The sequence below is a fragment of the Cucumis sativus genome, chromosome 6, assembly GCF_000004075.3.
Source record: "Cucumis sativus cultivar 9930 chromosome 6, Cucumber_9930_V3, whole genome shotgun sequence".
NCBI lineage: Eukaryota > Viridiplantae > Streptophyta > Magnoliopsida > Cucurbitales > Cucurbitaceae > Cucumis > Cucumis sativus.
This window is the reverse complement of record NC_026660.2, coordinates 16,296,365-16,357,312: the sequence shown is the minus strand read 5'-3', so window position 1 is coordinate 16,357,312 and position 60,948 is coordinate 16,296,365. Positions and strand designations below refer to the sequence as shown.

Below are 60,948 nucleotides of genomic sequence, written 5' to 3'. Positions count from 1 at the left end.
TACCTTTTTCCTTTTACCCCTTAATTTCATGAATCTTTGTTGCAAAGTGGATGGGTGGCAAGGTTTTCTTTTTCTTGATATTTGTGAGTGTCTAGGCCAGCTCACACACCCTCGACTAATCTCACGGGATAATCCGCTTGACCCTACAACATTTGGGTGTTAAGGAAACTCATAGGAAATTAATTTACAGCTGCCACACACACACACTCACAAAGAGGAAGTTCCAAAATCCTTTTGTTCATCTCTCTTTTTCTTTCTCTCTCTCTAGCTTATTTTGACTTTTTGAGGCAGAAGCATGATTCTGAGCATATCTAAAATAATGTCAGTATAGAATATATTCTGTTCTGAGTATGATTTTGCCGGCCTGTGTTATGTTTAACGCCTTTCTTTTTGCTTCTAGGCTGTACTGGAGCTTGTCATAATCTTCCCACGTTGCCTCATGAGGAGGGAGACCTTGCCATTTAATCAAAACCTCACAGCTTCCTCTTTTATTCTTCGAGTACCCAGATATTTCCTCCGGTATAGATTTCCACTCATGAGTTTCAGTAACGTAAGGCAGCATGTCTGTCTGTACAAGTTGATGATCACCAACCATTTTTTTGAGTTGGGACACATGAAACACTGGATGGATGGAAGCGGATGCTGGCAACTCTAGCTTATACGCAACCAGTATGATGCGTTCCACAATCGTATAAGGCCCAAAGAACTTGGGGGATAGTTTCTCATTTTTCTTTTGTCGTAATGAGATCTGTCTATAGGGCCTAATCTTCAGGAAGACCATATCGCCAACTGCATACTCCACATCATGACGCTTCAAGTCTACGTTATTTTTCATCTTGTCCTGTGCGACGAATTAGTGTTCTTTTAGGACTCCCAGAATTTCAACTCATGCCTTGAGCTATTCGTTTAAGGTAGTGTTTGGAGTGTCCCGGTCACCATAAAACATCAATGGTGGTGGCATACGTCCATAGATAGCCTGAAATGGAGTGACCCCTACGGATCTCTAAAAAGTAGTGTTGTACCAATATTCAGCCCAATGTATCCATTTTGACCATTCCTTAGGCCGTTCTCCACAAAAACATCGCAGATACGTCTCCACTCCCCTATTAACCACCTCAGTTTTCCCATCCGACTGAGGGTGATAAGCGGTGCTTCGATTTAATCGGGTGCCTGCCATTTTGAACATTTCTTGCCAAAAGTTGCTCAAGAATACCTTATCTCGGTCGGACACTATCGATTTGGGAAAGCCATGAAGTCGGACAATCTCCTTAACAAATATATTTGCTGAATCTGTCCACCACTACAAAGATGACTTCGAAACCATTCGATCTTGGTAAGCCCTCGATAAAGTCCATAGATATATCGCTCCAAATATTGTTTGGACTGTCCAGGGACAGCAGCAGTCCGGTGGGGGATAGTGCTAGGGAGTTGTTCTTCTGACATATTACACATTCCTCACAATACTTCTCAACATCCGCCTTCATTCCTTCCCAATATAGCTCACCAGTTTGTCGTTTGTATGTGCGTAAAAATCCAGAATGGTCTCCAAGTACCGAATCATGGTAAGTATGTAGGATTGTGGGTATCAATGTAGATGTTTTGGACAGCACAAACTTATCCTTATATCTTAACATACCTTTTCGGATGGAGAATTTACCCTCTGTTCCTTCTTCCATTGCTTGTAGCTCTTCCATTATTTTGCTCAACTTTTCATCCGCTTCGACTTCCTTTTTAATCACCAGAATGTCAACCAATGTAGGAGCTGTTATGCTACCGAGGTTAACTGTAGGAGGCATCCAAGACAAGGCGTCTGCTGCTTTATTCTCCAAGCCGGGTTTGTAGACCACCTCAAATGAGTATCCCGTTAGCTTCGCTACCCATTTCTGATACTGAAGCTGTATCACTCTTTGTTGTAATAAGAACTTCAAGGATTTCTGATCGGTCTTCACAATAAATTTTCTTTCCAACAGATATGGTCGCCATCGTTGCACAGGCAAGATTACTGCCATTAATTCCCTTTCATATACAGGCTTGGCCCTATCTCTTAAGGCTAACGTATGGCTAAAGTATGCTATGGGGCGCTTGGCTTGGACGAGTACGACTCCTACCCTATATCTCGATGCATCTGTTTCCATTTCAAAGGTGGCATTGAAATCAGGCAACACCAAAACGGGCAGGGTCATCATGGCATTCTGTAGTTGTTGGAATGCCTCCTTAGACTCCTCAGTCCACTGGATCCCCCTTTCCCAAGTAGTTGAGTCAATGGTGCGACAATGAAGCCATAGTGCTGAACGAACTTTCTTTAGTAACAGGTGAGGCCTAGTAATCCTCGTACCTCTCTTATATTACTGGGTATAGGCCATTCCCTGATTGCTCTGATTTTCTCGGGGTTCACTTCAACTTCTTGTCCTGAAATGATATGACCCAAATAATCAATACGTTCTTGCGCGAAGCTGCACTTCTTCTGGTTTGCATATAACTCATTCTTTCTCAGGATTTCCAATGCTAACCCAATGTGCTTCAGATGATTTTCCAAGTTCTCACTGTAGATTAGTATGTCGTCGAAAAATACTAATATGAACTTCTGCAAAAATGGTTTAAATATTGAGTTCATTAGAGCTTGGAAAGTGGATGTGGCATTAGTTAAGCCGAATGCCATAACCATAAATTCATAGTGTCCATCATGTGTTCGAAATGCTGTTTTTTCGATGTCTTCTCCACACATTTTGATCTGATGGAACCCCGCCTTTAAATCAATCTTTGAAAACCAGTTTGCTCCATTTAATTCATCGAAAAGCTCCTCAACCACCAGAATAGGGAATTTTTATCTTCAAAAAGTTCACCCAAATCAATTAATGAATAACCATGTTAATTGACGGGTTCTTTTTTTTATTTTATTTTGACATAATTACAACTAAGATGCACTTTTTTATTGAAAAGATACAAGTAAGAGGGTAAATTTTGAATTTTCTCACTATATATGTTGCCAAAAAACCTGGTGTGAAGTGTAAGTATTTTCTTAATAATTTCATTTAAACCATGCTCAATTCTACGCAATATGAGTTTTGGTCCTTTATTATGAAAGTGCATATTTAGATTTGGTTACAAATGTTTTGTTTTATGAAAAAATCATTTGTGACTATTGTTTCAATCTTTTCAATTGAAACACGTGCACATATTCACGTGAAATATCTTAATTCTATTTAATTTTTAAATATGCTTTAGCATATAATAAACAAATATTATACAATATTAATGGTAAAATTATTATTTAAAAAAGAAAAAGAAATTCATTGTTGTAGTAATTAAATAATTGAATTAATGTATTAATATTTGATCCAATATTGTAATATATAGAATACGATAATTTTTTATTCTAATATGTCAATGTGAAATCACAAGAAATGATGCAATTTTTCACCATTAATTCGTTACTACTTTGAATCAATTAAATCCCCTTTTGTGTGTGTTTGTTTTCTTTTGAACTTTGGGATTTCGTGACGTTTTTTTTTTCTAATGTGTAACTGCAAGAGTTTATTTTGTTTTTCTTTTACACGTACATTTTACATGTAAGTTTGGAGGAATCAATGCACCAATTTGATGTGTGTGCAACCATCTCCACTCTAAACAGAATGCATCGTATCTCGAAGATCAACTAGTCACATCCTATCAATATTAGTTACACATATTCGACATAAGGTTTTATTTTTTAAAATATAGAACTTTATTTTGTAAACTAAAAAATTGGAAAAATCTTCTTTCCAAACATTAAAATGGACACTTACAATAGAAAAGTCACAACTACGTTAGATCACAAAAAGTAATATAAATTTTTTTCGACAATTTAAGAATAAAATAGATGTATATAATTTTTTTCTCCACGAGCGCATTTAATATAGTAGAGATTTCAACGCTGAAAATTTAGTTTACATCATGTCAAGGTAATATTACTCTGTATTTTTTCCCTAAAAGAAGGTGTCCATAAATTTGTAACTTTTTGCTACTAAACCCAACTTTAATTAGTGTTTATGTAATGTTTTAAAATATTTATAAAATATAGTACAACTTTAGTAATTTTTCATCGGCAGGAAATTATCTATTAATATAAGTCTATTAGTGTCTATTAGGATATTATATTTTCAAATCTCGTCTTTTATTTAGTTATTTTGATTAGTTGGAATTATCTATTAATTGATTTTTTTTATCTAATTTTAAATTTTAACCAAAGTAATCAATTCCGATCACCATCCCACTGTAATGTTATTATTTTAAAAATTAAACTTCATTTTATTTATTGATTAAAATCTTCAAGTACATAGCCTTCAAAGAAGATTGGATATAACCAAAATAATGCTGCATATATCATTTAGAGTCTTGCCATTCTTCAAAAGCAACGATGTATCCTTAGGCGGCTGTGCGAACTTATCCTGACAGTCACCAATATTAGTCATGGCACCAGAAGTTACAATATTGACACCAGTAAAGTCCCCAAGTGCCAAGTCCTTTTGGGCATTTTCTATGTCACCAATAGCTTCATCATAGCTCTCAGCACAAGACGAATATCGTTGCTTAAGTTGAGGATTGGTGGCGGTTTTTGCTAGTGAGTTGGCTAGAGTCAAAGATTTTTCAGCATTTGTACGAGCAAGGTTTAAGGTGTATACAGCCAAGCCTTTTAGATTTGTAGTGCCTGCAGATTTCAACACACTTGAACAAAATTGTGGATTTGAGGTTTTTGGACAGATGGTGGAAACGACGTCATTAGATGATGCCACATTTGAAATGATAGTGAACGAAAGAACTCCAACGAGAGAGATAATAATGAGACAAGAGTTATTGGCCATTTTAATTTTTCTTTGTTGTTTCCCGTCCTTATTGATATGATTCATTTGATAAGTACATATATATATAGATGAAATTTAGAGAAATTGTTTGTTTTTCTTATGGAGGAGAAATGGCAGTTATGATTACATAACTAAATAACCCATTCTAGTCTTTTGTTTGATACTTTTATCTTGAAATAGCCCACCCAAATCAATTCATGAATAATCACATTAATTGTCTTTTTTTTTTTTTTTACATAATTACAACTAAGATGGGCTTTATTTTTATTTTTATTCAAAAGATACGACTAAGATGTTAAATTTTGAATTTTCTCATCAATCCATTAGAGGTGACCTATGCTCCAATCTTTTCTTACCAACAATTTAGGCCTTATAAGTGTATAGAAAATTGAACAGTGAATAGGATAGTTAGGCTTTGTAAAACTTAAAAGTTACATAGTCCAAACTCTGATGTCTCTTCCGTTCCTGTCCTGCTTTGATTTTACCCCATTCTTTTCTCAAATACATTTTTCTACATTGTCGTTTCTTCTTCTCTAACTCATTTTTTCCAATTATATAACATGTCCGTATGTACCAGAAATACAGTGAGCGGAATTCATGGAAGTTTTTCCCTGTTTCAAGTTCTAAGGTATGTGCCTCCAGACATCCCAGAAGTCAATATCCTAGTGCTTTCTGTATATATATTGAAGAATTTTCGTTGTTTACTTTTCTGGCTGAAAAGGGGGGACACGAAACTTATGTGACAGAAATCAAAGGATAACGTGTCTACAGTAAATCGAAATAAGAGTCTGGTTTTCATTGAGTTCAACGTGTTCCTCAAACAGAAACACAGGGCCGTATGCATACTTTCTACGACTACAATAGTCATCATGCTAGAGGTAAACTATTCCATAAGTTCACTATAAATTGTGAAATAAGAACTGTCTGATACTATATATTGTGGGAATTTTTGCAGACATTGATATGGGTGAAACAAAATAAAGTAACCGAACAAACTAATATTGGACAGTTGGAGTTCAGCCCTGCACGACCCTTTGACAAAGCCCTTCCCTCACTTCTAGCCACCATTGTCCATTGTTCACACCTAACACAACCTAGTGGTAGCATGTCACTTCCTCCTTGCCAGCCAGTTCACCCCAGCCTGTAGGTCAGTCAGCCTGTTATAAAAGAAAAAAGTCAATTTTTATGTTCTCCCCCAACCGACAGTGAGCTTCACGGTGACATCTATCCTAATCTACACTGACTTTCACCCTACTTCGACCACAACCAGACTTTCATAGTTAATAGGGTGGTAATTTTGCTGGTTTCGACATTATGTACATGCATGAGTTTAATCACCCCTCCCTCCTCTTTTCCTTTTCAGTTATGAGATTAAAGTGAGGGAATGACAAGAGAAGATCATGAACCAACGAAAATTACAGGTAATTATTGTTTTTCTTTTTTTCCTTAACTCTTTTTAGCCTTTGGAAATATTTAGCAAAGAACTCATGTATGATCTGCATTGAGACTGTTCTTGAGTTGCTTTCATCAGACAAGTTTATGAAGTTCTTGTTGTTGGTTTGTCATGATTTTGTTTCAATTTTTCTGGGAAACTAAGAGTTGTTACTCTTGATTTTTTTCGAGTATTTCTCAGTCTAAGAGTAATTTATCACTAAGCACATGATTTTGTTGGTAACATGCAAGATACAACCTGAATGGAATATCAAATACCATAATGTATTTGTCAGATCATGCAAGACAATTATACAAGCAGATAATTATGCTTATAGTAGCAATCGGCACTAAAATTATTTTTAAAATTTATTTCAGTGTTCTAATTACCTTGTTATCCTAATTCCTATCTTCTTTCGCCTTGCAGATGTGTTGAAATTTGTTGTCAGAATCTGTTTGAATGATGAACTTCATGCATACAATTGTTGTGGTTGTCACAACTGGAATCTATTAAACAAAATCAAATACTTGATAATAACTACCTCTCCACACTGTTATGTTTCTTGTTTTTTCGTTTTCAATAATTTGATCGGTTTTAGACTTTTGGTTTATTTTCAATTAGAAGTAAATGAATGAAGGAAAAAGATAACAGAAAAAGTTGATTTTACTTTTACTATCATTTTCCTATGCTTTTTAGTTTATGGGGATAGATATTTGTTGGTGTTCCTTTTCTTAAGTTAGAAGAAAAAAAGTTGGGGCATAACTTTACATGGACAATCAAGTCATTTTTTTTTCTTAATTTGTGTCTTTTATAGCTAAAAGAAGAAAACTTAAGAATTACATATAAGTAGTATAAAGTCCTAATATAAGCTTGATAAAAAAATTTCCTTTAATTTTGACTCTGTTTATAAACTTATGAGGTTACAAATTGCAATATATTTTCTAATACCATATTATGAATAATTTGGATAGCTGGTTGTGTTTGAAAACTGTATCTTCTTCCATCGTCATTGGTTTATCGTTGCTTTCTTTTCATTTTTGTTAAATTTCAACAAATATCAAGTTGATGTGACTTTTATTGTAGGATATGGGTAATGTTTACAATTTCAAGGATTAGAACTTTTCGTTTATGTTGTTTATCAGACCTTCTATACATCTCTACAATTATATGATCTTTATGGTGAATACATTGTGCAAGGCCGTATATTATAAGATCAATACTGTTTTTTAAAGGAAAGAAAAATATATAATGTGCTACACACCAAATTTTCTTCAAAGAAAAAAAAAACAAATTAAATATATTCCATACTTTCTTTTTGTAGTTTGTGATCCTAGCTAAACTCAGGTTAAAGAGTTCTGTTTATATTTGTATATTTTAATGGAGTTAATTGCAAATACAACGATTAGATACAAAATATTTGCATATGTAACACATATTGTATTGCTAATATAAATATATCACTCATAGAATTTGCTATAATTATACTTGTTTAAACATACTAATACACACTTAATCTTCTTAGTTCAATAATGGTATGGAGTGGAACAAACTTCCTACATTAGGATAAAAGGGTCACACAAATTACCTTCGTAGTAAACTTACTTTTGACATTATTCATTTAACTTAGGGTAAGTATAATGGATTAGCAGTTTTATAAATAATAATTAAGTATATAACAATATCTTTTAAAAATTGTAAATGTAGCAAAATATATTTGTGATAGATTTATATCGTTAATAGACTCTTATGCTTTATAAGCGAATGACATATGTGATTTAAAATAACTGCAGCAATTAGTTTAAAATGTTGTTATATATCTACGAATTTCTTAATTGTTATATTCATTTGTCATTAGTTGTATTTAAAAGGGATGACCAGAAAAACATTAAAACAAGAGGTTTACTTTTGATAAAAGAAAAATTTAAATTTAAATTGCTAAAATAGCAAAATGTCCATGTCTAAGTGAAAAACTTGCATCCCAAATAAAATTATTCAACAATAATCACGGTCGAACTCAAACTCCCAAAAACAATGATTACATTTATTCCCTAATTTGCTAATTCATTTTGGATTAGGTTTATTTTTGACAACAATAAAAAAATTGAGGTGCGGAACAATGATATTATAAATGCCAAAGAGTAGTTAAGATGCAAAATATAAATTTATATTTGCAATATTAGGTCAAAATGAATGATAATTTAGTTAGATTTTTGTCAAATAAATAAAAATGTGAACCATACTAAAAGCAAATATAGATGCTTTTTTATTATTGAATTTTCATAGAATAAATAATAAAAAAAAGTAGAAAATATTTGCCTTTTAACTTTTTCTTTTTTAATTTTCATAGAAAATATTTAATCCAAAAATTAAATAACCTCAACGGTCAATTTTCTTTCCCCTCTTCTTCAACCTCAACGTTCTCTTTTATTTCAAATTTCTTTCCCCTTTTTCTTCTCGATCGGTTTACTCTGCCTCTCATCTCCCCTTCTCTTCTTCGTCTTCCTCAAACCCTGCGATTTCCTATCTCTCAAATTCCGTTTCGCTCTTCCTATACCTCCAAAATTTCGCTCTTCCTCTCTAACGTGAAGCAGCCAAGAAACTCTGTCTTGCGAGATACCCATCTCGTCGATCCACCACTTTCTTCTTCTTCTAGCCTTAACGGTGCCGAAATCAAGGGCCGCAGACCCCCTCGGAAACCCAAGTCTTCCAAAGAAAATTCTCCACCGTCAGATCGGTTTTCGATTCCAAATCCTGAAGAGCCCGCTTCCACCTAGGCCTCCCTCTTCTAACCCGACCGTTCCTGAGAGTTCGCTATCACATACTGCTTTTTTTACCTGTGTTGTTGAATCCCGATCCAAGGTAATGCTAAAATAATGTTGCTAATATCTGGAATATGGTATTATTGAATTTAGTATAAATAAATAAAAGAAGTATACCTGTAACAACTAACAGTTGTGGGCACTGTCGGAAAAAGCCAATGAATTTGTAAATCGAAGTGCAGATAGTTCTGTTGTTTAGGATGGAAAAGCATGAGTATCACGTTTCTATATTCAACGGACTGGTACTTGTAATGTTTGTACTTTTTAGTTGTGATTTGTGAATACGCTAGGATTGATTTGATTTGCTCTTCTGACTGTTAAGATCGGAATGATGTTGCTCATCTGAAAGAAGGCAGCATCATGTGCTTTGAAGACTTGTAGAGTATGGAGAGTGAATGGTCAAATTTGAGGAATCGTATCTGCTAGCTTTGTAGTCCAAACAGGTTGTCTGGCTAACTTTCTTTTTCTCATTTTCAACCAATTAGGATAGCTGTCATGTTTTTTGAATTCCTTGCCATTCTTGAGTAGTAACTTGGCATTTGTTTATTAAAAGGTTTTAATTAAGATTATGGTGTTCATAACTTTGTAGTCACACTAAATAACTTAAAAGAGTTAGTTTGACAGTTGACAAACATGATAGTAATGTGATAGTGAGTGCAAGGGTAAAAAGAGTTGCTTCTGTTGGGTTAAAGTGATGTTTGTGTTTTTTAGTGTGATGTGTTTTGTTTTCAAGTTCGTTAGTAGACGTATTACTTAATTGAAAATTTTGATACCATAGCCAGTGTAGGGGAAGATGAATGGAGGGTGCTATTAGACTAGTTAAGACTTATATGTATCCTAATTTTAGTAATATATAAAATTGAGAGAATTTCCTTTGATTTTCAGGAACAATGATGAATAATCAATGAAAAAGGAATGAAAAGGTTTATCCATGCAAGCTTCAAACCAAAGTCAAGGATGTCGATCCTTCCAGGGGAGTCCAAAGTTCCCCCCTTATTTTTCTCCATTTACTTTGATTTTCAAAAGCTTTTAGGACAGAAAAAGCAATTTTTTGAGTGGGTGTGGGTAATGGCTTGCTTAGCTTGCATGTTTAGTGTAAACTTGGGGGTTCAAATTTTGCCCAAATTTCAAAAAATTTCAGAATTCTTTCCATACAATAATGAGCATTATACCCTCTTAGCTTAATTAGATCTTGCATAAAAAGCATGATTGGCAACCCTTGAGCACTGAGCTCGGGTTTATGATGTGAAATTCTGAATTTTGATGAGTATATGTGCTGAAATTTGAGCATAAGCTGCTGTCTTTTTTGTTTTAAGCTCCTTTTAGCTATTTCTTATTGAGATGTGAATGCATGATTGAGAAAATGGTATGTGTGTTGTGAATGCTTGATTGCATGTATAATAAATAAGTGCATGGATACTTTTCTAGCTTTGTCTTCCTTTGTTGCTTTGTCGTGACTTACCTATGATGCACTTAGTCCAAACCTAGCCTAGATAGAGTAAAAAAGGATAGGAGGCACTCTTTAGAAACTGGGATGGTTTTAACAAATTTGTCTTGTCAAACATGAGTTAGAAGCCTCTTGTCTAGCCACAATGAACTAAATCCCTTTAGAAAAGGGTCGACATTAACAAAACTTATTGTCACTTCGAAGGGAGCAATCAAACTTAATTAGTAACTAAATGTAGAACCATAGAAAGGTTAGCCCACCGGTTCTAGCAAGGCCTAGTTACCACATTGCATACCAAAGAAAAAAAAGAGAGACTTGACAATGCAAAACATAAAACAGTAAGACAATCAAGAGCTATAAAAAAAATCAAACAACATATCCAATATACATTAGAAAAAGCCCATAAAAAATGGGGGAAAACTTCACTTTTGGCCTAACCAAAACCAGACCACCTACTCTTAGCGTTCTAAACATAGCATCGAGTTTGATGAGGGCTTTGAAAAGAGGAGGAATCCTCCCCGATCCACATTAGGGGGAAAACAAGGCTTGTTGTCACTCCGAAGGGAGCAGTCAAACTTAGCATTGAGTTTGACGAGGGCTTTGAAAAGAGGAGGAATCCTCCCCGTTCCATAGTAGGGGGAAAACGAGGCTTGTTGTCACTCCGAAGGGAGCAGTCAAACTTAGAAACTAAGTTTAGAACCATAGAAAGGTTAGCCCACCGGTTCTAGCAAGACCTTGTTACCACATTGCATACCAAAGAAACAAAAGAGAGACTTGCAAATGCAAAACGTAAAAAGGTTAGACAATCAAGAGCTATAAAAAAACAAACAACACATGCAATATACATTAGAAAAATCCCATAAAAAAGCAAAGAGCCAACTTGGTTTGGTCAGTAAGACAATCGAGTTGCTGTCTTTGACTGGTCTATTTCATTTCAGCTTTCAATATCAGGTTCACTGGACAGCTTGGATGTTGATGAGCTACGGACACATACTACTTATTCAAGTGGTTATCATAGGGTAAGTTCTATTAAACCCTTTTTTCTATATATGTATTTTTGTTTCTTTTCTTTTCTGCGTAATTGTTTTGCGTAATTGTTTTGCATATTGTGTTCGACAAAATTTTGAAAATTTGAAATCTTGCAAGAAGATTAGTTACAATTAATCTTCCTTTGGAGGTTGAACAATTCTTGGTTTAGGATATCGAATACTAGATTTATTGTAGTGCAATCGGAATTTCATAATTGTAGATGATGTTGGAAGATCTCACCCGGGTAATTGGGAGATGGTTTTGAAGTCTTTGGAGTTTAGGGAGTTGGTCATCGTTTAGATTCTTTTTAATATTTTTCAATTAATTTCGAATTCATACAATGTATATGCCTGTATTAGTGTTTGAAACTGGGTGATAAATTGATTACCATTATTCAGACTTCTAGTCCTCTCTTATGTTTCTATGACTATGAAAACAAACTTTGGACTTGTATTGTTTGTAATGCTCTGTTTGGTCAGGCACAACCATGATCAAGAAATTTGTGATAGGAAACGGAGAAATATCTTCACTTTTTTAATGATGTTCTTTTATGCTTCTGCTGGATTGAAAAACCAAATGTGGGAACTTCAGAATTTGAATTTTTAGATGTTTTGGGAAGTTATCAAAAGTTTCTCAGTGGAAAACCAAAAGAAATTTCTGAAGTGAGTATTTTCATTACACATCAGTTGGTTACTTCTTGTCTCAAGTTGGCTTAAAGAAAAACTGAACTTCAGAAATATAACAATTGTATCTTGCTTTTTTCATTAGGTTTGTAACTGGTTACTCTCGAGGACCACTTCGTATCCTCATTATTCTTAATTATTTGTTTTGGTTTCCCTTAAGGGGATAAGTTGGTTCCTTCTAGAGCTTAAACTAATTTATCCTGCTAGCAAAAATCATGTGAAAAAGTAACTCCCTTCTAGAGCTTAAACTAATTTATCCTGCTAGCAAAAATCATGTGAAAAAGTAACTCAGTATGAGACAAGGTACATTTCTGACTAGTACTTTATTGTGCAGAGACTGGCAGATGGTTTAAGTAGCTTTAAAACAAGTAGAATAAATCTTATTGATTTACCTGGTTCCGGAGGCAGAAGCTAACAGGTGCAGCTGGGGAGCGCTTGAAGGAAGCACGCAATATCAACCGATCACTCTCACAACTCGGGCAACCGATCAAAACTATTGGGAGATATTTCAAATTTCATTTAAGCAGTGATCTTTCCAATGATTTTTTTCTTTATTTATTTTGTAATGTCAATTAATTGGCTAATTATTTATCAGAATGCTTGTTGATATCGCTGCATGTTTTATTTTGTAATGTTTGTACTTTTTAGTTGTGATTTGTGAATATGCTAGGATTGATTTGATTTGCTCTTCTGACTGTTAAGATCGGAATGATGTTGCTCATCTGAAAGTAGGCAGCATCATGTGCTTGAAGACTTGTAGAGTATGGAGAGTGAATGGTCAAATTTGAGGAATCATATCTGCTGGCTTTGTAGTCCAAACAGGTTGTCTTCTTTTTCTCATTTTCAACCAATTAGGATAGCTGTCATGTTTTTTGAATTCCTTGCCATTCTTGAGTAGTAACTTGGCATTTATTTATTAAAAGGTTTTAATTAAGATTATGGTGTTCATAACTTTGTAGTCACACTAAATAACTTAAAAGAGTTAGTTTGACAGTTGACAAATATGATAGTAATGTGATAGTGAGTGCAAGGGTAAAAAGAGTTGCTTCTGTTGGGTTAAAGTGATGTTTGTGTTTTTTAGTGTGATGTGTTTTGTTTTCAAGTTCGTTAGTAGACGTATTACTTAATTGAAAATTTTGATACCATAGCCAGTGTAGGGGAAGATGAATGGAGGGTGCTATTAGACTAGTTAAGACTTATATGTATCTATTTGTGCAATGTCTTTCTTTTAAGTCGTTGGCTACTTTGTAAAGAGAAGAACAAAGTGAACTATGTTATCGTTCTACTCTTTCTACCCCATTTATGTAAAGAAGCAAGAAAACACCTAACAGGCATATCAATTTGCTTAAACATTCAATTGGCCATTTAGTCTTTTGGGATTTAACATTGTGCCATTCTTGTCGTTGCCCTTAAATGTCCTCACAAACTCTTTGTTCTTCCAACAATCATTGAGAAAGATCCCTAGAATTGGAGCCCCATGTCTTTCCTTTTCTCCACGCCGGCCAGAATTTTGCCCACTCTCGAAACAAATTCTTTACAACCCATTTCCAAAAAATTCATTTCACTTTTTGGAAAATCATCGTCTATGCCGAAACCTGCATCTTGGAACTGATTGTTCTCGATCAAGTCCAGTGCTGAACCCCCGAATGGACTGCAAGGATCACGGGTGAAGGTTTATTTCTTTCTTATCGTTGGTTAGAGTTTTTGTTTCGTATTGTACTGCCTTGACTTAATTCCATTATTTTTGAAGAATTTAAAGTTATGGGTTTTGATGATCCTTTCTTAGGAACGTTTTGGCAAGACTGTACACTGCCTATCTGAGTCGGAATCCCACTGCAATATCCATTTTGGAGCTTATTCGATCAGTTCATGTTGATACAAATTTTTTATGATCATAATGCATTTGGAAATTTTGGGGTATTGTTCTTCGTTCCATTTTTTTTTCTACTTCCAATTTCATTTTCAATATCTGCATATTCATATTATTTATTCTTTCTTATGTATATTGTTTTCTAATGCTCATATGTGGTGCAATGTCTTTCTTTTAAGTCATTGGTTTTTTGGTGAATAGAAAAACAAAGGGAACTATGTCATCGTTCTACTGTTTCTACGACATTTCCATAAAGAAGCAAGCCAGATCAAACATTCTGCCATTCTTTTGGTTGCCCTTAAATCTCCTCACAACCTCTTTGTTCTTCCAACAATCATTAAGAAAAACCCCTGTAAACCGAACCCCATGTCTTCCCTTTTCTCCCCCCGGCCGGAATTTTTCCCACTCTCCACACAAAATCCTCTCAACCTTAATTTTCTTGACTACCCATTTCCAAAATTTTCATTTCCTTGGAAATTCTTTGTCGATACCGAAACCTGCAGCTGGGAATCGATTGTTGTCGATCATGTCCGGTGCTGAACCTCCCAATGGACTGCAAGGATCAAGGGTTAAGGTTTATTCTTTTGTTATCGTTGGTTTGAGTTCTTGTTCTGTTTTTTTCTGCTTTGATTTAATTGCATTGGTTTTGAAGAATTTAACGTCATGGGTTGTGATGCATGTTGATAGCAAGCTGAATCCTTTATTAGGAATGTTTTGTTGAGCATGGAGTCAGTTTATCCGAGTCGGAATCCCACTGCAAAATCTGTTTTGGGGCTTGTTCGATCTGTTCATCATGATACAATTTATTGAGATCATATCGCTTTTAGAACTTCTGGGGTATTTTTCTTCCTCCCATTTCTTCTACTTCCAACTTAATTTTTATTTTATGGATTGATCATTCAATTTCAGCAAACCCACTGGTTATAGTAAAAAACATATTTAAGTTGACAATGGTTAGAAGATATAATATTACATTTACCTCGTCACATCTCTTTGTTCTTCCAACAATCATTAAGAAAAATCCCTGTAAACCGAACCCCATGTATTCCCTTTTCTCCTCACTCGCCAGAATTTTGCCCACTCTCCAAACAAAATCATTCAGCCTTATTTTTGTTCACTACCCATTTCCAAAAATTTCATTTCCCTCTGAAAATCTTTGTCGATGGCCAAACCTGTGGCTGGGAACCGAACGTTCTCGATCATGTCCAGTGCCGAACCTCCCGATGGACTGCAAGGATCAAGGGTTAAGGTTGGTTTTTCTATTTTTGTTGGTTAGAGTTCGTGTTCTGTTTTTTTTTTTACTTTGAGTTAAATCCTTTGTATTTGAAGAAATTAAAGTTATGGGATGTGATGCATGTTGGCAGGGAGCTGATTCCTTAAAAGTTGGTTAGTGTTCTTGTTCTGTTTTTTTTTTTTTACCTTGAGTTAGTTACATTGTTTTTTGTAGGGAGCTTAATCCTTTCTTGGGAACGTTTTGGGGAGCATGGAGGCTGTTTATCTGAGTCGGAAGCCCGCTGCAAAATCTGTTTTGGAGTTTGTTCGATCTGTCCATGATGATACAAATTTGTTATGATCATACTGCATTTTGAAGTTTTGGGGTATTTTTCTTCCATTTCTTTTCTTCTTCCAATTTCTGCTTATCTTTTTATTCTTTCTTCTGTTTATTATTTTCTAATGGTCACTTGTTGTGCAATATCTTTCTTTTAAGTCATTGGCTACTTGTTGTGAAATGGTGTCACTTCTTAGGAACGTTTTGGCGAGCATGGATGCTGTTTATTTTAGTTGGACGCCCAATGCAAAATCTGTTTTGGAGTTTGTTCGATCTGTTCGTGATGATACCAATCTGTTATGATCATATTGCATTTTGAAGTTTTGGGTATTTTTCTTTGGTTCTTTTCTACTTCCAATTTCTGCTTATTTTTTATTCTTTCGTATGTATATTATTTTTTAATGGTCACTTGTTGTGCAATGTCTTTCTTTTAAGTCTTTGGCTACTTTATAAAGAGAAGAACAAAGTGAACTATGTTATCGTTCTACTCTTTCTACCCCATTTCCGTAAAGAAGCAAGAAAACAACTAATAGGCAGATCAATCTGCTTAAACATTCAATTGGCCATTTAGTCTTTTGGGTTTTAACATTCTGCCATTCTTGTCGTTGCCCTTAAATCTCCTCACAATGTCTTTGTTAAATCCCTGTAAACCGAACCCCATGTCTTCCCTTTTCTCCCCATCGGCCATAATTTTTCCCACTCCCCAAACAAAATCGTTTCAACCTTATTTTTCTTCACTACTCATTTCCAAAATTTTCATTTCCCTCGGAAATTCTTTGTCGATGTCGAAACCTGCTGCTAGGAATCGATTGTTCTCGATCTTGTCGAGTGCCGAACCTTCCAATGGACTGCAAGGATCAAGGGTTAAGGTTTATTTTTTAGTTATTGTTGTTCTGTTTTTTTCTGATTTGATTTCATTGCATTGTTTTTGAAGAATTTAAAGTTATGGGTTGTGATGATCCTTTCTTAGAAATGGTTTTGCAGTCCTGGAGACTGCTTATGTGAGTCAGAATCACACTGTAAAATCCACTTTGGAGCTTGTTCGATCTTTTGATGGTGATACTAATTGGTTATGATCATATTGCACTTGCAACTTTTAGGGTATTTTTCTTTCATTTCTTTTCTACTTTAAATTTCATTTTCAATTTCTGCAAATTTTTTTAGCTTTTCATATGTATATTGTTTTCCAATGGTCATTTGTTGTGTGGTGTCTTTCTTGTAAGTCATTGGTTACTTTGTAAAGAGAAACACATTATGCACTATGTCATCGTTCTACTCTTTCTGCAACATTTCCATAAAGAAGCAAGAAAACAGCTAGCAGGCAGATCAAACTTCCTTAAATATTCAATTGGCCATTTCGCCTTTTTGGATTTAACATTCTGCATTTGTGTCGTTACCCTTAAATCTCCTCACAATCTCTTTGTTCTTCCAACAATCATTAAGAAAAATCCCTGTAAACCGAACCCCATGTATTCCCTTTTCTCCTCACTCGCCAGAATTTTGCCCACTCTCCAAACAAAATCATTTCAGCCTTACTTTTGTTCACTACCCATTTCCAAAAATTTCATTTCCCTCTGAAAATCTTCGTCGATGGCCAAACCTGTGGCTGGGAACCGAATGTTCTCGATCATGTCCAGTGCTGAACCTCTCGATGGACTGCAAGGATCAAGGGTTAAGGTTGGTTTTTCTATTTTTGTTGGTTAGAGTTCGTGTTCTGTTTTTTTTTTTTTACTTTGAGTTAAATCCTTTGTATTTGAAGAAATTAAAGTTATGGGATGTGGTGCATGTTGGCAGGGAGCTGATTCCTTAGAAGTTGGTTAGTGTTCTTGTTCTGTTTTTTTTTTTTTTTTTACCTTGAGTTAGTTACATTTTTTATGAAGAAATGAAAGTTATGGGATGTGATGCATGTTGGTTGGTAGGGAGATGAATCCTTTCTTAGGAACGTTTTGGGGAGCATGGAGGCTGTTTATTTGAGTCGGAAGCCCACTGCAAAATCTGTTTAAGGTTTAGGAGGGTCCTATGTTCAAAAGTTTGCTGGTGTGTATCTTTGTTGGCTCGACATGTTTTTAATTTATGATTGTTGTTGGTGGAGAGAGCGGAAGATGCCGGGGACAGTTTGGAGAAGATCAAGCGGCAGCTGGCCTCTGGGTCTGGTCGGAATTTGTTGCAGGGTCCCCTTCTAAAGCGATCTGAAACAGTAAACTAACGCATTGCAACTCTTTCTGTCTTTCCTTTTGTTTTGAATTGATGGTTACTGCTTAATTGCGCTGCCTTTAGGTCTTCCATTTAAATCGTTCCGACTGTTTTAGTGATATTTGAAGACTTAATTAAATCACCTAGAAGTACTTATTAAGATTAGGACGTCGGGATTTGTGATTTCAAGGAGATTAGAAATGTGAGAAATGCCCATGTTCGTGATCTAACTGTCGGCATATTTGTGTTTATGAATATGGCCGTCGATGTGATAGTATTCTCAGACTGTTTTGTAGTGCGCATATGCAGAATTGTGGTCACGTTTGATCAGCCTTCTATTTTCTGCGTTTCTGTTCTTAGACAGCATTTTTTATGGCAATGAGCCTTCATTGTAGCAAATCTGATTTTCTCTATTACAATGTTTGCAGTTGAGGAAATGGAATGAGCGATGGGTAGTTTTGGACCCAACAACAGGGAAAATGGAGTAACCATACGTCCCATTTACACTGTTTTTGGTCCTTCCTTGCTTGGTTCAATGTAGTAATATGTTGGTGGAAACAGCTCATTTCTAATGCTGCTGCCGATGGTGATGGGGTCAATGGACCTCTGCCAAGAGTGTTCATATCACAAATTGTTGTGGATTAGTTGAGTAAATAAACTCAGGTGCGTTTCACCGAATTCTCGATATGCAGAAATCTGAATATATTTTTTCCTTCTGAAATTTGGCTACAAGCTGTATCTTGGTGCTGCAGTAAGTGTATTGTTAGCGATGTAGTAGGCATAAGGTGGGAATAGGATGCATTTTGTGTTTTATCCATTTAAGTTTTTGGTTTATGCAACAAAACCTTAGCTTGAATTACAACTTCATATCATTTTTCCTACTGCATTCAGTACATAATCAGAAGATACACTGAATGTTCTTGCATTGGGAAGAAGCATGCTGCTTTGGCTGGTTCTCTGGGTTCCTTCACATGGGAAAAGCCTTTGCATTCAGAGTTTGAGCAATTAGCAAGGCTTTTAATCTCCCATGACTCTGAAACTTATGTTATTTAGGTCACCATATTATCGTGGAGAATGAACCAAATTTCATTTCTGAATTGTGATTTCACCAAGAATTTGAAAACAAAAATGCATATTGTTTTCTTTCTGATTCTTTTTTATTGCGTATTATTTTTTATTGGTCATTTACCTCCCACAGATGACATGAATAGCGCCAAACAACTACAAAGAGAACTGCCATACTCCTATAATTGCTGCTAACCTACCTAACTAAGAATATACGACAATCTCGAAAATGTGCCAATGAGAGACATCATCAGATCCAGAGATCAAGTTTGCCAAGAACTACTCATAGTAGAATTTGCAAATATGTGGTGCAAACTGAGCCAAGAATAGACAACTCCAACCTTTTTGGAATAGACGTGGTTATCAACCTTTTGACTCTCTTCTTCTTTTCTTTCCTGACTTGGATTCACTGCCCTGATCATTGGATGAATTTAGTGACTTTCCCTTTGAGTTCTCCATTGTTTTCCCAGAAGTTGATGAATGCTTCACATCTCCACTTTCTTTTTCTTTTGCTTTTGAAGATGTGAACTTAACCTTGGTGGAGAGATTGGTATTATTAGACTTATCGCCTGTTTTGGTAGACTTGCCTTTTGAAACGGGAGTTTTTGGGGTTTCTTGTTTGGACTTCCCCGTCTTCGATACATCTTGCTTGTTGGACTTTGCAACAGCGGCAGGTGTGGATGTCTCATCGTCCTTAGATTTGCTAGTCTTGTTGGATTCGGCATCATCATTCTTCGACTTGCCAGCGATTTTTGGACCTGTGCTACCACGTTTACTTCCAATTTCAAGAGTGCCTTGATCCTTTGATTTACTTCCAATTTTTGGAGGCTGGTTTCAGCACAGGTGTGGTTTCCTTTTTATCATCATCACCTGACAATCTTTTCACGTTTTTTCCAGAAATAGATTTAGCTGATCCCTTCTTTCTCTTGACCTCTGATTGTTTTAAAGAACTCCCCCCACTCTTGCTGGTTCCATCACCCTTCCTAACAGACTGCTTCAATGTCTTAGTTTCAAAATCACTTGTAGTGTCATTAGTTTACATTTACATTTACGTTGAAGATATAATATTACATTTACGTCATTAGTTTTTGGATGAATTGGTGATTTAACATGCTCTAGAGTGGATAGTTTAGGAGGTCTGTTAGACCACCATTGTTATTTTACTTATAATAGAAGAAAGGAAAGTAAGGCACGTTAGTAATCAACACAGTTACTTATTCAAAAGGATGACAGTTATCTAAAACAGGAAGTTAAATGGATGAGAGGGAGATGGGAAAGGGCAGGCAGTTTTTAGTAAAAGGAAGGGCCTGCCAGAATTGTTCTGGTTTTAATTGTAGTATTTTGAATTGTGTTTATTTCTGTTTTGGATTAGGAGGGTTTCTTTGCTTGTTGTTTGTAATTTCTCTGTAATTTTCTTTCTATTGCAACTTTAAGTCTCAAATATCAATATAATAGAAACAGTACATAAGTGTTCTATCAAGGTTGTATGTTCAGAAGTGAGTAGATAGTTGAGGAAGTCCTATGTTCAAAAGTGAGTAGTTTAGGAGGGTCCTATGTTCAAAAGTTTGCTGGTGTGTATCTTTGTTGGCTCAACATGTTTTGAATACATTTTAGGTTAGATTGAGTTTGTTGCACTTGGTTGTCATTTTTGGTCTTGAAATGCTTTTTTCAACCTTTTTGGTAGATTATGAGTTACGAACCTACATTTAGGATTTGCTAGGTCGTTTTGAAAACTCAAGTAATACCTAGACACGTTTTGAGCACGTTTTAGGTTGGTTTGAACTAAGTTTGTTACACTTACACACTTGGTAGCCATTTTGGGTCTTGTAGTGCTTTTTTCACACTATTGGAACTTTTTTCGTAGGTTATGAGTTACGAACCTACACGTAAGCTGTTTTAGGTCGTTTTGAAAGTTCAAGTGATACTTAGACACATTTTGTTCAAGTGATACTGTTTTAGGTCGTTTTCAAGTGAACTTTTTTCTTCTTGTATTGACTGTTTTACTATTTCTTCATGGTTTGTATTCATGGTATTTATTTTCGTAATGAATCTTTCATGTTCTGGTAAACATTGCAGAAACACATAATTTCAGCAATCTGTCAAAGAGTTGAAGGAGAAAACAGAAGTACTTAAAGGTCACATGAAGACCTAAAAGTTAGGTAATTTTTTGAAAACTTTTTTCTTCGTCTTGCTTAGTTTTAGTGGTATTTGTTAACAGGCTGAGACATACTCTTGTATGCCAAGGCTGGGTGGCCAATTCAATGGATGGCCTGAGATGGTGAAATGACGAGTGTAGAACAAAGTAGACAATCGAGCAGATTTACAAGTAGGAGGATGGTGTTTGGTCTTACTCTAAAGCTACTGCTAGAAAGGTGATTCTCCCTTTATTTACACATGTTATCTATATTTAATTACTGTTTTTATGTGATGGTGAATAAATATTTAAGTCGTTTCAAGTTTTTACATCATGCTTGAGTTAATACATTTCCCAACTCGCACTAATTTTAAAGTTGAGACTAAGTTTGTTGCACTTACACACTTGGTTGCCATTTTGGATTTTGGAGTGCTTTTTCTACATTTTTTGAACTTTTTGGTAGGTTATGAGTTATGAAGTAACACTAAAGCATTATTAGGTCGTTTTTAAAGTTCGAGTGATACTTAAACATTTTTTGAACACCTTTTAGGTTGTTACAAACTAAGTTAGTTTTACATACAGCCATGGTTGCCATTTTGAGTCTTGAAAGATTTTTTTTCACACTTTTTGAAATTTTTGGTAAGTTATGAGTTATAAACTTACACTTAAGCGTTGTTAGGGTGTTTGAAAACTTATACGTGTTTTCAATACTTGTTAGGTTTGTATAGAACTAAGTTCGTTGCACTTACACACTTGACATTTTGGGTTTTGGAGTGTCTTTTTCAAAAATTTTGAACTTTTTGCTAGGTTATGACTTATGAACTTGTATTGAATATTTGTTAGGTCGTTTTGAAAGTTCAAGTGAAACTTAGACACGTTTTGAACTCGTTTTAGGTTGGTTTGAAACTAAGTTTTACACACATTTGATTGACATGTTGGGTCTTGAAGTACTTTTTTCATACTTTTTGAAATTTTGGTAGGTTGTGAGTTACAAACTTACACTTAAGCATTGCTTGGTCGTTTTGAAAATTCAAGTGATACTTACACACGTTTTGAATACATTTTAGGTTAGATTGAGTTTGTTGCACTTGGTTGTCATTTTTGGTCTTGAAATGCTTTTTTCAACCTTTTTGGTAGATTATGAGTTACGAACTTACACTTAGGATTTGCTAGGTCGTTTTGAAAACTCAAGTAATACCTAGACACGTTTTGAGCACGTTTTAGGTTGGTTTGAATTAAGTTTGTTGCACTTACACACTCGGTTGCCATTTTGGGTCTTGTAGTGCTTTTTTCACAATATTTGAACTTTTTTCGTAGGTTATGAGTTACGAACCTACACGTAAGCTGTTTTAGGTCGTTTTGAAAGTTCAAGTGAAACTTAGACACGTTTTGAGCATGTTTTAGGTCGTTTCGAGTAAATGGTATGTATGTTGTGATTGTTTGATTGCATGTATAATACCTTATTGAGATGTTAATGCTTGATTGAGAAGCTGATAGAACACCAAGTAATGGTTCTTATTTGTTCATTAAGCAACCAAACTATTACAGAATACAATACTCAAACCAGTCTTGAAAACACAGAACAAATAAGTACTATTACAGACAATAACCAAGTACAAAATAAAACATTCAAACATCAAAAGTAGTTTACGATAATGGAAAACACTTTCTAAGATTAAACTGAACAACTTCTGTAATTCTGCTCTCCAGAAAATACAGCCCCTCCACTTCCAGAAACTGATTAACCAACCCCCATCTTTCCTTCCATCTCTCCCTTTTAACCTCCCCCTGTAACTAACTGTTGTCCCCACTAAGGTGGTTTCCACTTCCTCCAATTCCATCACCTGTGCACGTGCAATTCCACTTGTCTTTCTTCTGCTATATCGTATTGCAATTGGTGGTCTATCATTACTCTCCCTCTCCAGACACCTTGTTCTCAAGGTGGGAAATGAGGAAGCTTTTGTGTAAAATCATCACAATTCTCCCATGTAGCCTCATGAGGTGGTATTCCTTTCCAACTAACAAGCACTTCCCACTTCTTTGTTGCTGGATTTTTAGGATAGCCAAAATTGTCTGCTGGTAGTAACTCTTGAAATGTAGGAACATCATCAATTCCATATAGTTCGGTAAATGTCATTCCTCCCTCCATAGCTCGACATTTTGTCAAGAAACCGTAATCAGATGGTGTCCATGTCTCCATCATGTGTTACAGACTCACTCTAGTCTTTGTCAAACTCGGGTCACCCCTTATAACAACATTCTTTTCATTTTGTATGAAAATTAAAGTGAGTTTCCGCCAATCCACTTCAGTTACCCCAACGTGTGCAGCCATTGCATTCCAAGGATGACATCATGATAGAACACTGATGTAGTGTTTCTATTATATTGACAATTCAAACACAACTTACAACATAAGCAAACCGTGAACCTCAGAAAATGAGTCACGTTACATATAATTCACAAACATCAAACAAAGAAAACCTCCTAATCCAAAATTCCAAACAACAAAATACTAATAAGCAAACCAGAATATAGAACACCAATCTTCTGCTTCCCCTGTCTTTCAAGGAGTATTGCAGACCTTTTCCTTCAATCCAAAAACTCACTTTAACAAAGAGGCAGCCACATTTTCAGGTATAGAAAATAAAGTAGGTAGTATGTAGGAAGGCTAACCAGAACTGAGTTGCATAAGGTTTGTCTTCCGCCTCTAGAGATGTTATATCTTTTCCACCTTTCAAGTTTCTTGTGAATTCGATCAATGACTGGTTGCCAAAAAGACTTTTGTCGAGGGTAGCCTCCCAAAAGGAGACCTAAATATATAATCGGAAGCTTTTCTACCTTGCACCCTATCAGATTTGTTGTTTGAAACAAATCTTCCTCTCCCACATTAACGCCGCTAAGGGCTGATTTTTCCCAGTTTACTTTCTGCCCCAAACACCATTCGAATAAACTAATGACGTTTTAAAGTTTAAGGAGCATCTTCACATCATACTTACAAAAGAGAAGAGTATCATCGACAAATTGAAGCAAAGGGAGGTGGATCAAGTCTTTGCCAACAAGGAAACCTTCAAACTGGCTGTTAATATGAAGCTTGTTTATGATTTCTCCTAAAACCTCACTTACTAGGAGGAATAAAAAGGGGAGAGGGGGTCCCCTTGGCGGATACCTCTAGATGCTGTTATCCGGCCTCTAGGCTTACCATTGATGAAGATTGAATACTTTGGAATTTTTAGGCAGCCCATTATCCATGATGTCCATTTTGAACTAAACTTTTTCAAAGATAAATTTTTTTCTAAAAAGTTCCAATTCACCCTATCGAAGGCTTTTTCCAAGTCAAGTTTTAAAATCCATCCTTTTTTCCATTTTGCCCTATAATCTTCCACGGCCTCGTTAGCAATTAATATTGGGTCAAGAATTTGCCTACCTTCAATAAAGGCGCTTTGAGTGGGGCTTATAATTGCATCCATAACTTGTTTTAGACGTTCAGATAAAACCTTTGCAACGACCTTGTATGCTAACGTAGTAAGGCTGATTGGACGGAAATCCTTGACTAGAGTCACATTCTCTTTTTTCTGCACTAAACAAATAAAGTTTTCTTGGATGCAAGCATTTAATCTTCTATTTCTGTGGAAATCAGACATTAGTGATTTGAAGATATCCTTGAAAATAGACCATTGGGTGATTAGGAACTTCACTGTGAAGCCATCCGGGCCCGGAGCTTTATTGTTGCCAAGTGCCTTTAATGCCTTAAAGATCTCCTCCACTGAAAATTGGGTAACAAGAGCCTCATTCTGAATTGAGGAAACACAAGACCAATTACTGTTAATAGGGATGAATCTGTCCCCCGGAATTCTGGTATAAAGTGACTCAAAAAATTCCAGCACAAGCCTTTCAATGTCGCGGAATGAAGTCGAGACAACCCCATCATCATTTTTTAATTCAGTTATGAGGTTCCTTCTTTTTTTCGCATTTAGAAACCGGTGGAAGAAGCCCGTATTCTCATCACCCAAAGAAAGCCAATTGAGTTTACTCTTCTGAATAAAATTACGCTCTTCGTTTTGATAAATACTAAGTAATTCCGCTTGCAAAGCAGCTCTAGAATTCAACTCTTCTTGATTTAATCCAATCAACTCAGCCACAGAATCATATTTTTCTAATTTTGACATCAAGGATTTCTCTGTTTTTTTTTTACCTTAGCTTGCGCAGCAATATTCCAAGCTTTTACTGCCAATTTAACTGATCTCAACTGCTCATGAAGAATGAAACCAGCCCATCCCTGGAAGTTAGAGTTGCTCACTGTTTCAACAATAATCTGATTAGAATCACTGGACACCAACCAGCTGTTACAAAACCGAAAAGGAGAGGGACCCCAAAGAAAAGAACCAGCCTCCAAGAATAAAGGAAAGTGATCGAGAAGATGCGTGCTTTTCGAGAAACCCGAGAATTTTCAAAACAAATATCCCACATCTGATTTATGAAGAATCTGTCTAATAATGATCTTCAAGGAGAATTACCATCTCTAGACCAAGTGAACCTTCCATTTTGCAATGGAATTTCCATGAGAGAAACCACTATCTGATCGTAATTCTAATTATTTACTTGGCCTTGTTTCTTTGTAGGCAGTGATGGAAAATACCAGAGCAAATGATATACACAAGCGAGTTCCCTTTTTAGTACCGTTTACTAGCAGGGTTAAGATTTTCACTGTAAGCAAGTTATTTTTTTGGTTTCCTTATCCACAATATTGAATTTCTTGGATGACTGTTAGTTATAGAAATATGTAAGATATTTTTTATTTATGGTTACTTTCTCTATAACTCATTTCACAGACACAACTAGCAGCAGCTAGGCAAAGGAATGGATCTCTTGCTGTTTTTGCCAGAAACCGGTTTAGAATTCGACGAAATCATATATTGGAAGATGCTTTCAGTCAGATGAGTGCATTGTCTGAAGTTGATCTTCGAGGATCGGTAATTTCAGACTTCCATGATTTATGAAAAATGAAATTGTTATCTTACTTTTTTCTATCTTTTTCTTTGCCCTCGTGAAAACGACCCCTTCCCTCTTCTGCATCCTATAGTTGTAGAGTTACTTGTAATTGTTTATTAGTTTTTTCTTGTTTGTGTTGGGTCAATTGCTTCAGTTTTCTGCATACAGATACGTGTGTCTTTTGTTAATGAATTTGGAGTTGAGGAGGCAGGAATTGATGGTGGTGTATTTTTAAAGATGTCATGGAGAACATTACACGAGCAGCCTTTGACGTGCAGTATGGTTTATTTAAGGTTATCACGACATTCCTATTATTAGCATGGCATGGCTTTGTTAATCCTGTAGTATTATTGGATAACATGAAGCGTGATGAGACAGCCATAGTTGTTTGAGATCGCTTTTCAAAATAAAAATAGTTGTGAGATCACATTTCAATATAAAAATTGGTTGCTTGAAATCTATTTCATAAAATTTCAGTAATATGTGGGTATGTATTGTTCATTTTTTCTAATATAAGTTATTTTCTGCTTGGTAATCCAGCAAATTGCAGACCATTTGCTCTACCCCAATCCTGGTTCGGGAATGATACATGAGCAACATCTCCAGTTTTTCCATTTTCTCGAAGTTCTTTTGGCAAAGGTATGGCCATAATTCCCAATCATACATGGAATTTACTTTGGTTGATTAGTTTTTTTTTTTTTTGGATAAGGATATCCTAGTCTTGGCCTTATCATGGAAGATTCTTATATACCTTTCACCCCATGCTTTGGTTGAATTTTGGAACATTAATGTATTGCCTGACATTCATAAATACAATGTCATAATTTGAAATCTGCTGTCTTCCTACATTATGCATGTTTTTCTGTTATTGAAGTTGCTGCCCGGTTGTGCTAAAAGTTCTCAAGCAGTCATGCTAAAAGATCTCAATCACATTAAATGATTTTTGACAGGATGTTGTTGTTTTACCCTTCTTCCTGTAGGTCATGTTTGAAGGAATTCTTGTTGACATACTTTTTGCAACATTCTTCTTGAGCAAGTTAAAACAGAAGTAAGGTTTTTAAAGATTTATTGTCTTACTGTTTTGTATTTTGTGCTGATCCACTAATCGTAGTATTGATGGTCATGACAATGACTAGTTGCAAGTTACTTGAATTTTTAGGGTTCTAAAAATCTTACATTTTATTATGGGTGCACTGCCTACTAATGAGATTGTCAATTGCTAACTTCCAAATGTTGAATTTGGGATTTCCATGCTACATTCACTTTCTTGATCTGCAATTACAGAGCTACTCTATACTGGAATAAAGTCTCATCTGAACTGTACATTGCTTTTGATGTTGTAATTGCAAAGCTAGGAAATCTTTATGTATAATGCCTTTTTTTTTATCATTTATTAATGAAAATGAGAAAGCTTTTTATAGGCTGGAGATTACAAGAGTTGTTAAACTAACTTGGGGTTGAGTTAGTTTACTTATAACTAACTCAAGATACAAAATTGTTAATTCAAATAACTAATCCTAAACTATAAAAATGGTAATTCAAACACCTCCTCTAGGATAAAACTGAAGAAACATAAAGAAGGGGGATGTTCTACATTAGCTTTTGTCAAGGCTTTAGCCAAAATTTTATTTATCAACTGTGGGGGAGGATTTGAGAGCTCCCCAATGAGAGGGATTTATAATCAGGGTATTGGGAAGAGTGTGAGGAGAAAACTGTGGCGCCTTCTCTGGTGTGCTACAATTTATTTCATTTGGCAGGAGCGAAATCATCGTCTTCATGGAGGTGCTATTCGGGAGCCTATGGTTGTATTCCAGCTCATTCGGTCGTGTATTAAAGCGCGTGCTGCTTCTTGGTCGGATGGTGTTCATGGTCTTATTTAATGTTCTTTTCGTTTGCTTGTCCCCGGGCTGTGGGGTTTCTCTTCTCTTTATTAACTTTGTTGTCTTTCTCTCTTCTTCTTGTCCTTTTAATGTTTGGAACACTAGTTGGTTTCTTTTGGTTTTAGTTCTTGTTCCCGAGATGTGGGGTTGTTTTGGGTACTTATGGGTTGTTTTGTCTAACTACTTGTTCTATGAGTGTTGTTCGCTCTTTTGTCTTGACCTCAGGCTGTGAGGTCCACCTTGTTGTATAATATTATCATTACCTTTAAAAAAAAAAAAAATCAAACTCAATGCGAAGTTTGACTTCTCCCTTCGAAGTGACAACAAGCCTCGTTTTCGCCCTACTGTGGACCGAGGAGGATTCCTCCTCTTTTCAAAGCCCTCAATCAAACTTGACGTTATGTTTAAAACACTAAAAATAGATGGTCTAGTTTTGGTTAGGCCAAAAGCGATGTTTTCCCCCAAAAGCTCTAATAGCTAGGGAACTCAACATGTTCTACTTGACCTAATCGACTTGACTCTGTATTTTTTATGAGCTTTTTTTAATGCATATTGCATATGTTTTTTTTTATAATTGTTGATTGTCTCACTTTTTTATGGTCTGCATTTACGAGCCTCTTTTCTTTCTTTGTTATGAACTGCGGTAACTAGGCATTGCTAGAACCGATGGGGCAACATTTCTATGGTTCTACACTTAGTTTCTAAGTGTGATTGCTCACCTCTAATTTTCAAAACACTTAATTTCTAAGCACATACAATGCTCACCTAGAAAAAAATGAAAATTGTTGTAGTTAAGATCAAAACTAAATAGTTATGAAATAAGACATAAGAGATTTGATTTTAACAACCTTCCCGTTGTACTTGGGATCCACTCTGGCTTTGTGCTGGAAAATTGGTTTGGAGCTGATCGTAAGCTTTCGGTTGCTCTTCTGTAACCTTTAGATACTCTTCAAAGCTATAAGCTTTGCTTCCTGACGAAGAATCTTCTACTATTACAATACATAAGAAAATTCTATTTCATAAACCCTGTATCATAATGGAGGCTGATAGAATGATTATTCTATAACCCTACCGATAGTTTCATTCTTAACATTCATAGACACGATGCATGGCAGCTATCCAATTCTATTTCATGTTCTCGAGAATGGCTCGGTTTAACAATAATGTTAATTTTTGTTTTCTATTTTAAAATAATAACGCTGCTTACTAATCTTTTTTTTTTCCATTTGGCATTCTACTTTTTCTACTCAACTTTCTTTCCCTAGTGATAACAAATAATACGGGTGATAAAAAGCTTAATCACTCACTTGTTTCAGCCACCGAAAGCCCTTCTACTTTAGAAATAGAAGATAGGTTTGAGTAGGTAGATTTACTTGCATTGTATGTGCTGTTCATGGAACTCTCAATTTCATCGAGACCAATTTCTCACTCAAACATGGTCTTGCATTCTCTAGAAACGTCCTACAAACAAAAATGAAGAACAAAAAACTACAATAAGGTCTATGAAAAAGTTACAAAGGAAAATCTCAAAAACTGATATGTAAGTCATAACAACCTTAAGTCCTCTTATCGTGGGTTAAAATGCACGTAAGGTTTTTCCAAGAGTCCGAGCAACCAGCATGTAAATAAGTTAAGTCAACTAAATTTGCTATAAATTTACTCGTATTAACATTATCATTGTTATAGACTTGACAACTTCAAATTTATCAATATAAAATATGCTTTAACAAAACGTACCTTGAGGTTCCTCCAACCTTATTAAAAAAGCAAATAATCCAACAATTTAACAAATTTATAGTGCATATTATGTATATCAATTGATCACAACAAAATAAGATCGAACAAATACCCATGAGTAATATTTAGCCACCAAATGAATAATGATGAAAACCTGAAAACAAAACCGAGAAAAAAAAGGAAACAATTCATCAACAAAACAAATTTAGGGGACTAAAAAATTGCTTACCTTATTACACACTTCAAAATATTAAGAAAAGTGGAGGGAAAAAACCAACCAATAATCAACAAATAAACTTCAACACAAATAGCCATAAATTTTCTTCTTTAAAGGTATCACAAATAAGTCCATCAGTAATAACAAAATAAAAAAGGGCAATGTGCAATTGAATTCTGCAGTCGTAAAGCTATGCTAAAGGCAGTATGAAATCAAACTTGAGCACTAACAAGAAAATTTGCAAAACAAAAATTACTAGACATCATTAACTAAAGTACCAGCACAACAATGAATGTGTAACCTCCGCAAGAGCAAACCCGAATGGAGAAGAACATGAAGAAATATATAAATAGAAGAAACATAAAAGACAAACATGAAACACATGGAAATATACAAAGGGGATAAATAAAAGTACAATTATAAAGTGATGAAGCACAAATATAGGTATCAACAGAACCAGAATACAAGTCTTACCCTATCTCGACTGTCGAGGAGTGTTAACCAACCGTCGGAAGGTTGGTTTTATTTTTTAGAAAAAATTAATGTTGTCTGAATTCTTTTCCAAGCCACTAACCAGCCCCTCCTTATCTATGATCGACGATCAACTCCTCAACCTCTAATTACATTTAAAAGAGTGATGCGAACATTGTGTGAAATCCCAAACCTTTGATGGATCCCACCATCACTCTCTTTCTATCCCCTTCAAAACCTCATTATTTTCAAGAGAGGCCTCAAAGCTTCTTCCAATTAACATAAAAGAAGAATGAAAGAGAAGGAGAGAAAGGGAAAGTGGTTCAAAAGCTATGGAAAAAAAAGTAAAAGAAAATGGTCTACTCATTGGCACATCTTACACAGATGATAATGTTAGGGCAAGGCAATGAGAGACAGAATGCTTTTGGAGCCTTCTCCTCTACTTTCGAAGATTTTAACAAACTAAAATATGCAAATGTTACAAGAAAGATCTTTGGAGATTTGAAATAATCCAAAATAAAGAAAAAGGAAAACCCCAATATGTACAAATTTCAGAATCTAAAACTTGAAAAGTGATTAATGATGAGATATGTTTGTACAATCAATTATAGAGACAGTGAAACATTAAAACAAAAATGAAACGTACCAAGATAAAAAGAATAGCAACTAGTATTATGACCTTTGTATGTCTTCAAAATACAAACATCAAAATGAATCAAGAGATCTACCACACAAATAATGGTATCAACACAAATAAAGCAATTGTTTTAGTAACAATATTTGAGTACAATTAAACTAAGCATGCTATTGTCCTTGACAAATTTACATTCTTCTAATCGAACAAAATCTAACCTTTAAATAGTGATAGAAACTGAAGATGAAAGCAAGTTTAGCTACAACTTCAGACCGTGATATATATGACGGAACTTATAAAAAAAAGAAGAGTACCTAAGTATATATACACAGAGGAGATCTGATGCTTACTAGCACATCAGAGGCTCAATCGATTTATATTTAATTGAAAAACAATCCCTATATTTTAATGCATACACATTGAATAGCCCCTGTTTCAATCCAATTTACAAAACTACCTCCATAAAATTACATAATGGGGGAAGTTCGACCGGATGCACTGTGCTTTACCAGAACCACATGAAATTATTGGAACATAGTTCATTCAATTAACTTTCTATTCAATAATTGAAACAAATGGAAAGAGGACAATTGAATATTAAATAAAGATGGAATTAATTGGGAACTCACGGAGTAATGCGATTTGTTCGGGGCTCACCACTGGAGTTGGAAGAGAGACAAGGATTAGAAAGGAAAGGAAGAGGAGCGTCTGATAATCCAGCGGATTCTTTGATGAGTGGAGTACTAGTAGTAGTAGTGGAGGTTCCAAGGACATTGAAGTCAATCCGGTGAGACTGAGGGAATCCAGAAGGTTGAGGTTGAAGAGAGTAGAAATTGCAACCAAAATCGGTGACGATGGTGGAATCTTGCAAGGGAAGAAGAAAAGAGCATCACAGGTCGAAGTAGAGGAGGAATCAACACTGGAGAAAGGAGGAAGATGAGGAGAACCTGCCATTAATGGAAGAGGGAGGAAGTGAGAGAGAAAGGAGAGGGAATTAATTAATTAAAGAGAATTAGGGTTTGAGAAGAGAAAGGGAAAATGGAGTGTACGAACAAAGAAGAAGAAGAAGAAATGGAAAGGACGCGCTAAGAGAAGAAGATGGAGATGGATCGGTGAAATGGGTATGATAGGGTTTCTTCCTTAAAGAAACGGAAATTGAGAGATAGGCCTTAGGGTTTTGAGAAGAGAAAGGAAAAATGGAGTGTACGAAGAAATGGAAAGGACGCACTAAGAGAAGAAGATGGAGATTGGATCCGCGACTAAGAGAAGAAGATGGAGATGGATCCGCGAAATGGGTATGATAGGGTTTCTTCCTTACAGAAACGGAAATTGAGAGATAGGCCAAAGAAGATAAGAGAGCAAGAGAGAAGGGGGAGGAGAGGGAGGAGAGGGAGACTTGGCCGTTAGAGAAGAGGAGAAAGAAATTTTAAATGAGAGAGACTGTACATGTAGGGTTTTTATTAGAATTTTTTTTTTTTGAAATCTTGCTTAATTGGATTTAGAGAATTTTGTGTATTCGGTTCACCGACTCGTATTAGCTGTCCATTGGTCCATTGTTTTGTCCTTTTTTTTTCAACAAACTAAATGTTTTAAGCCATTTACAAATTAGATTTCGATAAATCGATAATCATATTTTTTTACAATATAGGACTAAAAAAGATAACTAATTTATATATATATATATATACATACAACAGTATTTAGTTAAATTACAAAAAAAATTCTTTTGAATTTTGTAGTTTGTGTAAAAAAATAACCTTAAACTTTGAAATGTTAAAAAAAATTGTTTTGAACTTTTAAAAATTATTCATAAAAATGAAGGTATTGGCATGCTTCTCTAAAAAAACTTTCCAAAAAGATGTTGTGTGGCTTTTGAAAAGAAAAATTACAAATGGGGTCGTTTTTAAACAAATTAGATATATCAAGTTATATCATCCACTTGTAAGGGGGGAGGGGAGTCAACCACTATAGATAAGGTCCACTTGTCTCCCTCACCCAACTTCATGAGGCTGCCAAAAGAGTTAGGCATAATCACATCCACACGTTTACCCTTCTCTCGAACATAAACCAACTCTCTTTTCTTCCTAATAACGAGTAATTTCATCTCGATTACCTACCTCATTTTCCTTAATATGCCTAATGGGGGAGCTATTAGTTTTACTTTCCTCCAATTATTTAAAGTCTAACACCACATCCACAAGACACAATTGTCCGTTCCTCCTCTTTGTTTGAAACAACCTTGCTCACATCCTCCTCTCGATGAACTTTGTTTTCCACAATCTTAGAACACTTACCACTAGAATGCCCAAAAGACCGGCACAAATTATACCTTCGAGGCTTCCACTCATAATTCACAGTCATAACGAAATCCTCTCCCCTAAGGTGAATTGTAAATTCAGCAAGCATAGGAGAGTCCACATTTGATTCAACACATACTCAAGCATGTGACAACCTTCGTCTTTCCTTAGTAGCTAGATCTAAAGATAGAGGTTTGCCTATAGCACTAGCCACAACAGTCAAACTGACATCTGTCCATAACTCCATTGGAATCCTACCTAGTTTAATCCATATAGGAACATAATAAAAAACAAAGGATTTAGGGACAATACCTGGAGTCCATTTACGGAGGAGCATACTTTTGCCAGCAAGATGTCGCGATCAACGAGATAGGATCCATTCAACAAGTTTTGGGCATCTGAATTGGAAACAGATGAGTCCGTTCTCAAGAATTGTAATCGTTGGCATTTTAATTTTATCAACAATAACAACGAGCTAAACAAAATCCTCTATCCAGGACGCACTAATGAAAACTAAAATGTAAAATAAGTACGAAGTAATTAATTAAAACAGAAGACAAAAGAAACCCAAAGTAAGTTGACAAAATGCCCACAATAAGCTTCAAGATGAGTGAGAGGGAACACCAAGAGAAACATGAATAGCCTTGCTAACTTTTCACTACTAGCCAACTACATATTTTTTTACAATACGTGTTAGGGAAATCTTTCCCTTTGCAAAACAGACCAATATATAATCAATCATTGGCTCCTTATGGGAAAATACAGAAGCCCTATACATGTTTGTTTCAAGCCTGTGTTGAACAACTTTTAATTCCCTAAGATAAGGAGATTTATCTGAAGGTTCGAGAATAATGACATGTCCTAAACTAACCCACCATTTCGCAACAGTGAACCAGTTTGATCGTTAGGGGACAACTTTTGATAATAAGCGCACAACCATGCCCCAATTCCAATGTTGCCCAAAAGTAAAGGCCTTTCTTCACAATGCTCCATAAAAAAAAGTTCGACTTTCACATAAAGATCTTATTTCTTTTTTATTGCTCCAAGAGATCTAATAGATCTATTTTCACCACGCAAATCCCTTTTGTTATCATGGAAAATGTGTTGGTTGTGCTCAAACCAAATCTCTGCTAGCAACACTTTTATCAAATTAACCCATATTTTTTTTTTAAAAAAAAAAAGGATATGAGTCTCACTATTATTAATATTGAAAAATGAAGAGACAAAGCTCAATGTCATGAGGATTATACAAAGAGCAATAGGATGGAGGATCAACAGACGCACCTGGACATCTCAACTAGGTTGACACCCCCTTAGCGCCCTCATCACATCCAAAAAGCGACAACACAAGATCAAAACCAAAAGCCACAAATAGAAGGCTTTTTTTGTGTTTGTTTTGCCTTTGGACATTACTCCTTTGTTATGGGTTTTAGCTTGGTTGGATATGATGAGGGTGCTATGGGGGTGTCAACCTAGTTGAGATGCCAAGGTGCACCCCCTGATCCATGGTTACATGTTCATTGTATAACTCTCTTGTACTATGAGCTTTTGTCTAATTATTATTATTATTTTAATATTAATAAAGAGGTTGTCTCCTTTTCAAAAAAAAAAAAAAAAAAAAAAAACAAAACAAAACAAAAGCCACAAATATAAAACCAAACAAAATGATAAAATAATATGTCCAAAACAAAATCATAAATCATAGGTAGCAGGTCGAGAACAAAGAAGAATAAGCCTTGATTGAGCAAAAAATCCCAACAAATATTGAATGTTTGGAGAAGACGGAACCAACATTTCGATACAAAGACATAGTCAATTAAAAGGTGCTAAATATTTTTCATGTTATCAACACAAATGGGGCAGACATGAGGTGAGAGGACATGGGAGGGAAGTTTTCTTTGAAGTACTAAAGCACAGTTTAATTTTCCAAACAACGTAATCCATATGGGGATATTTATCCAAAGAGTGAGCTAAATAGCCCAATGAGTGATTGTTTTATAAAACATCGTTTTGAAATAATAAGTATTTAACAATTAACTCTTAACATAAATGAAATCAAACTCAAACAACTTATCTCAAACTTTCCCTTTCAGTTGCTATACCTAGAATCGTCGAGACGAAAAACAATAAACTAGGCATAGAAGCCCTATCCCGTGATACGATACTTACGAGATGAAACTCTAGGCATCAATTGTGCCCTATCTCGTTATAACTACAATGAGATGGAAAACTAGGCATTCGTACAGGCTCTCGTCCTTGAGATGGGAAACTAAGCATCTTTAGAAGTCTTCATCTCTTATCTAATACCAATGATGGAAAGCTAGTTATTTACTGAATATCCAAATCAAATGACCTCTATGCACAAGAAAATCTCTCCCGAAGGGTTGCTATATATCTTAGAATATTTTAGGTATAGACTAAAACATGCTAATATTATTTTCAAGCTTAAACATTTTGAAAACTTAGCACAATCATGATTGCTTATAATTTTCATTAGTAAATTCATCAATAAAAACATGTTTACCAAAATGTTTCTAAATTCATGCTTTGGAAATACTTTATAAGTCAGTATCCTCAAATATTCAAACATCAAAGCATGCTTGAAACATTTGATAGTAAATTCATGTTTAGAAATCAACTTTAAACTCATTTTTGTCACTTATAGAGAGTAGCTTGGACCCTTGGCTTATAAACTTGTTCGATCTCCTTCAAATCTAAAATAATGAAAAATAATGGGAAATAATTCCATTTAATTCCCGTTGATCATAAAAATATCAAAACTTTGCTTAAAATTTCCAAAAACCACAAAAACAGCCCAAAGACATTAGCTTGCGTACAAAATATTGTGGCAGAAGTTGGCAGGCGCGCGTAGGGCTTGCCTTGCCATGTCTCGTTCTAACCTCATGTGCAGCGTGTCACAATCACAACTTTTCAAACACGGAACAGACTATTGTGCGGAACTTGTTGTAACTCGATGAACACGTCAGTTGTATGAAATTCGATACGATGTAGCCTCCCTACAGGTTTTAAGAGAAATTGGTTTTATTAAACACGAGAGAGAAAGGAAAGCATTGGAAACATCGTTAAAAAAAAAACTTTGAAGACTGTCCATTGCAAAGAGAGCTTAAATTGCAAAGAGTACCTCTGTGATGAGATTGGTTTGTGGAACCAATTGGGATGGGAAAAACTTTAGAGATATTTGAGAGAAACTCTTTTCCTTTTGCAAAGAGCAATAGCGTTAGCCTTATTTTTTCTTTTTTATTAATTCATTTTTTTAAGAAAATTGTTTTCTTCTAGATATTATAACTCTCTTTCCTTCTAGGAATAGAAAATGAAGTAGAAGAGAACCATGAGATTCTATTAATTTACAAATAATTAAATTAATATATATTTCAAATCTACTGATTAATTAAACATTAATCAATTAGTTAATAATTAATGAAATCGAATTTAATTAAATAATATTAAACTAAACTATTAATTAATTCTCCAATTAACTAATAACACTAAATTATTTATCTTATATTTAACTTAAATTAAATTTGAATCATATTCAAATATAAGTTTCTCTCAATAATTTTAATATGAATCCAATTCACATTAAATTAATATTTGAACTCATTCAAATATTTTATCTCTCATAAATTAATTTTGAATCATCCCCAAAGTTAAATTTATATAGTAAAGTTTGATAAACTTTATATTCCAATGTATCACTATACATTATACTAATTCCCAAGTTAAATTTAAACATTTTAAATTACAACCAATATAAATAAATCTCATTACCCTTTACGAGCTAGGAAAGGGACCTAATGGACCTACAGATCAGAAGCTACAACGATCTAAGATTAATTGGCTAAACTCATTAACCACATTAATCAATATTCGTTAGCTGTGTGTACACTCCACTAAAGACTCACAACTGAACTCTTCTCACTAAAAATATATTTATGTGTCCACGGATATAGACCAATAATAGTAAGTTAGTCCTTCACGAGTGTTTGTAACACCAGTTGGATCAATTTACCGCTTTACCCCTATGTTACCTCTAATCCTTAAAAACCAGTGCTCCTCTAATGAACAACTTGTTTATGGTCCTACTAATAAACAAAAACCCCTCTCATGTCATAGAGAGGGTACGGGCCCTTTGTTCAAGTTTTGGAGACACCATTTAAGCTAACATTCATCTACTTACCCTAAAGTAGGAAATGAGTGAATTCCATTTTGTGCAATTATAATCCCAACTCCCCACTCAGTCTTGTCCCCAAAAACACTACTACAAAAACAGGCTCTCTTGACGGTTGTAGTTTTCCTTTCTTGACGTTTTTTCCCAAAAATGTCAAGAAAGATGTGATTTCAAATAAAAAAACGTCAAGAATTTCAACTTTCTCGACGTTTATTAAACGCCAAGTAAGATGTATTTTTTCTTGACGTTTTTAAAACATCAAGAAATATCTAATAATTTTTTGACGTGTAAAAAACGTCAAGAATGTTTATGAATTCAACATTCTTGACGTTTTTTAAACGTCAATAATATATAGTTTTCCTCGACGTTTTAAAAACGTCAAGAAATTTATAAAAAATTCTTAACGTTTTTAAAACGTCGAGATAATTCTAAAAAGTTCTTGACATTTTTAAAAACGTCAAGAAATTTATAAAAAATTCTTGACGTTTTTAAAACGTCAAGATAATTCTAAAAAATCATTGATGTTTTTAAAAACTTCAAGAAATTTTAATTTGTTTTTGACGTTTTAAAAACGTCAAGAAATTTCTAAAAAATTATTGTGTTAATATTCTTTTACAAAACTCAACGTTTCAATTAGATCACTTCCCCTTTTCTTAATTAAACCTAATTCGCCGCGACTTTGTCCCTTCTCCACCCGAAATCAAAAGCGTCGTTCACCTAACCTTCCCTTCGCATTCATCTGTGCATTCATCTGCGTTCATCGCCGAAAAAGACTTCCCTTCGCGTTCATCAGCGTTCACCTTCATTCATTTGCGTTCATCATCCGTCACCGTTCGTCTGCTTTGCGTTCCCTTCACCTTCGTTGATTTGCGTCCGTTTGTTCACCGTTCGAAATGCGTAAACACATTCTCTATTCGAAAACGAGTAAACACGTTCACCGTCCTTTTGTCGCATTCCACTTTCGCTAAACCTCTATTCGTTTCCAAATCCTTCATGGTTACTCATTCATTTTCTTCCCTTTCTAAAGGTAATAATTTTCCTTTTTTCCTTTGTGATTAAAATTTGTAATTTGTAATTTAAAATTGGAATGCAAAATTAAAGAAGAGGAAATATGCCTTAGAGAATGGAAGAAAGGTTTTGCATTTTAGGCTTGAAAAGGGGGGATACAAGTTATTATAATTGTAATATATAATATTTTGAACAAGGCTACCAAGCGTGCGAATATGATTCATTGGTTAGTTTAGGGATTGGAAAGAGAAGGATTGTGGAGTTTGTGATAATATTTTGGTACACTGGAGCTGGAAACAGAGAATATTAAAAAACACATACTGTTATACACAGTATTATAATAATACGAATCACTAGCTTTTCTTCTTCGTTTTCTTTTTCTTCTCCTTGAATTTTTGTTATGGGTATTGTATTGAGTTTTGTGTTTTAGATTGTGAAGTATGGGGTAGCTAAACTCTTAATCCTAGGGATAGATGTAGACAAAGTTTATGAATTATTCTTTGTAATGCATATGATTATTTGCTCTTAATCTTTTCATGTTTTTATGTGAATAACGTTCATAATATCTTAATCACAGATTAATTGTTGATTGGCCATGAACCTTAATCTTTGCATGACTAGAGTGGTTATGAACTTGGAAAGAGATAATTAAGGATCCCTGAGGAGGTTGTTGAAAGAAGTGGACCTAAAAACTTTTGTTTGTTAATAAAAAGAAAAATGAACAGAGATTCATCTTCGTCAGGGGTCTTGATGTTTAATTTAATTTAAATTGTGTATGAATTTTTAATTACGAGAATTTTAATATGTTGCAAGAGCACTATAGCCAAGGTATAGAGTGAGGGAGATAAGGTTTATATGTCTTAGAGAATGGAAAGATGGAATTTGTGCTAAAATCATTAGTGTTCCAAATACAATTATGAATTGGGTATAGTTGCATTCCCCCTTCTGGATTGCATAGCACATAAATATACTCTCATGGATTGCATAGCACATAAATATACTGTCAAAAACAATAACATAAAACACAAACTTGATTTAGTTTCATTCACACTTGTACACCAACATGTTTCAAGTAATGATCATATATTAAAAATCATTTTCAAATTTGGTAATATAAAATGGAAGAAGTGAGACCTTGAGGTTTTGACCACCAATACTATCTAACTGATGAGTTTATGATTTTTGTTTCTATTGTGTTCTTTCCTTAAGCTTTAACTTGTTTTAGGGGCAAGATGGTGAAGGTCTAGTCCACAACCTTTCCCAAGAATTTAATGATGTTTGGGTTGACCCAATTATTGTTATTGGACACCGTTTTATGGTAATTGGTTGTTATGGTTTTTAAGTGTGTTTTGATATCTTGTGTTAAAAAATAATTGCAAAAAGTCGGAAAAGTTTGTTAAAGATTAGGTGTTTTTAAGTTTGTCATTCCACTTTAATTCTCACCAGTACTTGCTGAATGGAAGCCTCTTGTCTAAGACAATTCGAGTGGAATAACTCTCGTGACTACCACAACATTTGGGAACTCACCAAATGTAAGACTATTCCTTTATCCTAGCATTTGATCTCTCTCTATAATTTGGTTTGCTATCGTAAGTTTGATTAAAATAAATGCTGATAATTCAACTCCAATGTTCTTATTTTCTTAACTCCCATTCAGTCAGTTAGAATCAGAACTCATTTATTTATCTTGTCTCCATAATTTGGATTCAAAGATTCATCACAATAATCTTCTCAACAACATTCTTGAAAAGGTATTGAATTTTCAACTGTGTGACCTTTATACACAAATTTCTTCAAAGAAATTTACATTCTTTAGAGTTTAGAGCTTTGAATTCTAGTACAACTTATAAAGCTTTTGATACTTGTTAGACTTTTTTGCTTGGTGCGGATAAAACCTTATTTACATTCTTTCTTTCCTGCATGTTCTCTTTTGATATTTGTTAGACTTTTTTGCTTGGTTGTCCTTAGTGTTTTCCTCTTTAGCTGAAATTTCTCTATCTTGAAAAAAATAGAGCTTTAAAATTCAACTTTAACTTTATTTGATACTATCTTAGTCCATACTTATTTTGGTATTTCTTTCCTTTCTCACAAACACATCTAAGAGGTTGCCTTCACAATATGGCCAAATTAACAATATGGCAACCTTTTTCATTGCAAAACATATTAGAGGTTGGTTACTTAGTTAGCCTTATTGGGTAAATAATTGACATTTAGGTACTTTTTAGTTTGTATATTTATAGATGCCAAATCGATATGTGAATTTTAATTGTTGCTTATTTGAAACATTGCAACCATTTGATAAAATGTTGCTATGTGAATCCATCTTAACTTGATATATTATTTTATTTTGGTTTAGGTTGTGGAATCCAAGTTTGTATTTGAAGTCAAATTCATCCAAGATCATTGAGTTTCAAAGCTTCTTTAATTAAGATTTTGTTTCTTGAACTAGAATTGTAGTCTTGTGATTTTTGGAATAGCATAGTTGGATTGGTTTTGTAATTTTGGTTTTATATATTCATCCAAGATCACTGAAGTAGTGTTTTGTATATGACAATATCGAACAAACATGTAAAGTTTTCGAAATGTTCATACATATATGATTAAATGTTAATATATGTTAAAGTTTTGGAATTGTACTCGTGCATATTTATGAGATTGTTGGGCCACACTACAGGAATTATAGAGACAATACAGGAACAAAAATATAAATAAATTATAATTTAGAAAAAAATGAAACAAGCTTGACGTTTTTTAAATGTCATAAACAAATACATTCTTGACGGTTTTTCAATGTCATTAACAAGTAAATTCTTGATGTTTTTTAAACGTCATAAACAATTGTGTTCTTGACCGTTTTTAAATGTCATAAATTACATTCTTGATAGTTTTTAAATGTCATGAATACTCATTCACTTGACGATTTTTAACTGTCATGAATATTTGTATACTTGACGTTTATAAACTATTAAGAATCGCTATTCTTGACGTTTTATTAACCGTCAAGAACTTTGACTTTCTTGACGCTGGCTTCAACGACGGTTTTAAAACCGTCAAGAATAGTGATTCTTGACAGTTTAAAAACGTCAAGAGAATCTGTTTTTGTAGTAGTGAATGATAAGCTTATTGAGTCGGCGATCTAGCCACTCTCACTCGTACAAATCAAAGGACAATCTCTCGTGAACAAGAGTTCATAATACACTCAAGATTAAGACTAAGTTATCTAGGTCATCCTAGTGAAATAGAAACCTAACTAGTTAATGTAGTAACACCAAGTGGTTACTATTTCACGATCTGGTCTATTGCAATCTCATTGCATAGGATACCTTCACTCGCATGTCAACTACATGAACACATTGGATCATTGTATTTGTATCAAATACAAAGTGAGTCGTATTCATAATGTTACCAGGATAAAGGTACCCAGTCTTATCCCTATACTATAGACCCTTTAAGCTGATCTCGAACATTGATCCCTGTATGTCTCTACATACTATTCAATACTTATTAAACAGTTTAGGATGTTAGTTTATTGGATTTGAGTTATTAAGACAAAACTAATAATATAATCAATAACAATTATTACAATAATAACACTTTATTAACAATGGTCAATGGATTATATTTACAATCTACGAGTTTTAGGACATAAATTCCAACAAACTCCCACTTGGACTAAAACTCTAGTCTCTTTGGGATGTTCATAATAAAGTAATCATCTAACATTGAAAATGGTAAAATGTACAAGTGTATTACATAAAATGTGTATATACAAATACAATAAACTAGGGCATCCTCATACCCATTACACATCTGCCACTTTTCCTAGATTACCAAATGTACATAACTCGCAGATCTAGACTTTCTAGAAGACCCTCGAACACTTTAGCCATGAGAGTCTTTGTAAATGGATTAGTAATATGCCCCACTATTATCACAATATAAAGTGATGGGGCATGTTCATGTTTGGAACAACTTCCAAATTATGCAAGAACTTCCTTAGCAAAACTGCTTCTTTTGCTGCTTCACAAGTAGCAATATACTCAACTTTCATAATAGAGTGTGTAATGATGCGTGGCTCAGGCTGCTTGATCATGCCAGGACATGCTTCTTGCATGTCCCAAGCCTAAATAACCTCTTTCGCTCAAAACACACGCTCATCTCACCTTGTCATTCTGGCAATCAACTCACCCTTGGCCTTGCCTAGAAATATGATTTTTCTACCAGAAACTTAACTCGACTTTGAAGCTTAAATCAATAAGATTCCTTCTACAAACTTTCTTAGAATGTCTTCACTAGCTTACCACAAAGTGTCACTACCAAATTCCAAGTATTGAGTTATGTAGCTCCAAAATACTCTACATTGTTCAAGTTTTTTTTTTTTTTTTTTTGAAAATGACCTTTGAGTCTTTCTTCACTTCAATGCCTTTCTTCCTGGTAGCCTTTCTCCTGATACTACACTCAATTTAGGAGATTTTTGAAGTAGAGTTACCCAATTAACACAAGTTGATTGTTAACATAATTCATCCAAAGTTGTACATATAGTGATCCTTGCATGCTCTTTGGTTGACACTTTTATTCTCACCTCTTACGCCTGTACTTGCCACTTTCCACCTCATGCAAGACACTTATTTGGCAAAACTTAGGTATCTTGTATGTTGTCCACTTGTACTCTACCGCACATCTTACCTCATATTGCTTAAGTCATCCTTGGACGCATATCCCTTTTTCTATGAGGGTTCTTTAGTAAATTCTTACTGCCAAGATTGCCTAAGACTTTTTTTTCTCGCCTAATCTCCCAAACATCCCTCAATGCCTTCAACAAACCATGCCATCCTGACTAGCATTTGGTTGAATTGCCCCATTGGCCGCATGGCCTATGTCCACATAGCCCACCTCTTTGTTGCATGACATTCCTTATCCACGTTCTAACTTCTTTAGAGTTTCTTGACATTTCTTAGATGCTTAGCTTCCTTGCCTAGCGCATACCCTTGGTCATATAGCCTTGTCTTATAGAGGTTGTCTTGACACCTTTCGGCCATACCACATCTCAACCTTTGGCCACCCAACATGTCTCTTTAGAGGTTCGCTTGACACTTTTGGCCGCTTAGAGTATGCAACATGCCCTAGCCAACACTTAGCCATATTTCAAACACCCTTTAGGCCTTTCTTGTTACGATGACACTTTTCTTTTGTCATCTTAAAAATATTAACACATCTTCCATAACACTTCAACTAAACTATTTAATCTTAAACCATCTTTCTCCTAACATCAACCCCTAATGTCCTATTGAGTTCTTTAGATGAATTAAGGATTATTGAGTATCGGGGTTTACACGCGAGATGTAAGTCTTCCTCCTTGGAATTACGTATAGTAGTGTGCGGAGGGAGAGGAATGTGATGCAGGACTTCCTCCTCAACCCTAAGGAATTTTTGTTCGCTAACAATGCCCTTTTGATCGATTAAGGGCTTGTTCGGTCAGGTCGTGAGGTGAAGGATGTTGTTATAATGATGGGGGATTTGGTGGTGAGAGGATAATAGACATGCGAGAGGACTTGGGTAAGATTGATGAGGGGGAGGTTCAATTTTTGGATGAGGACTGGAATTGAAGGATTTGGCTTTTGGAGGAGGCAATGAGAGAGTTAAGGGTCGGATTGCAAGAGCTTTAGGGTCGATGACCAAGATGTTTATTAATAACATGTGTTTGATACATAATTACAACACTTTGACCAAACAAGCAATGCTTAACTATTTTCAAAACGTCTGGTCATCTCGCTGCAAATCCTTCAACCTTCTTCTCTACTTGGCCTAAACACCTCATCTTGGAAGATGAATTTTTGAAAGAATGTCTAAAAGACTAAGGTTTTATGAAATCCTTTTCGCAATACCTTTTCATAAACATCATTTCGCATAAACAACATCAAATAATTTTATCTCGCATAAACCTTTCTTTATCCTTAACATACTCTAACAATTTCACATAAACACACATTAGTTAACATTCATTTCTTTCACCAAAGATTTTGAATTGTTCTCTACACTTTGATGTAGAACATCTCCCTTCTTGATGTTTCTTGAGTTTTATCCTAGAGGAGGGGTTTGAATTACCATTTTTGTAGTTTAGGATTAGTTATTTGAATTACCAATTTTGTATCTTGAGTTAGTTATAACTAACTCAACTCCAAGTTAAACTAACTCAACCCCAAGTTAGTTTAACAACTCTTGTAATCTCCAGCCTATAAAAAAGCTTCTCATTTTCATTAATAAGACATAAAAAAAAGAGGCATTATACATAAAGATTTCTAGCTTTGCAATTACTGCATCAATTGGTATCAGAGCATGATCGTAGCTCACTCTTCCCTAAAAAAACTTGGATCCTACCACTCTTATCCATGGACGCGGAAGCCTCCTTCAACCAACGCTTGCAGTTGGTAGAACAAGCTATTGAAGAACTTCGAAAAGGGCAGTCGGATATACAACAATCGTTAGTAGAATTAACAAACCTTTTTACCCGATTTCATGTCCAACCTTTAGAAGAAGCAATTTAGCCCCAAGAAACCCAATTGCAAGAAACCAAGAAAGACAAGAAAGACCAATAAACTCTGTTGTAAACCAAGAACTACTAAGAAATCAACCTATTCACATCAACAATAATCGATTGTATGGAAACAACGTACCTGGAAATTTCTTAAGCGATTCTGACTCTTCCGATGAAGACAACTTGCTGAACATTCATCAAGAACCTCAACAAAGGCTTGGACTTCGACCATACTTTCAAGAAGATCAAGAAATACGTATGAAAGTGGATCTCCCTACCTTCAATGGTCGAATTGACGTGGAGAAGTTTCTTGATTAGATCAAGAACGTAGAAATTTTTTTCGACTATGCCAATACACCCAAACAGAAGAAGGTTCGATTAGTTGCTCTCAAACTTTAAGGTGGTGCAAGCGCTTGGTGGGATCAATTACAAAACAATAGACGATTATTCGGTAAACAATCTAAAGATTAGCTGAATATCTTATAAAAAGATGTTGTTGTAGGCTTAGTGGTGACATGTGAGAAAGTAAGCTGTGTCTTTTATGACTCTTAAACGTTGAAGTCAATCAATGAGTTCCAAATGCAATATTGGAAGTTTTCTTAAATATTTTGATGCTTTTGCATGTTATGAAAGAACTTGGTTAGATGTGAGAAAGGGGTTTATGAGATTAGTTACTTACTATTCCCTTTTTCACTGTCATTGCTACTCAGTAGACATGCTATGGGCTCGTGTTTCTGTAGAATATAATTCAGATGCTCTTTCTCTAGATTATAATTTATATGTTCTCTCTACAAATTTGAAGTAATTTCTACTGCTTTTGCTAATATTCTCTAAAGCTTATTCAAAATGTAGTTTTTTAATAACTGTTCAGATTTAAAATATATTATATAGTTAAATTTAACACAGTTAATCAGCTTAAGCATTTGACTCTGGTGTTCTTAAGATATAAATTCAAATCCCTATAATTTTATCATGTGGATCTTTTCAATCTTCTCACATACTGTCTTCATTTCATAATCTTGCCTACTAGCTGCGTATCATCAATGAAATTACCATAGGAGTCCACATGAAGAGAATGCCCACGAGGAAAATGACCATGAGAAAAAGTTGTGTATTCCTCCATCCATAACTGAGCTCTCTAATGTGTATTCCTCCCTCCATAACTTGCTTACTTTGGACTGTTTGGATAGAAAGAAACAATAGAATTTTTAAGGATAAATCAAGGTTTATTGTTAACTTGTGGGAAGATATATGTAACTTGATCGGAGTTTGGTCTAGGCGTCATTCATCTTGTAACCAATATGATGTTAATTACTACCAACTCTTAACTTTAAGCTTTGTTAGATTAGGTTGTTTCGGGCTTCCTTCTAGCCTTCAACCTTGTAACTTTAACTCAATTTGAAAAACGTTAAGAATGTTTATATATTCAACATTCTTCAAAATTTTCAAACGTCAAGTAATATGTACTTTTACTTGAGATTTTAAAAACGTCAAGAAATATCTTAAAAATTCTTTATGTTTTAAAACGTCAAGAATTTTTATAAAAAGCCGGAGAAGAGTTATTTTTTAAATATCTTGATGTTTTTTAGACGTCAAGTAAGATCGTTTTTCTTGACGTTTTAAAAACGTCAAGTGTTATTACTATATATGTATATATATATATATATATATATATATATATAAAGAAAATATTGGGTTGAATCCTTCGAAGCCCTAGACTTGTCTCTACCGCATTCGAAAATGCCAAGTTCTCTCGGAGGATCTCTCACTTCTGCCGTGTTCACCGTCCGTCCGTCCGCGTTCACCACGCCCTCTCCGAAAATGCGTACTAGATCCTTCGCTTTGAGTCGTTCACCATCCACTGAGTACGAGATCCCTAAGACTTCCACCATCTGCCATCTCTAATACTCTGAAATCGTCGTCCTTTGTCCCTCAAAGTTGTCGTCCTTCTCTACGAAAATGTCGTCCTTCTTTCGAGTCTTCATTCCCCTTTATGTCGTCCTTCTGCATTTAGAGGTTATACTTCATTCCCCTAAAACTTCCATTGGTTTCCATATTTCAAGAATTTGAAATTTTTATAGGATATTGCTAGTGGAAATTAAGTCAATTCTGTTTGCTCCCAACTACCTCCTGATTATGGTGTCTGGTTAGGAGAAATAAAGTCTTTGTCATATTTTAAGGTAGTGTATGTTAACCAACACTTAGTGCATTTTCATGTTTATGAGCTTATTTTAGTCAATATGTTTTTGTAGGAAAAATATGATGTCAATATGGCATATTATACGATGAAATTGTAGTCGTTTAACACAAAATTTTGAGGTTCTTTTTCAACTAATTATGCTTTATCTAATATATTTTTCCAAATCTTAAAAAAGAACTTTTGATTTCATTGGAGTTTATCATTAGAGGCATTACTATATTGGCTGCCTCTCAGTGGGCTATAGGTTTTCCAATGGTCATTTGAGACTGATTGATAATAGCAAAAGTTAGAGCTTAAGAAGAAGGAGCGAAGAAAGTAATGAAGACAAAAGAAGAAAGAAAGCTGAGTGAAAAACGAAAATTGACAAGGTAGAGATGTGACATGAAAATGATGATGAGAAGTGAAGGAGGCACGACACAATACTGGTACACAATGACAAAGCCTTGATAATTAAAAAAAGGATGGTGCCAAGAAAATTTAAATACAAAAAAAATGAAGGTTCTTGCAAGTGTATTGAGTGAATGGGAGAAAGAATGGATAAAAAAGGTAGAAAGAGAGAAAGAGAAGTCAAGGTTAGAGATACATAGCTTTGTATATAGAAATTTTATGTTTATATCCATTATACGTTGTGGAGAATATAACATCCTTATATGTTTGATTCAATTTGAATGATGCAATTATTTATTTTTCTCCAATAATTCTACTTTTAGAAACTAAATTTTGAAAGCCTACTAATTTTGCAGAATTAATTCGAGACCCCAATTTTGCTTAAACTTTAAAAGTTGTTTGAAAATTTTTGCTGAAACTTGTAAAATTTGTTTGAAGTTCGTATATCTCTCACATATTGCAAGGTTTCTTAATTATTTTATTGAATTTCCTCTAGAAATGCATTCAACATGAGTTGACATTATTGGAAAAGATTCGTCACCCTAATGTAGTTCAGTTTTTTGGTGTCGTTACCCAGAATTTGCCTATGATGATTGTTTCTGAATACCATCCGAAGGTATGGATATATTTTCTTACCCATTATTTTATTCCAATGAAAATTATTTCATCATGTTTCATTCCAAGCATTTCATTACATATTTTGTTCATATATGATGAATGGTGATTAGTTTTTGTATCAACTTATTCCCTCTTTCATGTATATTTCATCTTCCAGGGTGATATATATCAATTTATTCCCTCTTCAATTGATTCTTGTTTTTACTCTCGGCTTATAGGTTGCTACATGATCGTATATTAGGAGCAAAATTGTGCAATTAGTTTATAGTTAGGGAGATTTCAATAGTAAAAAGCAAAGAGAGTAAATGGTAACAAAATCATATTGTTCACATGAAATGATAAAATAATCATTACACATTTACAAGAACAATAAATAAATTATGTGATTTTCGTGAGAAAAATGAAGAAGAAATAACTTCTAACAAAAGTGAATATAAATTAAAGGAGAATATAAAATTGTTGAAAATATTTATTTTCAATAATTTGGAAGTTCTTTGGCTATATATAATGAAAGAGAGCCTTTCCAAGGTGTGATGCCTGACGTAAACAATGACGCGCTTAGCACAGATACGGAACCGGACACCATCTTCTTGGTGTTTGTCTGTGCAAAAGCCTCGAGTGGCTATGGTCTTCTTCTTCTCTGTGAGGGAAATGGTTGAAGTTGCTAGACTATTTCAATTACTATGTGAGAGGTGGCTGAATTTTATTGGACCTCTCTTCTTAGGCTTACTTTTTACAATTGTTTAACAATCTATCTCCGAATATACCTTCGTCCCCTTAGCTGCTTTCCACTTTGGTAAAATCGCCAAAGCTTTATGTGTACATTGCAAGAGGCAGAGGAGCAAGGCAAAATAAGGTTATTGGAACAAGGCGAAAGTTATCATTGCTAGCTACAACTTTCCTCATTCTTCTCACCCTCCTTCAAACCATATTGTCTGCTATGTATGCATTTCCTAGCTAGCCTTCCCCGCATATTCTATTTTAGCTTTTTTCCTCTCCAGTTTATGTTATGTATTTTTACTGAATATTGATCTCCTTTTTGCTATCAAGATAGTATACCATACATGCATGTGTAGGACTTTAATTTTATCCCTTATATTTTATAATTTGTCTTACTACTGTTATTGACTGATATACCAATATACATGTGTAAAGTATTGATCATATAATTAATATTAAATTTATTACATTCACTCATCAATTTAAGTTTTTTAGTCAATGTATGTTCATGATGTACCATGGTCATATCATAATAGAATAGATCCAAGATTATATATGTTCAAACCAACTGGTGATTTAATTATCAAAGATATTATGATTTTGTCCAGTTTTTTTTCAGTCACTACTAGAAAAATGGATTTTAATCAAGACATTGTGTCGTTGAAAATAAAAGAAAAAAGAGGTGGGATGAGGTACATTGTGTTGTTGAAAATAAAAATATGGATTATTTCTTAAAACAATTCTATTGATACAATTTAATTTATTTCAACACAATTTTTGCGTCATTAATTAACGACAATTTTTTTGTCATTAAAAACATTTTCAAATGAAAAAACCTCAAATTTCAAAATTTTATAATTTCCCTCTCTCACGCAATTACAACAAAGTAAAAACCTCAAATTTTCTCTTAAGCAAAAACGATGTCGTCGAATGAAGTCTTAATGCAATTTTTTTCTCACTCTACCAAAAATGCAAAAAAATTCTCGTCGAACGAAGTGGGCTACCGAGTCGTTATGAAGAACCCTTGCCTTCCAATTTTTTGCCACTTGCTGTCGTCGATTCCACACTCCAACCACTGTTGTCGTTGCTGCCACAACAAGCCTTCGCCGTCGAACCCACCAATCTAGCCACTTTCGTCGAATAAATTTATTTAGAAATATAAGTTTTAATGACACTTGAAATCAAGAAAAAGGGATATGAGGGAATAAAATGTGTCGTTAAAAATAAAAATACAAAATTTTTTGTGACACAAATTGAGTTTTCATCCCACATCGTCGTTGTCTTTCTCTTTCGCAAATGCTCTCTGGCGACGTTCCCCCCTCTCTATCAATTACTCTTCACGACTTTTCCTCTCTCTCAAAATTAAGCTCTCCGCCCACGTTTGAAGGAACTCACCAAATTTGCAAGTAATTGAAGAATTTATGGTCCATGATATCGATTAAGTCCATTTATGAGTTAGTTTGATTAGATTATGTCACATATACATGTATTACAATTAAGGGACACTTGCGAAAATGGCAAAATAAGTTATAATAATTAAGTCCATCGAACACATACTTTATTATTTGAGAAAGTGACAAGAACAAAGACCAGCTCACACATTAAGAGGTAAAATATCACAAATGCCCTCGTTATTGATGTACATTTGATACACCTTATACACGTTTGATACACCTAATACCTCTTGATACACTTGATACTTCTTGCTGATACACTTGATACATTTGATAGTTATAATTCATGCACTCGGTATTCATTGATACACTCGATACTTTTTTATACACACCTGAAACATCTTCATACACATAATACTTCTCGTTACACTTGATTCTTCTTGATACACTTGATACCCCTGAGGCCTTGATACACTTGATTAGTTTGATACACTTAAAGACTTCACTTATAAGTTTGATACGCTTGATACACCACTAATAAACTTCTTATACTTCATTGGTACACTTAACAAATTTGATATGTTTGATGTACATGCACTACAAGAAATTTACCCTTTCTTGATGACAAATATCGTCAGTAAATCTTCAAAAACTCATCGACTTTTCTTTTGCCAACGAAATTAAGCTGTCAAAATGACCCATAAAAATGTTGCTATATCTCTTATGACAGAGTGTATATCTACTGGTTCATATTCGACCTGTTTGTTGCTAATATAATTGGATAAAATCGCATTATATTGAAATAATTACACGAATGACACTTTTAAGCCAATATTGATAGAAATTATAGTTCATTTAATGTTATTAAGTCAAATGAACATTGTTTAAAAGTCCTTCTAAACACAATTAATGTAGTTGTTTTTTAATTTTAACTCATTTATACATCTTTATGCATGCATGTGTGTGTGTCCGTGTGCGCGTGTAGGTAGGTGTGCATTTGTGTATGTGCGTGCGTTCGTGCGAGTGTCGTGTGCATGTGTGTGTGGGTGTGTGCATGTTTGTATGTGTTTGTGCGTGCGTGTGTGCTTGGGTGTGTGGGTGTGCTCGCACGTGCGTGTTTGTGCACGTGTGCGTATGTGTTTACGTGTGTGTGTATGTGTCTACGCGTGTGTGCGTTTGTGCATGTGTGTGTGCTTGTGCGCGTGTGGATAGGTGTGTGTGTGCATGCGTGCGCGTGTGCATGTGTGTGTGCGTGCGTTCGTGCGTCTGTGGGTGTCTATGTGTAGGTGTGCGTGTGCGCCTGTGTGTGTAAGTGTGCATGTGTACGTGTGTGCACAGTGCTTCTGTGCTTGTGTGCGAACAAGTTAATATTTTTTAATGTTGAGTTTCTTCCAATTTTAAAATAATAATTTAATTATCATGATATTCAAGGCATTAATGTTATTTTGAGATAAAGATAGTGAACAGGTTGATATTTTTTAATTTTGAAATTCAATTAAGGTTATTTTAATACAAAATCTATCGTTGAGACTCTCAAATTCCGAAAAATAATAATTTTGTTATTTTGAAATTCAAATTTAATTAGGTTATTTTGAAATTAGTATGATTGAATAAAGTTATTAATATGTTGAATTAATTAGTTGAGTCTCGAGATATTAAGAAAAATATTATGATATGAGTTGATGTATCTATTTCAAGTAAATGATAATTAAAAGTTGATAAATGCATAACATAAATTAATTACAATGTAGAAGCGAAATAATTACAGTTGAAGAATGTTGATATTTTGGTATTTTATAAAATACCATGCACGTGCAAAAAATGCTAGTTGCTAAAATTCAAAGGAAAAAGTAGTTTTGTCATTTTTCAAAATGACCCCTAAAAACGTTGTTATGTCTCTTATGACAAAGAGTGTAGATCTACTGATCCATATTCGATTTGTTTTTTGTTGGAAAAATTGGATAAGACCGCATTATATTGAAATAATTACACGAATGACACTTTTAAGCCAATATTGATAGAAATTATAATTTAATCAATGTTATTAAGTCAAATGAACATGGTTTAAAACTCTTTCTAAACATAATTAATGTATTTGTTTTTTAACTTTAATTAATTTACACTTCTTTGTGCGTGTGTGCATATGTGCGTGTGCGTGTGCGTGTGTAGATGGGTGTGTGTGCATGCGTTGTGCACGTGTGCTTGTGTGCATGTGTGCGAACAAGTTGATATTTGTTAATGTAAAATTTCTCCCAATTTTAAAATAATAATTCAATTATCTTGATATTCAAGCCATTAATGTTATTTTGAGATAAAGATAGTGTACAAGTTGATATTTTTTAATTTTGAAATTCAATTAAAGTTATTTTGATACAAAATCTATCGTTGAGATTCTCAAATTTCGAAAAACAATAATTTTGTTATTTTGAAATTGAAATTTAATTAGGTTATTTTGAAATTAGTAAGATTGAATAAAATTAAAATCTTGAATCAATTAGTTGAGTCCCGAGATATTAAGAAAAAAGTTATGATATGGGTTGATGTATCTTTTTCAGGTAAAAAATAATTAAAAGCTAATAAATGCATAACATAAATTAATTACAACGTAGAAATGAAATAATTATTGTTTGAGATGGTGAATATTTTGGTATTTTATAAAATATCATGCACACGTGCAAAAAATTCTATTTGCTAAAATTTAAAAGAAAAAGTAGTTTTGTCATTTTTCAAAATGACCCATAAAAACGTTGCTATATCTCTTATGACAAAGAGTGTGCATCTACTGGTACATATTCGACTTGTTTTTTGTTCGTAAAATTGGATAAGACTGCATTATATTGAAATAATTACACTAATGACACTTTTAAACCAATATTGATAGAAATTATAATTTAACTAACGTTATTAAGTCAAATGAACATGGTTTAAAAGTCTTTCTAAACACAATTATTGTAGTTATTTTTTAATTTTAATTCATTTATACATCTTTGTGCATATGTGCGTGTGTGCGTGCGTGTGCGCGACTGCGTATGCGCGTGTCCACGTGTGCGTGGGTGTGTGTGTCTACGTGTGCGTGGGTGTGAGTGTCCACATGTGCGCGTTTGTGCGTGTGCGTGTGGGTGTGTGTGCGTATACGCGCGCGTGCGTGTGTACGTGAGTAGGCGTGTGCGCTTTTTGTGTTTTTCTTCCAATTTTAAAATAATAATTTAATTATCTTGATATTCAAGTCATTAAAATTATTTTGAGATAAGGTTATTTTAATATAAAATCTATCGTTGAGATTCTCAAATTCTAAAAAATAATAATTTTGTACTTTTGAAATTCAATTTGGTTATTTTGAAATTCAAATTCAATTAGGTTATTTTGAAATTAGTAAGATTGAATAATGTTATTAAAATGTTGAATCAATTAGTTGAGTCCCGAGATTTTAAGAGAAAAGTTATGATATGAGTTGATGTATCTATTTCAAGTAAAAATTAATTAAAAGTTGATTAATACATAACATAAATTAATTATAACGTAAAAACAAAATAATTATAGTTGGAGAAGGTGAATATTTTGGTATTTTATAAAATACCATGCACGTGCAAAAAATGTTGTTTGCTAAAATTGAAAAGAAAAAGTAGTTTTGCCATTTTTCAAATTGACCCCTAAAAACGTTGGATTTTTGTGTATTCCCTTGGGCTTTCTTGTTCAATATTTAGTCAAATTGCAGTATACATAAAATTTGTGTTTGTTACGTCACAAGATTTCATTCACTATTTGTGTGTATTATTTTATATTTTATACAGGAGACTCCGTTTGAGTGTTGAGCTAGTAATGGGAGGGACTACCGTTGACCCCAAAATTACAAGGTTTCATGTTGCTTACTGGATCATTAATGATTCGTCTCTATCTTTGGCTCATCGAGTGGTGGAGTTGGAACCCCCTGAAAGTGTAGATTTAGACTCTCTACCGTTGTCAAGAGCTGTTAAGTATGCAAAAATGGCCTTGAGAAATCCTATAAACTCTCTGAACAGGAGACATTCTAGTGTAAGATGAAATGCTCAAGTCCTTGAAGAAATTGAGGACACAACTCCAATTCCTAGCATGCTTTCTCCCTAAGACTATGCTGGTCCTAGCCGGGAGTGGCATTTACATCCCAGAAAGACACACATGTATCACCTCGTGTTGGCACTTCCATTGCAATGCACAACTCTGACATATATAGTGCTGACATTTCCTTCCTTAAGCTTGAAAAAATGTGATTTGATGTCCATAAAAAATTAACTGAGCAGTTAGATATTTTCTAATACGTATCTCACGTAATTTGATGCTCATTGATACTGCATTACTGTGTCAGGAACGTGTTGATGTAAAATCTTTCAGCTTTGATGGATCTTATTACAAGCTTTCAACTCTTCTTAGCACGACTTCTGACAGAACAAAGGTTTGATATATCTTTACACGATCGCATATCACATATGAACGATCGCATATCCCATTTGAAATATCGATCACCCTTCGTAAAACAACCGTTTAGATATTCTACACGATTGTTTGCTTAAGGATACACGATCATTTTGTAACTATTTTTTTTATTATCCATTTTTCTTTCTATACTAGAATCAGAATCAATTGTTTGATGATATTAACAACATGTATGATGATCTTCGTGATGATTCTAGTCATCACAATCTGGACAAGAATGATGACCATCAAAATAACAAACATGTGATCATCCATGAGAATCCATCTGTTCAAGAGTCACATCTTCAAGAATCTACTGTAGAGACTCAACAGTTAGTGTTTAATTCATTAGTTACTGCTTTATATTGTTTAAAATTGCTTAGATTATAAATAAACAACAATAATTTTTTTTCTTTTCTGTGTAGGGAACAAAAATGAACAACGCCTCAACATCAAGAGCAGTCAGGCAGTGATATTAGCATAGATGGCAGAGATGCACATTTGATATTAACTATAAGTAATATAGCAGAAAATATGGAAGGTCATACTCAAATAGAAAAGGGACTGCTAGAAATGATTGAAAATCTTTCGTTGGTAAGCCAACCACTTCCACTTTGTGAGATGCTACCGTTAACTACTGTCAAAGGTCTTGCATTAGTTTAATTGGTATGTGTGCCCTAAAGGGATAAAAGCTCTTGGCAGTGAAAGACTTTACAAAACCATTCATCAATTTTAATTTGAAAATTCCAAAATACCAGTACATTGACAATATTTAGAATCAAAGTTCTAAATAAAGAACTAAATATGCTTTTAAATTAAAAGATACATAGAACTTACTCTTGTTGACGTCTCTGAATCTATAATCCACCGAATTGGGGACACCACCCGTTGGAGACCTTCCTATCTTCGAATACTAAATGTTAAATAATAATAATATATAATAATAATAGAATTAATGTTATTATTAATTTAAAATATCAATTCTTTATTGATTCACGTGCAACCCCATCTCTTTCTCCTTCACTCTTCCTCTTCCCCGTGCCCACCGCCGCCTGCCTCCCTTAGCCATTTTATATTACTCTTGGACGTCAGCCGGCCACGCCGTCACCGATCGCTTCGTCTCCATTGAAGCCAAAACACCGTTCGTCGTGAGTTCGAACTCTCGGCATCGCGTCTCACCTCTGTTTTCCAGCCAAGCTGTGATTCATTCGCGCGTAGCTCCTTCGACGTTCGCGCCACCACATTATGCTTCAGGTGACGAGGAACGTTACCGATTGACCTATCATCTCACCGGCGTTGTTACTTAGTTGAAGCAGTCGTCGAGCAGACCTGAGCCCGTCGCGTCTGTCGAAGTGCCGTCGCGCGGCTCTTCACCTCCAGCCATGGGTTGTAAGCTGAAGTTTGTTTTTCGTTTGTTGATTAGATCTGATCTATTACACGCGTCGATTCTAGTTATTCGAAGTTGTTGCCCCCATTTTACTCTAATTTTTGGGATTTTTGTGGTAAGTTGTATTGGTGAGTGTGTTGGTTTTACATTGTAATTATCCTTGGGTTGTAGTTTTGGATAATTAGTTAAATTGTTAATTGATTCTTGAAGTTAGCGTTTGAGTTCTTTGGATTCACAACTAAATTGTAGATTTGTTGGAGTTCGATTCGCCAATACTTTGATAAGCTAGAATTTACATTGAGGAAATTAAATGAAAGAAAGTATTGTGAAAGTAATTGAGTTCCATATTCTTAGTATTAGGTTTCCTTCGTTTGAGAAATTTGAGTAACATTAAAGTAAGGGGTTTCTATTACTGGACTCTTTGAAAGTTTTGAAATGTGTTGACTGTTTGGATCTCTGGACTTAGTATGGTTTACTAATATATGTAGAAGTAGATATGATGACAAATGTATTGTAACGCCCCAAACTCGAAGGTAATTTATTTTAAGAAAATTATTCAATTTGTACAAGATTTATTTTTTGAAGAAAATATGTTGAAGGGGGAAAAAGAAGATTTGAAAATGTGATAATATAATTATATATATATTTATTTATATTTTAGTTTTATTATTTAATTTAAATAAAAGAAAAGAAGAAAAATTTTCCTTTCTTCTTCCTCCCGCGCGCAACCCCCTTTCCCCCTTCATTTTCTTTTTCTATTTTCTCCTTCACCGTGCCCTACCTCCAGCCGCACCCTCCAACCGACCACCATCGCTCTCCTCCTTCTTTTCTTCTCCGATCCACGGCCGCCGCCCCTATTCTTCTTCCATTTCTCTTTCTTTTCTACCATACCCAGCCGCCGCTGCAACCGTCGGTCGCCATCTCTGTTCGCGAAGCAAGCCGTACGCGTCGCCTTGCAGTTGTCGTCCAGATCTGCGTCGCCGTGCCCCGTCCTAATCGCCTCTGTCTCCGTCGAAGCCAAGCCCAGCCGCCGCCCATTCCTTTCCTCTCCGTTCGTGAAGCCCGGTCGCCGCGTCAGATCGTCGATCGATTTTGAGGCAGCGCGCACGTCTCCTTCCAGCCGCGCGTTTCCTCTTCTTCCAGCAGCGTGTTCTTCTTCCAGCCGCAATTCACAACCGACGTACACTCTAATCTGTTTGTACGATCTTTGTTGTTAGGTTCGATCGTCGCTGCCGCCGTTTTTGTTGTGAGTTCTCTTATAAGTAAAATTGATAGTTTCTGTTTGATGGATTGTTAAGATAAAATATCAAATGAAACGTTTGGTTAATACTGTTCTTGAAGGTGTTGGAAGTGACATTGGGTCCCTCGTGTTCATAACCGAAATTGTGAATTTTGGAGTTTGGCTCGCCAATACTTCGTATCTTTCGTGGGATATAGTTTGTTTAAGAAATTGAGCAACCTTGAGGTAAGGGATTTTCTACTGGACTCAACAACAAAATTAAGATATAATGACTAATTAAGATGTATTGACTGTATGGACCGTATTATATTATTTGAACTGAGTAGAGATGACTGTTATGATGTATGTTTGGACATTGACTTAAAGTTTAATGTTTGCTGTGTTTGACTGGGAGAAATTAATACATATATGTGCATGGGTTGATGTGGACTGTGGTTGAGTATATGTTGTGACTGTCTGGTTATGTATGTGTACAAGGATAAGGATGTGGAAACGACTGAATCTCGTAGATGTTGCTTATATAAAGTGTGGATTTGATTAGTAGATTGATTGTTGTCTAGACTGAATGTATAATATCTACTGTTATGTTGTGTGCTTGTGAACGGAAGAAACGTCGTGGTTGTGCCCTTGGTGACTGAGGAGGAGGTTATGATTGTTTAGCTTGTTAACTGATGTAATGATATGCTTTTTACTGACCTTGGGCTAAATTAGAGTAAGACGACTGGTTGAGGTTAAATAAGGAGTTTACGTGATGAGAATGTTTAACTGATTTGTGAATGACTGTTAAGATGTTTAGAATGGACTGAGGGGAAAAATTGTTAGCTTTTATTGGGATGTGTGCCTTGTAGGTGTCCCACGGGATCACCAATTATTCTGCACCTTCGGGAGCATTAGACTGATATGTGTTTCTGCAGAACACTAGACTGAAATGTACGTCCCTTGGGGCGTTAGACTGAAATGTGCATCCTACGGGATCACAAGACTGCGACTGTACAGGGTGTCCCAATAGAATGTTAACAATTTATTTTCCCCTGACGGGACTAGTAGAGGGTCTCTTACTGGGTATTTTTATACTCACCCTCCTTATGTTTAATTTTCAGGCAAAGGTAATAAAGACGGCAAACCGGCGAGGGGCAGGAAGGAAGCGTGATTGCCATAGGGGTTATTTTAAATTGCTTATGCTAAATGTTTTGTTTCACGTGTTTTGTTTTAGTACTTGAGATTGTTTAGAAAATTTTATAGTTGAACTGTATTCACGAATTAGTAAATTTTTCTTGAAAGTGTTGGTTATTTTAAACAGGGCCCAGATATAAATTTTTGTTTTCTTGAGACTTTGAAATTGTTTGAGATTGAGATTTTGAGTAAACTCAGGTCTTTATTTGAAATTAATGACTTCGACTTACCTAGAAAAGTTGGGTCGTTACATGTATATTATGCCAGACTGGTATAGAAGTAGATACGATGGATAATGTATTTGTAAACTGAGAAAGGTGTTATGTATATATATATATCTTGACTGTCTGGTGTGTTGTTATAGTATCAACTGATTTTGTGATAGATTGAATAGATTGAACGTAAGTGTGTTAAGTTGGATTGATGATATGATGGAGTAGTTTGACTATACTAGGAATGGATTGATTAAATGTTTATAACGGACTAAGGGAAAATTGTTAGCTTTGTCGATTGGGTAGTGTGCCTTGCAGGTGTCCTACGGGATCACCACCTGTTGTGCATTCTTCGAGAGCACTAGAATGACATGTGCATTCTTCGAGAGCAATAGACTGACATGTGCATTCTTCGAAAGCACTAGACTTACATGTGCTTTCTGAAGAGCACTAGACTAATATTTGTGTCCTTTAGGGCATTGGACTGATTATGTGTGTTTCTACATGATCACAAGACTTTTAAAGTGCAGGGCACCTCCAATAGGAAGTTAACAATTTTATTTTTCTTCTAACAGGATCAGTAGTGGGTCTCTTACTGGGTATGTTTATACTCACCCTTTATGTTTAATCTTTTTCCGCGAAACTGCCATAGGGAAATGTCCTTCAAATTGCTTCTACTTTATATTTTTTTTTTTTTTGGTTTTCTTTAGTAATTGAGACTGTTTTGGGTTTCATGATTGAACGATTTTTATGTTCTTGAACTTTCTTTATTATCGATACTTTTACACTTTCAAAATTTTATTTGAAATAGAGCCCGAATAAAAACTCTTTAATGTTGTTAAAAAATATATTTTTTAAATTATAAAGTCTTATGGTTAAAGGACGAATCTAGTCTTAAAGTAATAACTTCAGCTTAATTCGAAAAATTAGGTCGTTACAATCTATTTTGCAGAAAAGAAAATCATCGATTTTATTTTGGTTAAGAAAAGCTGTTTTTCTTCTACATATTTATAACTCTCTTTCTTTCATTGAGTAGGAGACGGGTAGGAGAAAATCATAGGATTCTATTAACTTAAAAAATATTAAATTAATAGAAGTTTCAAATCAACTAACTAATTAACCATTAATCAATTAGTTAATAATTAATTAAATCATATTTAATTAATATTTCATTTAAATCTTATTGAATGAATATCTCTCCAATACCTTATAGTTTTATATTAATTTAATTAAATAATATTAAACTAAATTATTAATTAATTAATAACTAAATTAAATATTTTATATTTAACTTAAGTTAAATTTGAATCATATTCAAATATAACTTTATCTCATAATTAATAATTTTAATATCAAACAAATCCACATTAAATTAATATTTGAACTCATTCAAATATTTTATCTCTCATAAATTAATTTTGAACTTTATCTAAAATTAAATTTATATAATAAAGTTTCATTAACATATAAACTTTATATTATAATGTATCACTATATATTATACTAATTATACTAATTTCCAAGGTAAATTTGAATATTTCAAATTAGAACCAATATAAATAAATCACATTATCATTTTGTATCATCCATTACTTTCTATTCAGTCATACTAATTGGATCAACCTAATACATAAAACAAATATAGAAAAATTAAAAAAAAAAAAAGCATGCACAAATAGAGACAAATAGACATTGATAGTTATCTATCTCTATCTATCTGAAACAAGCACACATAAATTGTTATATTTCTCTATCGGATGGACAAAAATAGCAGTCTATTTATATCTACCTGAGATACAAACATTCAAAGAAAAAAAAAAACCTTACCAATAAAATTCTTGACTTTTCATGTTATTCTAAATGCAACACGTTCTCAGCCCAAGAAGTCAAACAACTCTTCATTGTAAAAGTAGCTTTACTTCTTTCATCAAACCACTTTTGCAATACATCTCTAATTGAACTAAGCATGGTAGCTACAGGTAGTTCTCTAAGAAGAAGAAGACCTTCTAAAAAAAATCAACAGTTACATGAGCAACTAATGGATGTATATTAGTTGCATCTTTAGCAAAAGATAAATACCAAGCCACATCATTGTCTTTCTTTACTGGCACCACAGTTGGACCTTGCTTTTACCAAAATCAAGTAAAAC

The 60,948-nt window shown here is 34.4% G+C and overlaps 5 long non-coding RNA genes across 7 annotated transcripts; 3 read left to right on the top strand and 2 right to left on the bottom strand.

The window, feature by feature from the left end:
• The first annotated feature begins 3,987 nt into the window (after window positions 1-3,987).
• Window positions 3,988-7,071, top strand: LOC116404537. Its single transcript, XR_004217383.1, has 4 exons — window positions 3,988-5,469; window positions 5,563-5,719; window positions 6,205-6,262; window positions 6,700-7,071. It is a non-coding gene; the product is annotated as an uncharacterized LOC116404537 (long non-coding RNA).
• A 1,513-nt stretch (window positions 7,072-8,584) lies between these two features.
• Window positions 8,585-12,853, bottom strand: LOC116404538. The gene is made up of 3 exons (XR_004217384.1): window positions 12,644-12,853; window positions 9,210-9,280; window positions 8,585-9,107 (listed from the first exon to the last, which is right to left on the bottom strand). It is a non-coding gene; the product is annotated as an uncharacterized LOC116404538 (long non-coding RNA).
• A 4,799-nt stretch (window positions 12,854-17,652) lies between these two features.
• On the top strand, window positions 17,653-21,054 carry LOC116404419. 2 transcript variants are annotated; one of them, XR_004217269.1, is made up of 3 exons: window positions 17,653-17,867; window positions 18,292-18,526; window positions 21,005-21,054. It is a non-coding gene; the product is annotated as an uncharacterized LOC116404419 (long non-coding RNA). The 2 variants fall into 2 exon arrangements; XR_004217270.1 differs by lacking the exon at window positions 21,005-21,054 and adding an exon at window positions 19,062-20,323.
• An 8,220-nt stretch (window positions 21,055-29,274) lies between these two features.
• On the bottom strand, window positions 29,275-31,285 carry LOC116404571. Its single transcript, XR_004217478.1, has 3 exons — window positions 31,209-31,285; window positions 29,781-29,822; window positions 29,275-29,392 (listed from the first exon to the last, which is right to left on the bottom strand). It is a non-coding gene; the product is annotated as an uncharacterized LOC116404571 (long non-coding RNA).
• A 25,598-nt stretch (window positions 31,286-56,883) lies between these two features.
• Window positions 56,884-58,935, top strand: LOC116404569. 2 transcript variants are annotated; one of them, XR_004217476.1, is made up of 3 exons: window positions 56,884-57,420; window positions 57,516-57,639; window positions 58,515-58,935. It is a non-coding gene; the product is annotated as an uncharacterized LOC116404569 (long non-coding RNA). The 2 variants fall into 2 exon arrangements; XR_004217475.1 differs by lacking the exon at window positions 58,515-58,935 and having other exon boundaries at window positions 57,516-57,856.
• The last annotated feature ends 2,013 nt before the right edge of the window (window positions 58,936-60,948 follow it).